This window comes from Aegilops tauschii, chromosome 6, assembly GCF_002575655.3.
Source record: "Aegilops tauschii subsp. strangulata cultivar AL8/78 chromosome 6, Aet v6.0, whole genome shotgun sequence".
Lineage (NCBI taxonomy): Eukaryota > Viridiplantae > Streptophyta > Magnoliopsida > Poales > Poaceae > Aegilops > Aegilops tauschii.
In genome coordinates this window covers 15,582,224-15,654,312 of record NC_053040.3, presented here as the reverse complement: position 1 = coordinate 15,654,312, position 72,089 = coordinate 15,582,224, and the positions used below count along the sequence as shown (strand labels likewise).

At 46.3% G+C, this 72,089-nt stretch overlaps 2 protein-coding genes across 2 annotated transcripts; one reads left to right on the top strand and one right to left on the bottom strand.

Moving 5' to 3' along the window:
- The first annotated feature begins 31,703 nt into the window (after nt 1-31,703).
- On the top strand, nt 31,704-33,277 carry LOC109765027 (transcription termination factor MTEF18, mitochondrial-like). The gene has a single exon (XM_020323819.3). It carries the CDS (start codon nt 31,764-31,766, stop codon nt 32,922-32,924), a length of 1,161 nt encoding a protein of 386 aa, XP_020179408.1. The 5' UTR covers nt 31,704-31,763; the 3' UTR covers nt 32,925-33,277.
- Nucleotides 33,278-36,453: 3,176 nt separating this feature from the next.
- Nucleotides 36,454-40,127, bottom strand: LOC109765000 (disease resistance protein RGA5). Its single transcript, XM_020323795.4, is given in 2 exon segments — nt 36,454-38,604; nt 39,135-40,127. Coding segments are annotated over 2 exon segments (2,742 nt in total). The 5' UTR covers nt 39,923-40,127; the 3' UTR covers nt 36,454-36,650.
- Nucleotides 40,128-72,089: the final 31,962 nt, after the last annotated feature.

Sequence of the window (72,089 nt, the reverse complement as noted above, 5' to 3'; positions counted from 1 at the left end):
AGTTCATCGATTCTGTGAAAAGTTCATTGAATTAAAAAAACATAGAATCTGAAAAAAATTCATCTAATTTGAAAAAAGTTCATCAATTTTGAAACAAAGTTCATCGAATCTGAGAAAAGTTCATCGAATTTGAAAAAAACATCCAATTTGAAAAAAAGTTTATCAATTCTAAAAAAAAGTTCATCAAATCTAAAGAAAAGTTCAGTGATTTGAAAAAGTTCATCGAAATTGAAAAGCGTTCATCGAATTTGAAAAAGAGTTCATCGAATCAGAAGAAAAGTTCATCGCAATTGAAAAGCGTTCATCGAATTTGAAAAAAAGTTCATAGAAAAAAGTTCATCGAATCAGAAGAAAAGTTCATCAATTTGAAAAAGTTCATCGAAATTGAAAAGACTTCATAGAATTTGAAAAAAAGTTCATCGAAATTGCAAAAAAGTTCATAGAATATCAAAATAGTCCATAGAATATGAAAATAGTTCATTGAATCTGAAAAAAATAATCAAATTAAAAAGAATAGTTCATCGGTTCATCATTAAAAAGAATCTGAAAAAAACGTTCGTTGATTATGAAGAAAAAGTTCATGGATTTACAATCGCGCATTTCAGAAAAAAGAAATAAATAGAAAAGGAAAAAAAGGACAGAAAAAAAGAAAAGGAGATGCGAACTAGGAAAGAACAAAAAGGAGGGAACCAGATTCTATGCATAAGTTCAGGATGGTTCTAGTGGTTAGGTCGTTTCGCTGAGAACTAACAGGTCTAGAGTTTGATTCTCTGAGAGGCACTGTTTTTGCACTTTAAAACAGACAAAAGGAAACGCTCAATGGGCCGAGCCCAGCTAAGGAGCAGGCGCCGGTTTGCAGAAATAGAAGGAAACCGGCCCCTGCAGCGCTAAATAGGATTTGCCCTTGGGAGCATACGCCAACGCGGCTATTTAAGCCGGTCGGCGCGCCCTTCCGTTGGCGAGGAGGGACTAAATAATCGCCGGCTATGCATGCAGTCGACGCAACGCTGATGAGGCTCGATTTTTGCACTTTAAAACAGACAAAAGGAAACGCTCAATGGGCCGAGCCCAGCTAAGGAGCAGGCGCCGGTTTGCAGAAATAGAAGGAAACCGGCCCCTGCAGCGCTAAATAGGATTTGCCCTTGGGAGCATACGCCAACGCGGCTATTTAAGCCGGTCGGCGCGCCCTTCCGTTGGTGAGGAGGGACTAAATAATCGCCGGCTATGCATGCAGTCGACGCAACGCTGACGAGGCTCGATTTATCCACCATCGCCGCCCGGCTCCTCTCCTACCACTGCCTGACCTCGCCGCCTCGTTGGACCCAGCTGCTGGGCCGTTGTTGGGCCCTATGGACCTCCCGAGTCGCCCTCGTCGGCTTGATTTGGGTGGAAAATATCCCAAGTCCGGTTCAGCAGCTGCCGGTCGGGCATCTTTTTTCCACAACGCCGGTCGGGCATAAACTGTGAACTCTTTCACATAGCAGTACAAAAAACATGGCAATCCATTCAACAAATATGATGTGTCATATCACATATGTTCACATAAGTATTTTCATCACACATACACAAATCACTTGTCAAGTTTTCTGGCACACACGTATAAAACAGACAAAAGGAAACGCTCAATGGGCCGAGCCCAGCTAAGGAGCATGCAGGCGCCGGTTTGCAGAAATAGAAGGAAACCGGCCCCTGCAGCGCTAAATAGGATTTGCCCTTGGGAGCATACGCCAACGCGGCTATTTAAGCCGGTCGGCGCGCCCTTCCGTTGGCGAGGAGGGACTAAATAATCGCCGGCTATGCATGCAGTCGACGCAACGCTGACGAGGCTCGATTTATCCACCATCGCCGCCCGGCTCCTCTCCTACCACTGCCTGACCTCGCCGCCTCGTTGGACCCAGCTGCTGGGCCGTTGTTGGGCCCTATGGACCTCCCGAGTCGCCCTCGTCGGCTTGATTTGGGTGGAAAATATCCCAAGTTCGGTTCAGCAGCTGCCGGTCGGGCATCTTTTTTCCACAACGCCGGTCGGGCATAAACTGTGAACTCTTTCACATAGCAGTACAAAAAACATGGCAATCCATTCAACAAATATGATGTGTCATATCACATATGTTCACATAAGTATTTTCATCACACATACACAAATCACTTGTCAAGTTTTCTGGCACACACGTATAAATAAAAAACAACATAGGTTATTCAGACATGACTCGTGCGACCACTTTTATTCTTCCAACAAACCAAGCTACTTCTCTACGCCCGATTCCTGAACAAAACATAAAGAAATGGGTGAGAAAATATATCAACGAACATGGCTCATCTGACTCCTCCTACAAAATTCATATGAAAATATATATGTCAATTACTATCATTTAATTCATACTATTGATCGATGTACAACATCTATCAATGAACCTGGCTCAAGTTATCTGCGAATGATTCCTGCAAACTATTTTGCACATTGTCAACATCCACATCTTCCAGCAAATTTGTATACATACATAAATAGTTAGCCATGCCATACTTTGCAAATTCAAATATGAAATCAAAATATACGCCACTTACGTTTTCACTATTTGCGCCATGTTCATTATTGTCAAAATCCTCCGGAGGTAAGATATCATATGACGAGATGAAATCGTTGTCGCTGCTGTCATCATCTTCATTAAAAATATCGTTATCGCTCCGAGTCACCTTATCAGTACCATCCTCATCCCTCGTGAATGCGATTTGTTCGTCCATGGCAATACGTCTAACTCACAAAATTGCATAACATTGAAAATTTATCATCTGTTGCAACACTAGCTCTCTACATCTGCGACGGCATGTTTACATGAACCCTAACCCTAGATCACTATATGAACTCATCACTTCCATCGTCTAGCATGCTAGGTTTAGATTCCAAGATTAGATGGCAAACCTTGGGCCGCGGTGTAGACGTCGCTGGCGTAGGAAGACAGGCCTTCAGGCAGGGGTCTAGCCGGCGGCGACGTGCAAGACGAGGGTGAGATGCAAGATGGCGGCGACGTGCAAGACAAGGGCCGCGGTGTAGACGTCGCCGGCGTAGGTCGACACGGGCCGGATCCACGGCGGGGGACGACAGCGCGGTCAGTCGCAGCAGAGGCGCCGTCGGACGACGACGTTCAGATGCGGCGTCGGATGGGGTTGAGGCGGCGGCGATCGGCCGCGGCAGCGATCGCATCGTTGGAAAATGGAACGTGACGAGCGTGATCGCCGGGCGGGCGAGAAGATCGTGTAGACGCCTTTTTTCCCATACACGCGCGGCGGCCTTTTTTTGCATACGTGGAGGTATACGTACGTCGGTGATAACCCACAAGTATAGGGGATCGCAACAGTTTTCGAGGGTAGAGTATTCAACCCAAATTTATAGATTCGACACAAGGGGAGCCAAAGAATATTTGAAGGTATTAGCAGCTGAGTTGTCAATTCAACCACACCTGGAGATTAATTATCTGTAGCAAAGTGATCAGTAGCAAAGTGATATGACAGTTTTGGTAATAGTAGCACCAGTAACGGTAACGGTAACAGTGATAGCAGTTTTGTAGCAAGTGTAACAGTGATAATAGCAGTAGTAATTTAGCAGAACAATATAAGATAAATTCGTAGGCATTGGATCGGTGACTTGTTGGATGATATTCACCATGAGACAGTTATAACCTAGGGCGATACGACACTAGCTCCAGTTTGTTAATAATGTAGGCATGTATTCCGTAAATAGTCATACATGCTTATGGAAACTAAGGGATCCATATTGGAAACTAAGGGATCCATATAGGAAACTATGGAAATAATTTGCATGACATCTTTTGTCCTACCCTCCCGTGGCAGCGGGTCCATATCGTAAACTAAGGGATATTAAGGCCTCCTTTTAATAGAGAACCAGAACAAAGCATTAACACATAGTGAATACATGAACTCCTCAAACTACGGTCATCATCGGGAGTGGTCCCGGCTATTGTCACTCCGGGGTTGCCGGATCATAACACGTAGTAGATGACTATAACTTGCAAGATCGAATCTAGAACATGGATATAATGATGATAACATAAATGGTTCAGATCTGAAATCATGGCACCCGGGCCCAAAGTGACAAGCATTAAGCATGTCAAAGTCATAGCAACATCAATCTTAGAACATAGTGGATACTAGGGATCAAGCCCTAACAAAACTAACTCGATTACATGATGAATCTCATCCAACTCCTCACCGACCAGCGAGCCTATGAAGGAATTACTCACTCCAGTGGGGAGCATTATGGAATTGGCGATGGAGAAGGGTTGGTGATGACGAAGAATGAAGATCCCCCTCTTCGAAGCCCCAAACGGACTCTAGATCTGGCCTCCCGATGAAGAACAGGAGGTGACGGCGGCTCCGTCTCGTGGATTGCGATAATTCTTTCTTCCCCATTTTTTCTTGGGAAAATAGGATTTATAGCGTCGGTTTTAGGGTCAGCGGGGCCACCAGGTGGGGGCAACCCACCTGGGCGCGCCAGGAGAGGGGGCGCGCCCTGGTGGGTTGGTGCCCCTCTCCGGCAGGTCTTGGCTCCAGAAATTCTTATTTATTATATAAAAATTCCTCGCAAAGTTTCGTTCCATTCCGAGAACTTTTATTTTTGCACAAAAACAACACCATGGTAGTTCTGCTGAAAACAGCGTCAGTCTGGGGTTAGTTTCATTCAAATCATACAAATTAGAGTCCAAAACAAGAGGAAAAGCGTTAGGAAAAGTAGATACATTGGAGACGTATCAGTCGGTCTATACAGTACGATAGGAGGTGGGTATACGTTTCTTCCGTATGACCATTATGCCCATCTATGTTTTGTGGGGGTGGGGGGGGGAGGGGTCTACCGAAGCACATCTCTCCAGAGAAATGAAAGAAAGATTACAACTCTAAAGAACAACATTTTCGTCGCGGTGGGTGCAGCTGAGCCCGGGCTCAGAAATGGATTACCGAAAAATAATGTCCATGATGTTGAGAATCTTCTCTTTCATAGTTTCCATCGTGTTGCATTCTGAAAAAGTATTTCAGCTAGAATGCGTCCCCTTGAAGCATTAACCTCAGCTTGATTAAAGTCAAATATCCAATCATCTCCGTCCCAGTTTTAAATGCATTTCACCACAAAAAGACCACAAGAGACTCTGCAAGAAACCACAAGTCAAGCATTGCTGAATCAGAGAAGTACATACAAATTCAACATTTGAACATGAAGGAACTATGCCCTAGAGGCAATAATAAAGTTGTTATTTATATTTCCTTATATCATGATAAATGTTTATTATTCATGCTAGAATTGTATCAACCGGAAACTTAGTACATGTGTGAATACACAGACAAACAGAGTGTCACTAGTATGCCTCTACTTGACTAGCTCGTTGAATCAAAGATGGTTAAGTTTCCTAGCCATGGACATGAGTTGTCATTTGATTAACGGGATCACATCATTAGAGAATGATGTGATTGATTTGATCCATTTCGTTAGCTTAGCACTTGATCGTTTAGTATGTTGCTATTGCTTTCTTCATGACTTATACATGTTCCTATGACTATGAGATTATGCAACTCCCGAATACCGGAGGAACACTTTGTGTGCTACCAAACGTCACAACGTAACTGGGTGATTATAAAGGTGCTCTATAGGTGTCTCCGATGGTGTTTGTTGAGTTGGCATAGATCGAGATTAGGATTTGTCACTCCGATTGTCAGAGAGGTATCTCTGGGCCCTCTCGGTAATGCACATCACTATAAGCCTTGCAAGCAATGTGACTAATGAGTTAGTTGCGGGATGATGCATTACGGAACAAGTAAAGAGACTTGCCGGTAACGAGATTGAACTAGGTATTGAGATACTGACGATCGAATCTTGGGCAAGTAACATACCGATGACAAAGGGAACAACATATGTTGTTATGCGGTTTGACCGATAAAGATCTTCGTAGAATATGTGGGAGCCAATATGAACATCCAGGTTCCGCTATTGGTTATTGACCGGAGACGTGTCTCGGCCATGTCTACATAGTTCTCGAACCCGTAGGGTCCGCACGCTTAAGTGGGAGTTCTTTAGTAATATGATTAATTGAACTTTAATTTATCATGAACTTAGTACCTGATAGTATTTTGCATGTCTATGTTGTTGTGGATAGATGGCCCGTGTTGTTGTTCCATTGAATTTTAATGCGTTCCTAGAGAAAGCTAAGTTGAAAGATGATGGTAGCAACTACACGGACTGGGTCCGTAACTTGAGGATATCCTCATTGCTGCACAGAAGAATTATGTCCTCGAAGCACCGCTAGGTACCAAACCCACTGCAGGAGCAACGCCAGATGTTATGAACATCTGGCAGAGCAAAGCTGATGACTACTCGATAGTTCAGTGTGCCATGCTTTACGGCTTAGAACCGGGACTTCAATGACGTTTTGAACGTCATGGAGAATATGAGATGTTCCAAGAGTTGAAGTTAATATTGTTGGAAATATGCCCTAGAGGCAATAATAAAATGGATATTATTATATTTCCTTGTTCATGATAATTGTCTATTGTTCATGCTATAATTGTGTTACCTGGAAATCGTAATACATGTGTGAATACATAGACCACAACATGTCCCTAGTGAGACTCTAGTTGACTAGCTCGTTGATCAACAGATAGTCATGGTTTCCTGACTATGGACATTGGATGTGATTGATAACGGGATCACATCATTAGGAGAATGATGTGATGGACAAGACCCAATCCTAAGCATAGCACAAGATCGTGTAGTTCGTTTGCTAGAGCTTTTCCAAATGTCAAGTATCATTTCCTTAGACCATGAGATTGTGCAACTCCCGGATACCATAGGAGTGCTTTGGGTGTGCCAAACGTCACAACGTAACTGGGTGGCTATAAAGGTGCACTACGGGTATCTCCGAAAGTGCCTGTTGGGTTGGCATGAATCGAGACTGGGATTTGTCACTCCGTATGACGGAGAGGTATCTCTGGGCCCACTCGGTAATGCATCATCATAATGAGCTCAATGTGACCAAGTGTTTGGTCACGGGATCATGCATTACGGTACGAGTAAAGTGACTTGCCGGTAACGAGATTGAACAAGGTATTGGGATACCGACGATCGAATCTCGGGCAAGTAACGTACCGATTGACAAAGGGAATTGTATACGGGATTGTTTGAATCCTCGACATCGTGGTTCATCCGATGAGATCATCGTGGAACATGTGGGATCCAACATGGGTATCCAGATCCCGCTGTTGGTTATTGACCGGAGAGTCGTCTCGGTCATGTCTGCATGTCTCCCGAACCCGTAGGGTCTACACACTTAAGGTTCGGTGATGCTAGAGTTGTAGAGATATTAGTATGCGGTTAACCGAAAGTTGTTTGGAGTCCCGGATGAGATCCCGGATGTCACGAGGAGTTCCGGAATGGTCCGGAGGTAAAGATTTATATATGGGAAGTCCTATTTTCGCCACCAGAAAATGTTCGGGATTTTTCGGTATTGTACCGGGAAGGTTTTAGAAGGTTCCGAAGTGGGGCCCACCTGCATGGGGGGACCCACATGAACGTGGGTAGTGGGGGAAAGGCCCCACACCCCTGGTCAAGGCGCACCAAGATCCCACCTTAGAAGGAATAAGATCATATCCCGAAGGGATAAGATCAAGATCCCTAAAAAAGAGGGATAACAATCGGTGGGGAAGGGAAATGATGGGATTTCTTTCCCCCACCTTTGCCAACGCCCCAATGGACTTGGAGGGCAAGAAACCACCCATCCACCCCTATATATAGTGGGGAGGCGCATGGGAGCAGCACCCCAAGCCCCTGGCGCCTCCCTCTCCTTCCCGTGACACCTCTCCCTCTCGCTGAGCTTGGTGAAGCCCTGCCGAGATCCCCGCTGCTTCCACCACCACGCCGTCGTGCTGCTGGATCTCCATCAACCCCTCCCTCCCCTTGCTGGATCAAGAATGAGGAGACTTCTTCCCCAACCGTACGTGTGTTGAACGCGGAGGTGCCGTCCGTTCGGCGCTCGGTCATCGGTGATTTGGATCACGACGAGTACGACTCCATCAACCCCGTTCACTTAAACGCTTCCGCTCGTGATCTACAAGGGTATGTAGATGCACTCTTTTCCCTCTCGTTGCTAGAAGACTCCATAGATTGTTCTTGGTGATGCGTAGAAATTTTTTAATTTCTGCAACGATCTCCAACAGTGGTATCAGAGCTAGGTCTATGCGTAGTTTCTATGCACGAGTAGAACACAAACTTGTTGTGGGCGTAGATGTTGTCAATTTTCTTGGCACTACTAGTCTTATCTTGTTTCGGCGGCATCGTGGGATGAAGCGGCCCGGACCGACCTTACACGTACGTTTACGTGAGACAGGTTCCACCGACTGACATGCACTAGTTGCATAAGGTGGCTAGCGGGTGTCTGTCTCTCCCAGTTTAGTTGGATCGGATTCGATGAAAAGGGTCCTTATGAATGGTAAATAGAAATTGGCATATCATGTTGTGGTTTTACGTAGGTAAGAAACGTTCTTGCTAGAAACCTATAGAAGCCACGTAAAAACATGCAACAACAATTAGAGGACGTCTAACTTGTTTTTGCAGCATATGCCTTGTGATGTGATATGGCCAAAAGGATGTGATGAATGAAATATATGTGATGTATGAGATTGATCATGTTCTTGTAATAGGAATCACGACTTGCATGTCGATGAGTATGACAACCGGCAGGAGCCATAGGAGTTGTCTTTATTTTTGTATGACCTGCGTGTCATTGAATAACGCCATGTAAATTACTTTACTTTATTGCTAAACACGTTAGCCATAGAAGTAGAAGTAATCGTTCGCGTGACAACTTCATGAAGACACGATGATGGAGATCATGGTGTCATGCCGGTGACGAAGATGATCATGGCGCCCGGAAGATGGAGATCAAAGGAGCAATATGATACTGGCCATATCATGTCACTATTTGATTGCATGTGATGTTTATCATATTTGCTTCTTATTTGCTTAGTACGACGGTAGTAAGTAAGATGCTCCCTTATAATAATTTCAAGAAAGTGTTCCCCCCAACTGTGCGCCGTTGCGAAAGTCCGTTGTTTCGAAGCACCACGTGATGATCAGGTGTGATAGATTCTAACGTTCACATACAACGGGTGTAAGACAGATTTACACATGCAAAACACTTAGGTTGACTTGACGAGCCTAGCATGTACAGACATGGCCTCGGAACACAAGAGACCGAAAGGTCGAACATGAGTCGTATAGAAGATACGATCAACATGAAGATGTTCACCGATGTTGACTAGTCCGTCTCACGTGATGATCGGACACGGCCTAGTTGACTCGGATCATGTTTCACTTAGATGACTAGAGGGATGTCTATCTGAGTGGGAGTTCATTGAATAATTTGATTAGATGAACTTAATTATCATGAACTTAGTCTAAAATCTTTACAATATGTCTTGTAGATCAAATGGCCCACGCTAATGTTGCCCTCAACTTCAACGCGTTCCTAGAGAAAACCAAACTGAAAGATGATGGCAGCAACTATACGGACTGGGTCCGGAACCTGAGGATCATCCTCATTGTTGCCAAGAAAGATTATGTCCTAGAAGCACCGCTAGGTGACGCACCCATCCCAGAGAACCAAGACGTTATGAACGCTTGGCAGCAGCGTGCTGATGATTACTCCCTCGTTCAGTGCGGCATGCTTTACAGCTTAGAACCGGGGTCCAAAAGCGTTTTGAGCAACACAGAGCATATGAGATGTTCGAAGAGCTGAAAATGGTTTTCCAAGCTCATGCCCGGGTCGAGAGATATGAAGTCTCCGACAAGTTCTTCAGTTGTAAGATGGAGGAAAATAGTTCTGTCAGTGAGCACATACTCAAAATGTCTGGGTTACATAACCGCTTGACTCAGCTGGGAGTTAATCTCCCGGATGACGCGGTCATTGACAAAATCCTTCAGCCGCTTCCACCGAGCTACAAGAGCTTTGTGATGAATTTCAATATGCAGGGGATGGAAAAGACCATTCCTGAGGTATATTCAATGCTGAAATCAGCGGAGGTGGAGATAAAAAAGGAACATCAAGTGTTGATGGTGAATAAAACCACTAAGTTCAAGAAAGGCAAGGGTAAGAAGAACTTCAAGAAGGACGGCAAGGGAGTTGCCGCGCCCGGTAAGCCAGTTGCCGAGAAGAAGCCAAAGAATGGACCCAAGCCTGAGACTGAGTGCTTTTATTGCAAGGGAAGTGGTCACTGGAAGCGGAACTGCCCCAAGTACTTGGCGGACAAGAAGGCCGGCAACACCAAAGGTATATGTGATATACATGTTATTGATGTGTACCTTACTAGCACTCGTAGTAGCTCCTGGGTATTTGATACCGGTGCGGTTGCTCATATTTGTAACTCAAAGCAGGAGCTGCGGAATAAACGGAGACTGGCAAAGGACGAGGTGACGATGCGCGTCGGGAATGGTTCCAAGGTCGATGTGATCGCCGTCGGCACGCTACCTCTACATTTACCTACCGGATTAGTTTTAAACCTCAATAATTGTTATTTAGTGCCAGCTTTGAGCATGAACAATGTATCAGGATCTCGTTTAATTCAAGATGGCTACTCATTTAAATCCGAGAATAATGGTTGTTCTATTTATATGAGAGATATGTTTTATGGTCATGCCCCGCTGGTTAATGGTTTATTCTTAATGAATCTCGAACGTAGTGTCACACATATTCATAGTGTGAATACCAAAAGATGTAAGGTTGATAATGATAGTCCCACATACTTGTGGCACTGCCGTCTTGGTCACATTGGTGTCAAACGCATGAAGAAGCTCCATGCAGATGGACTTTTGGAGTCTCTTGATTACGAATCATTTGACACGTGCGAACCATGCCTCATGGGTAAGATGACCAAGACTCCGTTCTCCGGAACAATGGAGCGAGCAACCAACTTATTGGAAATCATGCATACTGATGTGTGCGGTCCAATGAGTGTTGAGGCTCGCGGTGGCTATCGTTATGTTCTCACTCTCACTGATGACATGAGTAGATATGGGTATGTCTACCTAATGAAACACAAGTCTGAGACCTTTGAAAAGTTCAAGGAATTTCAGAGTGAGGTTGAGAATCAACGTGACAGAAAAATAAAGTTCTTATGATCAGATCGTGGAGGGGAATATTTGAGTCACGAATTTGGCACACACTTAAGGAAATGTGGAATAGTTTCACAACTCACGCCGCCTGGAACACCTCAGCGAAATGGTGTGTCCGAACATCGTAATCGCACTCTATTGGATATGGTGCGATCTATGATGTCTCTTACCGATCTACCGCTCTCATTTTGGGGCTATGCTTTAGAGACTGCCGCATTCACTTTAAATAGGGCTCCGTCGAAATCCGTTGAGACGACACCGTATGAATTATGGTTTGGGAAGAAACCTAAGCTGTCGTTTCTAAAAGTTTGGGGATGCGATGCTTATGTCAAGAAACTTCAACCTGAAAAGCTCGAACCCAAGTCGGAAAAATGCGTCTTCATAGGATACCCTAAGGAAACCATTGGGTATACCTTCTACCTCAGATCCAAAGGCGAGATCTTTGTTGCCAAGAACGGGTCCTTTCTGGAGAAAGAGTTTCTCTCGAAAGAAGTAAGTGCGAGGAAAGTGGAACTTGATGAAGTACTACCTCTTGAACCGGAAACTAGCGCAGCTCAGGAAGATGTTCCTGTGGTGCCTGCACCGACTAGAGAGGAAGTTAATGATGATGATGATCAAGGTACTTCAGATCAAGCTCCTACTGAACTTCGTAGGTCCACAAGGACACATTCCGCGCCAGAGTGGTACGGCAACCCTGTCTTGGAAATCATGTTGTTAGACAACGGTGAACCTTCGAACTATGAAGAAGCAATGGCGGGCCCAGATTCCGACAAATGGCTTGAAGCCATGCAATCCGAGATAGGATCCATGTATGAAAACAAAGTGTGGACTTTGACAGACTTTCCCGATGATCGGCGAGCGATAGAAAACAAATGGATCTTTAAGAAGAAGACAGACGCGGATGGTAATGCTACCATCTATAAAGCTCGACTTGTCGCTAAGGGTTATCGACAAGTTCAAGGGGTTGACTACGATGAGACTTTCTCACCCGTAGCGAAGCTGAAGTCCGTCCGAATCATGTTAGCAATTGCCGCATACTATGATTATGAGATATGGCAAATGGACGTCAAAACGGCATTCCTTAACGACTTTCTTAAGGAAGAATTGTATATGATGCAGCCGGAAGGTTTTGTCGATCCTAAGAATGCTAACAAGGTATGCAAGCTCCAGCGCTCCATCTATGGGCTGGTGCAAGCATCTCGGAGTTGGAACATTCGATTTGATGAGATGATCAAAGCGTTTGGGTTTACACAGACTTATGGAGAAGCCTGTGTTTACAAGAAAGTGAGTGGGAGCTCTGTAGCATTTCTCATATTATATGTGGATGACATACTGTTGATGGGAAATGATATAGAATTCTTGGGAAGCATAAAGTCCTACTTGAACAAGTGTTTTTCAATGAAGGACCTTGGAGAAGCTACTTATATATTAGGCATCAAGATCTATAGAGATAGATCAAGACGCCTCATTGGTCTTTCACAAAGTAGGTACCTTGACAAGATATTGAAGAAGTTCAATATGGATCAGTCCAAGAAGGGGTTCTTGCCTGTATTGCAAGGTGTGCAATTGAGCACGGCTCAATGCCCGACCACGGCAGAAGATAGAGAAAAGATGAGTGTCGTCCCCTATGCCTCGGCCATAGGGTCTATTATGTATGCCATGCTGTGTACCAGACCTGATGTAAACCTTGCCGTAAGTTTGGTAGGAAGGTACCAAAGTAATCCCGGCATGGAACACTGGACAGCGGTCAAGAATATCCTGAAGTACCTGAAGAGGACTAAGGATATGTTTCTCGTTTATGGAGGTGACGAAGAGCTCGTCGTAAAGGGTTACGTCGATGCTAGTTTCGACACAGATCTGGATGACTCTAAGTCACAAACCGGATACGTGTATATTTTGAATGGTGGGGCAGTAAGCTGGTGCAGTTGCAAGCAAAGCGTTGTGGCGGGATCTACATGTGAAGTGGAATACATGGCGGCCTCAGAGGCAGCACAAGAAGCAATCTGGGTGAAGGAGTTCATTACCGACCTAGGAGTTATTCCCAATGCGTCGGGCCCGATGACTCTCTTCTGTGACAACACTGGAGCTATTGCCCTTGCCAAGGAGCCCAGGTTTCACAGGAAGACCAGGCATATCAAGCGTCGCTTCAACTCCATTCGTGAAAATGTTCAAAATGGAGACATAGATATTTGTAAAGTACATACGGACCTGAATGTAGCAGATCTGTTGACTAAACCTCTCCCTAGAGCAAAACATGATCAACACCAGAACTCTATGGGTGTTCGATTCATCACAATGTAACTAGATTATTGACTCTAGTGCAAGTGGGAGACTATTGGAAATATGCCCTAGAGGCAATAATAAAATGGATATTATTATATTTCCTTGTTCATGATAATTGTCTATTGTTCATGCTATAATTGTGTTATCCGGAAATCGTAATACATGTGTGAATACATAGACCACAACATGTCCCTAGTGAGCCTCTAGTTGACTAGCTCATTGATCAACAGATAGTCATGGTTTCCTGACTATGGACATTGGATGTGATTGATAACGGGATCACATCATTAGGAGAATGATGTGATGGACAAGACCCAATCCTAAGCATAGCACAAGATCGTGTAGTTCATTTGCTAGATCTTTTCCAAATGTCAAGTATCATTTCCTTAGACCATGAGATTGTGCAACTCCCGGATACCATAGGAGTGCTTTGGGTGTGCCAAATGTCACAACGTAACTGGGTGGCTATAAAGGTGCACTACGGGTATCTCCGAAAGTGTCTGTTGGGTTGGCACAAATCGAGACTGGGATTTGTCACTCCGTATGACGGAGAGGTATCTCTGGGCCCACTCGGTAATGCATCATCATAATGAGCTCAATGTGACCAAGTGTTTGGTCATGGGATCATGCATTACGGTACGAGTAAAGTGACTTGCCGGTAACAAGATTGAACAATGTATTGGGATACCGACTATCGAATCTCGGGCAAGTAACGTACCGATTGACAAAGCGAATTGTATACGGGATTGATTGAATCCTCGACATCGTGGTTCATCCGATGGGATCATCGTGGAACATGTGGCAGCCAACATGGGTATCCAGATCCCGCTATTGGTTATTGATCGGAGAGTCGTCTCGGTCATGTCTGCATGTCTCCCGAACCCGTAGGGTCTACACACTTAAGGTTCGGTGACGCTAGAGTTGTAGAGATATTAGTATGCAGTTAACCGAAAGTTGTTCGGAGTCCCGGATGATATCCCGGACGTCACGAGGAGTTCCGGAATTGTCCGGAGGTAAAGATTTATATATGGGAAGTCCTATTTTGGCCACCGGAAAATGTTCGGGATTTTTCGGTATTGTATCGGGAAGGTTCTAGAAGGTTCCGAAGTGGGGCCCACCTGCATGGGGGGACCCACATGAACGTGGGTAGTGGGGGAAAGGCCCCACACCCCTGGTCAAGGCGCACCAAGATCCCACCTTAGAAGGAATAAGATCATATCCCGAAGGTATAAGATCAAGATCCCTGAAAAAGGGGGATAACAATCGGTGGGGAAGGGAAATGATGGGATTTCTTCCCCCCACCTTTGCCAATGCCCCAATGGACTTGGAGGGCAAGAAACCACTCCCCTCCACCCCTATATATAGTGGGGAGGCGCATGGGAGCAGCACCCCAAGCCCCTGGCGCCTCCCTCTCCCTCCCGTGACACCTCTCCCTCTCGCTGAGCTTGGCGAAGCCCTGCCGAGATCCCCGCTGCATCCACCACCACGCCGTCGTGCTGCTGGATCTCCATCAACCTCTCCCTCCCCTTGCTGGATCAAGAAGGAGGAGACGTCTTCCCCAACCGTACGTGTGTTTAACGCGGAGGTGCCGTCCGTTCGGCGCTCGGTCATCGGTGATTTGGATCACGACGAGTACGACTCCATCAACCCCGTTCACTTGAACGCTTTCGCTCGCGATCTACAAGGGTATGTAGATGCACTCTTTTCCCTCTCGTTGCTAGAAGACTCCATAGATTATTCTTGGTGATGCGTAGAAATTTTTTAATTTCTGCAACGATCTCCAACAAATATTTCAAGCAAATGCCCGGATTGAGAGATATGAAGTCTCCAATAAGTTCTACAGCTGCAAAATGGAGGAGAATAGTTCTGTCAGTGAGCATATACTCAAAATGTCTGGGTATAACAATCACTTGATTCAACTGAGGGTTAATCTTCCTAATGATAGTGTCATTGACAGAATTCTTCAATCACTTCCACCAATCTACAAGAGCTTCGTGATGAACTATAATATGCAAGGGATTGATAAGACAATTCCCGAGCTCCTCACAATGCTAAAGGCTGCGGAGGTAGAAATCAAGAAAGAGCATCAAGTGTTGATGGTCAACAAGACCACCAGTTTCAAGAAAAAGGATAAAGGGAATAAGGGGAACTTCGAGAAGAACGGCAAGCAAGTTGCTGCTCAAGTGAAGAAGCCCAAGTCTGGACCTAAGCCTGAGACTGAGTGCTTCTACTGCAAAGGGACTGGTCACTGGAAGCGGAACTGCCCCAAGTATTTGGCGGATAAGAAGGATGGCAAGGTGAACAAAGGTATATGTGATATACATGTTATTGATGTGTACCTTACTAATGCTCGTAGTAGTGCCTGGGTATTTGATACTGGTTATGTTGCTAATATTTACAACTCGAAACAAGGACTATGGATTAAGCGAAGATTGGCTAAGGACGAGGTGACGATGCGCGTGGGAAATGGTTCCAAAGTCGATGTGATCGCAGTCGGCACGCTACCTCTACATCTACCTTCGGGATTAGTTTTAGACCTGAATAATTGTTATTTGGTGCCAGCGTTGAGCATGAACATTATATCTGGATCTTGTTTGATGCGAGACAGTTATTCATTTAAATCTAGGAATAATGGTTGTTCTATTTATATGAGTAATATCTTTTATGGTCATGCACCCTTGAAGAGTGATCTATTTTTGTTGAATCTCGATAGTAGTGACACACATATTCATAATATTGAAGCCAAAAGATGCAGAGTTGATAATGATAGTGCAACTTATTTGTGGCACTGCCGTTTGGGTCATATTGGTGTAAAACGCATGAAGAAACTCCATTCTGATGGACTTTTGGAATCACTTGGTACTTGCGAACCATGCCTCATGAGCAAGATGACTAAAACACTGTTCTCCGGAACAATGGAGCGAGCAACAGATTTGTTGGAAATCATACATACTGATGTATGTGGTCCGATGAATATTGAGGCTCGCGGTGGGTATCGTTATTTTCTCACCTTCACAGATGATTTGAGCAGATATGGGTATATCTACTTAATGAAACATAAGTCTGAAACATTTGAAAAGTTCAAAGAATTTTAGAGTAAAGTGGAAAATCATCGTAACAAGAAAATAAAGTTTCTACGATCTGATCGTGGAGGAGAATATTTGAGTTACGAGTTTGGTCTTCATTTGAAACAATGCAGAATAGTTTCGCAACTCACGCCACCCGGAACACCACAGCGTAATGGTGTGTTCGAACGTCGTAATCGTACTTTACTAGATATGGTGCGATCTATGATGTCTCTTACTGATTTACCGCTATCGTTTTGGGGTTATGCTTTAGAGACGGCTGCATTCACGTTAAATAGGGCACCATCTAAATCCGTTGAGACGACACCTTATGAAGTGTGGTTTGACAAGAAACCCAAGTTGTCGTTTCTTAAAGTTTGGGGCTGCGATGCTTATGTGAAAAAACTTCAACCTGATAAGCTCGAACCCAAATCGGAGAAATGTGTCTTCATAGGATACCCAAAGGAGACTGTTGGGTACACCTTCTATCACAGATCCGAAGGAAAGACATTCGTTGCTAAGAATGGATCCTTTCTAGAGAAGGAGTTTCTCTCGAAAGAAGTGAATGGGAGGAAAGTAGAACTTGATGAGGTAACTATACCTACTCCCTTATTGGAAAGTAGTTCATCATAGAAATCAGTTCCTCTGACTCCTACACCAATTAGTGAGGAAGCAAATGATGATGATCATATAACTTCAGATCAAGTTCCTACTGAACCTCGTAGGTCAACCAGAGTAAGATTCGCACCAGAGTGGTACGGTAATCCAGTTCTGGAGGTCATGTTACTTGACCATGACGAACCTACGAACTATGAGGAAGCGATGATGAGCCCAGATTCCGCGAAATGGCTTGAGGCCATGAAATCTGAGATGGGATCCATGTATGAGAACAAAGTGTGGACTTTGGTTGACTTGCCCGATGATCGGCAAGCCATCGAGAATAAATGGATCTTCAAGAAGAAGACTGATGCTGACGGTAATGTTACTGTCTACAAAGCTCGACTTGTTGCGAAAGGTTTTCAACAAGTTCAAGGAGTTGACTACGATGAGACCTTCTCACCCGTAGCGATGCTTAAGTCCGTCCGAATCATGTTAGCAATTGCTGCATTTTGTGATTATGAAATTTGGCAAATGGATGTAAAGACTGCATTCCTGAATGGATTTCTGGAAGAAGAGCTGTATATGATGCAACCTGAAGGTTTTGTCAATCCAAAGGATGCTAACAAACTGTGCAAGCTCCAGCGATCCATTTATGGACTGGTGCAAGCATCTCGGAGTTGGAATAAACGTTTTGATAGTGTGATCAAAGCATATGGTTTTATACAGACTTTTGGAGAAGCCTGTATTTACAAGAAAGTGAGTGGGAGCTCTGTAGCATTTCTAATATTATATGTGGATGACATATTGTTGATTGGAAATGATATAGAATTTCTAAATAGCATAAAAGGATACTTGAATAAAAGATTTTCAATGAAAGACCTCGGTGAAGCTGCTTATATATTAGGCATCAAGATCTATAGAGATAGATCAAGACACTTAATTGGACTTTCACAAAGCACATACCTTGATAAAGTTTTGAAGAAGTTCAAACTGGATCAAGCAAAGAAAGGGTTCTTGCCTGTGTTACAAGGTGTGAAATTGAGTCAGACTCAATGCCCGACCACTGCAGAAGATAGAGAGAAAATGAAAGTCATTCCCTATGCTTCAGCCATAGGTTCTATCATGTACGCAATGTTGTGTACCAGACCAGATGTGTGCCTTGCTATTAGCAGGGAGGTACCAAAGTAATCCAGGAGTGAATCACTGGACAGCGGTCAAGAACATCCTGAAATACTTGAAAAGGACTAAGGATATGTTTCTCGTTTATGGAGGTGACAAAGAGCTCGTCGTAAATGGTTACGTCGATGCAAGCTTTGACACAAATCCGGATGACTCTAAGTCACAAACCGATACGTGTTTATATTGAACGGTGGAGCTGTAAGTTGGTGCAGTTCTAAGCAAAGCGTCGTGGCGGGATCTACGTGTGAAGCGGAGTACATAGCTGCTTCGGAAGCAGCAAATGAAGGAGTTCATATCCGATCTAGGTGTCATACCTAGTGCATCGGGTCCAATGAAAATCTTTTGTGACAATACTGGTGCAATTGCCTTGGCAAAGGAATCCAAATTTCACAAGAGAAACAAGCACATCAAGAGATGCTTTAATTGCCTCTCTCATGAGAAAAACATGATCAATGCTACCTCTTGAGCACTGCGTTGGTTTTCCCTTGAAGAGGAAAGGGTGATGCAGTAAAGCAGCGTAAGTATTTCCCTCAGTTTTTGGGAACCAAGGTATCAATCCAGTAGGAGGCCACGCATGAGTCCCTCGCACCTACACAAACAAATAAAATCCTCGCAACCAACGCAATAAAGGGGTTGTCAATCCCTTCACGGTCACTTACGAAAGTGAGATCTGATAGATATGATAAGATAATATTTTTGGTATTTTTATGATAAAGATGCAAAGTAAAGAAAGCAAAATAAACGTCGCCAGAAATAACTTGTTGACGGGAGATTAATATGATGGAAAATAGACCCGAGGGCCATAGGTTTCACTAGTGGCTTCTCTCGAGAGCATAAGTATTACGGTGGGTAAACAAATTACTGTTGAGCAATTGACAGAATTGAGCATAGTTATGAGAATATCTAGGTATGATCATGTATATAGGCATCGCATCCGCGACAAGTAGACCGACTCCTGCCTGCATCTACTACTATTACTCCACACATCGACCGCTATCCATCATGCATCTAGAGTATTAAGTTCAAAAGAACAGAGTAACGCTTTAAGTAAGATGACATGATGTAGAGGGATAAACTCATGCAATATGATATAAACCCCATCTTGTTATCCTCGATGGCAACAATACAATACGTGCCTTGCTGCCCCTACTATCACTAGGAAAGGACACCGCAAGATTGAACCCAAAGCTAAGCACTTCTCCCATTGCAATAAAGATCAATGTAGTAGGCCAAACCAAACTGATAATTCAAAGAGACTTGCAAAGATAACCAATCATACATAAAAGAATTCAGAGAAGATTCAAATATTGTTCATAGATAAACTTGATCATAAACCCACAATTCATCGGTCTCAACAAACACCCCGCAAAAGAAGATTACATCGAATAGATCTCCACGAGAATCGTGAAGAACTTTGTATTGAGATCCAAAGAGAGAGAAGAAGCCATCTAGCTAATAACTATGGACCCAAAGGTCTGAGGTAAACTACTCACACATCACCGGAGAGGCTATGGTGTTGATGTAGAAGCCCTCCGTCATCGATGCCCCCTCCGCCGGAGCTCCGGAAAAGGCCCCAAGATGGGAACTCACGGGTACAGAAGGTTGCGGCGGTGGAATTAGGTTTTTGGCTCCATATCTGGTAGTTTGGGGGTACGTAGGTATATATAGGAGGAAGAAGTATGTCGGTGGAGCAACGTGGGCCCCACGACGGTGGAGGGCGCGCCCAGGAGGGTAGGCGCGCCCCCCTACCTTGTGCCCTCCTGGTTGCTTTCTTGACGTAGGGTCCAAGTCCTCTGGATCACGTTCGTTCCAAAAATCACGTTCCCGAAGGTTTCATTCCGTTTGGACTCCGTTTGATATTCTTTTTCTGCGAAACTCTGAAATAGGCAAAAAAACAGCAATTCTGGGCTGGGCCTCCGGTTAATAGGTTAGTCCCAAAAATAATATTAAAGTGTATAATAAAGCTCATTAATGTCCAAAACAGAATATAATATAGCATGAAACAATAAAAAAATTATAGATACGTTGGAGACGTATCAAGCATCCCCAAGCTAAATTCCTGCTCGTCCTCGAGTAGGTAAATGATAAAAACAGAATTTTTTATGTGGAATGCTACTTGGCATAATTTCAATGTAATTCTCTTAATTGTGGTATGAATATTCAGATCCGAAAGATTCAAGACAAAAGTTTAATATTGACATAAAAATAATAATACTTCAAGCATACTAACTAAGCAATTATGTCTTCTCAAAATAACATGGCCAAGGAAAGTTATCCCTACAAAATCATATAGTCTGGCTATGCTCTATCTTCACCACACAAAGTATTTAAATCATGCACAACCCCGATGACAAGCCAAGCAATTGTTTCATATTTTTGATGTTCTCAAACTTTTTCAATCTTCACGCAATACATGAGCGTGAGCCATGGACATAGCACCATATGTGGAATAGAATGGTGGTTGTGGAGAAGACAACAAGGGAGAAGATGGTCTCACATCAACTAGGCGTATCAACGGGCTATGGAGATGCCCATTAATAGATATCAATGTGAGTGAGTAGGGATTGCCATGCAACGGATGCACTAGAGCTATAAGTATATGAAAGCTCAACAAAAGAAACTAAGTGGGTGTGCATCCAACTCGCTTGCTCACGAATACCTAGGGCATTTTGAGGAAGCCCATCATTGGAATATACAAGCCAAGTTCTATAATGAAAATTTCCCACTAGTATATGAAAGTGATATCATATGAGACTCTCTATCATGAAGATCATGGTGCTACTTTGAAGCACAAGTGTGGTAAAAGGATAGTAACATTGTCCCTTCTTTCTTTTTCTCTCATCATTTTTTTGGGCCTTTCTCTTTTTTATGGCCTCTCTTTTTTTAGTCCGGAGTCTCATCCCGACTTGTGGGGGAATCATAGTCTCCATCATCCTTTCCTCACTTGGGACAATGCTCTAAAAATGATGATCATCACACTTTTATTTACTTACAACTCAATAATTACAACTCAATACTTAGAACAAAATATGACTCTATGTGAATGCTTCCAGCGGTATACCGGGGTATGCAATGAATCAAGAGTGACATGTATGAAAGAATTATGAACGGTGGCTTTGCCACAAATACAATGTCAACTACATGATCATGCAAAGCAATATGACAATGATGGAGTGTGTCATAATAAACTGAACGGTGGTAAGTTGCATGGCAATATATCTCGGAATGGCTATGGAAATGCCATGATAGGTAGGTATGGTGGCTGTTTTGAGGAAGGTATTATCTCGGAATACGCACATTTTTCAGGGAGAAGACGAATTTCTTTTTGCATATCTTTGATGACTTAATAAATGAGAAGTACAGGCAGGCATTAATTGCTCGAGAAGGGAAAATGTAGAGGAAGAATTTGAGCCAGAAGATCGAACAGGTCGTGCCCGAAAAAGGAAAGATAATAGAGACGAGGCTTCGTCGAGCAGGGACACTACCTTAGATCAAGTGATGAAATGCATCAAAGATATGCAAAAAGAAATTCGTCTTCTCCCTGAAAAATGTGCTGAGGTAATGAGTGATGTGTACTTCAATTTACATGGGATTATTCATAATATTTGCATGTAGTTAATGCTTTCGATGTGTTATTGCAGATAGTAGTGGAGAAGCTGGAGAAGAAAGGTCTTGTCTTCAAGCCAAACATGGGGTTTCGTGATGATGTTGAGTTTGTGGAGCATAGTGAAGACTGGGTGGGGAAGTATGGTCCATCAAAATATTGGACAGATGTAAAATCAACTCCTGCAAAAGAAGATATGGAGAACAGGATGGAGGCATCCTTCACCACAGGGAACGGGAAGAAGTTTGCACGTGAGAAAGGTGTGCATCACAACGCACCTGGTATAGGAGATGAAGGTGACCCCTTCGTTATTGAGGAGAATGGTAATTCACCTGACCCATCTCTAGCAACGGTAGACACGAATGACTTTCCAGCTCTTACTGCAACCCCCAAGAATATAAATACAGTGTCAGACGGGTCTAGTGCCGATAAATTTAAGGAGATTAGTATGGATAGTCTGACCACCCATATAAAAATGCGAAAGAAAGTGGCACTAAGGAGAATGATGGGAAACACAAGAGGAAACAGTCAAAATACTATCATTCACCCTACCAGCAGAACGGTGGACGTAAACGTCCAGAGAAAAGTAAGTACTAGGTAATTTATTCTTGCAAGATATTTTTGTCCTTGCATGCATACTTTATTAACTCATTGTTTGTTACTATTTTAGATCTGTTTGGTATAAGAGCCGCTATAATTAGTACTGTTTACATTAATGAGGAGCACATAGAGGTCGCGAAGGTTTATATCCAGACACTAGCAGACTTGAAGAAGCTTTGTAGGAAAACTGTCGTGCACATGACGGGAATTGCTGGGGAAACATGTACACCTGATATGCTTCAAGCCATCATTTCAAAAAAGTGGTTGCATGGCACTGTAAGTATTAGCACTAATTTATTAAGTTGTACATGTCATTTTTATAAATTTTCTAATAGGTGTATTGCTGTTATGTTATTTTCAGGTCATCAATAGTTATTGCAACCATATGCAGACCCATAATCCTCGTGCTGACCGTCACATATTATCATCTTGGGTGTCCCACTGGCTTATTCTTCGTGCTGATGGAAAGGTTAAGAACTCTAAGGAGCATTTATGGATCATTTCACAAACCAAACTAAAATTGTGTCTATAGTTATTGAAGAGTATTTCATCAAAGATAAAGTACTGCAGTTTAGTATGATCCTTCGTACTACATAACTATGTGTGTGTACAACAACATGGATAAACTTTGTTGTAGGCATACTTTCCTTTTCATGTGGAAGAAAATCATTGGATGATAGTTCTCATGCACGACAAGAAAAAAGAGTTTCAAGTTTTAAATTCTACTGGTAAAAGTAGCAAGAGAATCTTGCAAAGATTACTAAGCTGGTAAGCTTACAACTTTACATAAAACAAGATACAGTAGTAATTAGATATGTACTTCATATAAATTTCACATTTTTATTTAAGAGGGCGGAAATAGCTAAAGATACGACGGAGGTGAACTCCCTTATACAATCAGAACATCCTGACGTATCTTCCTGGCCAATAAGGGAGTATGATATGCCGTTACAAGAGGACGGGTATGTTCTGTTGGGGAATGCAGTAATTTCAAAAAAAATCCTACGCACATGCAAGATCTATCATGGTGATGCATAGCAACGAGAGGGGAGAGTGTTGTCTACGTACCCTCATAGACCGAAAGAGCAACCGTTATGACAACGCGGTTGATGTAGTCGTACGTCTTCACGATCCGACCGATCCTAGTACCAAAAGTACGGCACCTCCGCGATCTGCACACGTTCAGCTCGGTGACGTCCCACGAACTCTTGATCCAGCTGAGTGTCGAGGGAGAGCTTCGTCAGCACGACGGCGTGATGACGGTGATGATGAAGCTACCGGCGTAGGGCTTCGCCTAAGCACTACGACGATATGACCGATGTGGATTATGATGGAGGGGGGCACCGCACACGGCTAAAACTGTTGTCTATTGTGTGTTCTAGGGTGCCCCTGCCCCCGTATATAAAGGAGCAAGGGGGAGGCCGGCTGGCCCTAGGGCGCGCCAAGGAGGGGAGGAATCGTCCTCCTAGTAGGAGTAGGATTCCTCCTTTCCTAGTCCTATTAGGAGGGGGAAGGAAGGAGTGGGAGAGAGGAAGGAAAAGGGGGGGGGCGCCACCCCCCTCCTAGTCCAATTAAGACTCAAGGGGTAGGGGGCGCGCGGCCTGCCCTGGCAGCCCCTCTCTCTCTCCACTAAGGCCCATCTACGCCCACTAGTTCCCCCCCGCGGGGGGGGGGGGGGGGGAGGGGGGGAGGTTCCGGTAACCCTCCGGCACTCCGGTTTTCTCTGAAATCACCCGGAACACTTCCGGTGTCCAAATATAGCCGTCCAATCTATCAATCTTTATGTCTCAACCATTTCGAGACTCCTCGTCATGTCCGTGATCATATCCGGGACTCTGAACTACCTTCTGTACATCAAAACACATAAACTCATAATACCGATCGTCATCGAACGTTAAGCGTGCGGACCCTACGGGTTCGAGAACTATGTAGACATGACCGAGACACGTCTCCGGTCAATAACCAATAGCAGAACCTGGATGTTTATATTGGCTCCCACATATTCTATGAAGTTCTTTATCGGTGAAACCGCATAACAACATACGTTGTTCCCTTTGTCATGGGTATGTTACTTGCCCGAGATTCGATCGTCGGTATCTCAATACCTAGTTCAATATCGTTACCGGCAAGTCTGTTTACTCGTTCCGTAATGCATCATCCCGCAACCATTAGTCACATTGCTTGCAAGGCTTATAGTGATGTGCATTACCGAGAGGGCCCAGAGATACCTCTCCGACAATTGGAGTGACAAATCCTAATCTCGATCTATGCCAACTCAACAAACACCATCGAAGACACCTGTAGAGCACCTTTATAATCACCCGGTTACATTGTGACGTTTGGTAGCACACAAAGTGTTCCTCCGGTATTCGGGAGTTGCATAATCTCATAGTCATAGGAACATGTATAAGTCATGAAGAAAGCAATAGCAACATACTAAACGATCAAGTGCTAAGCTAACGGAATGGGTCAAGTCAATCACATCATTCTCTAATGACGTGATCCCGTTAATCAAATGACAACTCATGTCTATGGCTAGGAAACTTAACCATCTTTGATTCAACGAGCTAGTCAAGTAGAGGCATACTAGTGACACTCTGTTTGTCTATGTATTCACACATGTACTAAGTTTCCGGTTGATACAATTCTAGCATGAATAATAAACATTTATCATGATATAAGGAAATATAAATAACAAATTTATTATTGGCTCTAGGGCATATTTCCTTCAGTCTCCCACTTGCACTAGAGTCAATAATCTAGATTACACAGTAATGATTCTAAGACCCATGGAGTCTTGGTGCTGATTGATACGTCTCCAACGTATCTATAATTTTTGATTGTTCCATGCTATATTATATTCTGTTTTGGACATTAATGGGCTTTATTATACACTTTTATATTATTTTTGGGACTAACCTATTAACCGGAGGCCCAGCCCAGAATTGCTGTTTTTTTTGCCTATTTTAGAGTTTCGGAGAAAAATAATATCAAACAGAGTCCAAACGGAATGAAACCTTCGGGAACGTGATTTTTGGAACGAACGTGATCCAGAGGACTTGGACCCTACGTCAAGAAAGCAACCAGGAGGGCACGAGGTAGGGGGCGCGCCTACCCCCCTGGGCGCGCCCTCCACCCTCGTGGGGCCCATGTTGCTCCACCGACGTACTCTTCCTCCTATATATACCTACGTACCCCCAAACTACCAGATACGGAGCCAAAAACCTAATTCCACCGCCGCAACCTTCTGTACCCATGAGTTCCCATCTTGGGGCCTTTTCCGAAGCTCCGCCGGAGGGGGCATCGATCACGGAGGGCTTCTACATCAACACCATAGCCTCTCCGATGATGTGTGAGTAGTTTACCTCAGACCTTCGGGTCCATAGTTATTAGCTAGATGGCTTCTTCTCTCTCTTTGGATCTCAATACAAAGTTCTTCACGATTCTCGTGGAGATCTATTCGATGTAATCTTATTTTGCGGTGTGTTTGTTGAGACCAATGAATTGTGGGTTTATGATCAAGTTTATCTATGAACAATATTTGAATCTTCTCTGAATTCTTTTATGTATGATTGGTTATCTTTGCAAGTCTCTTCGAATTATCAGTTTGGTTTGGCCTGCTAGATTGATCTTTCTTGCAATGGGAGAAGTGCTTAGCTTTGGGTTCAATCTTGCGGTGTCCTTTCCCAGTGACAGTAGGGGCAGCAAGGCACGTATTGTATTGTTGCCATCAAGGATAACAAGATGGGGTTTATATCATATTGCATGAGTTTATCCCTCTACATCATGTCATCTTACTTAAAGCGTTACTCTGTTCTTTTGAACTTAATACTCTAGATGCATGATGGATAGCGGTCGATGTGTGGAGTAATAGTAGTAGATGCAGGCAGGAGTCGGTCTACTTGTCGCGGACGTGATGCCTATATACATGATCATACCTAGATATTCTCATAACTATGCTCAGTTCTGTCAATTGCTCAACAATAATTTGTTTACCCACCGTAATACTTATGCTCTCGAGAGAAGCCACTAGTGAAACCTATGGCCCCCGGGTCTATTTTCCATCATATTAATCTCCCGTCAACAAGTTATTTCTGGCGACGTTTATTTTGCTTTCTTTACTTTGCATCTTTATCATAAAAATACCAAAAATATTATCTTATCATATCTATCAGATCTCACTTTCGTAAGTGACCGTGAAGGGATTGACAACCCCTTTATTGCGTTGGTTGCGAGGATTTTATTTGTTTGTGTAGGTGCGAGGGACTCGTGCGTGGCCTCCTACTCGATTGATACCTTGGTTCTCAAAAACTGAGGGAAATACTTACGCTGCTTTACTGCATCACCCTTTCCTCTTCAAGGGAAAACCAACACAGTGCTCAAGAGGTAGCAAGAAGGATTTCTGGCGCCGTTGCCGGGGAGTCTACGCAAAAGTCAACATACCAAGTACCCATCACAAACTCTTATCTCCCGCATTACATTATTTGCCATTTGCCTCTCGTTTTCCTCTCCCCCACTTCACCCTTGCCGTTTTATTTGCCTTCTTCCTGTATGCCTTTTTGTTTGTGTTTCCACGTGCCTTCTATTTGCTTGCATCTTTGCTTGCTAAAAATCTATTGATATGGATCCACTTAAAGTGTTCTACTTGGATCATCTTCGATCCTTATTCGCTCGTGCTGAAATCCCAACTAGCCTAGTTGATGGGAAATCTTTAGATGAGCATGCTCATTTTGTGCGTCACCGTTTGTCTGAAAAAGGGAAACTCTTATGGAATCAAATAAACAAATTGTTGTGCTATGCTTGGAATCTTTGTGAAATTTGTGATATTACTTGTTGCTCTAAGAACCCTAAAAAACACCTCCCCTACCTATGTGAGTTTAATGAAAATGAAATCTTATCTTCTTATGCAAAGGGTGTTTATAGCTACTATGATATTGAACAAATTGAAGAATTTTTTGCTTTTAAGGGTTCTTTTGAAGTTGCTTCTTTGCTTGAAAAGTATGATACTACTCTTTACGAATCTGAAAATCTTGACATACTTGAATATTTCTATGAAAACTATGCTCATAATGTCTATGTCAAAGAATTTGTTGAAAGAATGACCGTTGCTTCTAAAGAAAATAATGATATGCACGAATCTATAGATAATTATGATTCTGATGATTTGATTGAAATATCCCTTGATGAACATGATGCTTGCTATCCTTGTGGCCATGATGCCAATATTTATGAAGATGAATTTGCTATAGTTCCTTACGTTAAACATGAGATCGTTGCTAATGGACCCATACTTGGTAGTTCCTTCGATGAAAAGCATGATTGCAATAATTTTACTATAAATTCTCTTAATGTCAATTGTGCTAATAATATGCAAAACCCTAAGCTTGGGGATGCTAATTTTGCTATGTCTACTACTTGTTGCCATGTTCATGATTGGGGTGATTCTTCTTTTGATCTTGAAAATTTATTTAAGCCCCATGATGAATATGAGATTGATAATAGTGTTTGCAATATTATTGAAAGTGGGTTTGGAAGAGTGTCAACTTTAGATCCCACATATTTACCTCTTATTTCTCTTACAAACCCGCCTCCGTAGGGGCTTCAAGCGAGCGCGTTTCGATGTCAACGAAGGTACGCCCAATTAGGGATTGAATTCTCTTATAATTCAATCCTTTCATTAAGATACGAGGGCTTCTTATTCCACAAGAACGAAAGCACCTTTTCATTCTTTCATATACTAGGGGTTTTTACTTGGAAAAGACAATGTTCCATACTAAAGGATTCGGGTCCATAACCACGAGTTCCAGTGCACTAGATCTTGTAGCACTTAGCAACGAAGCCCTATCCATTAGTATTCCACATAAGAAATCCATTCTAGAAAAAAATACAATTAGATTAGCTCTTCATAGACAAACTTGGGGTTTGCAGCCAAGGTAAGAGAATTACTGGAAAACTACAAACAAAAATAGTGAAAATAAGCTCGTTAGGAGCCCATCCAAAATCGTTGTAGACCCAACGAATTACTAGTTCCCAACCACGGGTGGAGTGAAATCCAACAAAAAAATCAGTAACTAAAAGAATAAAAAAAGCTTTTATTGAGTCATTTAAATTATAGAAGAATTCCTGAACCCAAGAATTCAAAATGACAAGTTCCTCTTTACCCAGAAAAAAGCCCCCACCTTCGGCAGGAGTTTCCCGAATACATGGGAGAAGAAGGTGGAGGTGAAAGAGAGAATTCACTCTCTTTTAGACGCGCTACTCTAGAGGAACGGGATAAGTTTGAGATGGCCGAATTAGAGAAGAAGTTCGTGACCTACGGGAGGCAGCAGTGGGGAATTTTTCGCAATGGGCGAAAGCCTGACGGAGCAATGCCGCGTGGAGGTGGAAGGCCTACGGGTCATCAACTTCTTTTCTCGGAGAAGAAACAATGATGGTATCTGAGGAATAAGCATCGACCCAAATAAGAATAGGATAGATATGTCAAAAGCAGGTCTGATTACACCTATTCCTAATCCTAAATAGAATGTAAGGACGTAGGGATTTTGAGAATATTCAATCTTATGAAATTTTTGATAAAAGTGGGTTTGGAGAGATCATGACTTTAGTTAATGTTAATCCCACTACTTCGGAAGAGTGTCAACTTTGCATGCATGTGGATCATGTAGAGAAAATTTTATGTGATAGCTATATTGTTGAATTTGCTTTTGATCCTACATGTAATTATTATGAGAGAGGAAAATATGGTTGTAGGAATTTTTATGTTACTAAATTACCTCTCGTCATGTTGAGATTGCTATCATCTCTTTCTTCTTCCTTGCATATGCTAATTTTTGCTTGCGATGATAATTTGTTTGCTTATAAAATGCCTATGCATAGGAAGTATGTTAGGCTTAGATGTGTTTGTCACGTGTTTTATGATGCTCTCTTTGCGCTTTAACTCTTGTCCTTCATGTGAGCATCATTAAAATTATCAATGCCTAGCTAGGGGCGTTAAACGATAGCGCTTGTTGGGAGGCAACCCAATTTTATTTTTAGTTTTTTGCTTTATTGCTTCTGTTTAGGAATAAATATTTGATCTAGCCTATGGTTAGATGTGTTTTTATGTTTTAATTAGTGTTTGTGCCAAGTTTAACCTATAGGATCTTCTTGGATGATAGTTATTTGATCTTGCTGAAAATTCCAGAAACTTTCTGTTCACGAAAACAATTGTTCAAAATCACCAGAACGTGATAAAATATTGATTCCAATTGCTGCTGATCAATAAACAAATTTTCTAGGTCGTCCCATTTTGGATGAATTTTTGGAGTTCCAGAAGTTTGTGTTAGTTACAGATTACTACAGACTGTTCTGTTTTTTACAGATTCTGTTTTTTGTGTGTTGTTTGCTTATTTTGATGAATCTATGGCTAGTGAAATAGTTTATAAACCATAGAGAAGTTGGAATACAGTAGGTTTAACACCAATATAAATAAAGAATGAATTCATTACAGTACCTTGAAGTGGTGTTTTGTTTTCTTTTGCTAACGAAGCTCACGAGATTTTCTGTTAATTTTTGTGTTGTGAAGTTTTCAAGTTTTTGGTGAAAGATTTGATGGATTATGGAACAAGGAGTGGCAAGAGCCTAAGCTTGGGGATGCCCATGGCACTCCAAGATAATCTAAGGACACCTAAAAGCCAAAGCTTGGGGATGCCCCGGAAGGCATCCCCTCTTTCGTCTACTTCCATCGATAACTTTACTTGAAACTATATTTTTATTCACCACATGATATGTGTTTTGCTTGGAGCGTCTTGTATTATTTGAGTCTTTATTTGTTAGTTCGCCACAATCATCTTTGTTGTACACACTTTTTGAGAGAGACACACATGATTCGGAAATTGTTAGAATACTCTATGTGCTTCACTTATATCTTTTGAGTTATATAGTTTTTGCTCTAGTGCTTCACTTATATCTTTTAGAGCATGGTGGTGGATTTGTTTTGTAGAAACTATTGTTCTCTCATGCTTCACTTAGATTATTTTGAGAGTCCTACAAAACAGCATGGTAATTTGCTTTAATTATAATAGGCCTTCAAGATTAGTATTTATTTCTTATGAGTGAGTTGAATACTATGAGAAGTTTGATACTTGATAATTGTTTTGAGATATGGAGATGGTAATATTATAGTCATGCTAGTTGAGTAGTTTTGAATTTGAGAAATACTTGTGTTAAAGTTTGTGATTCCCGTAGCATGCATGTATGGTGAACCGTTATGTGATGAAGTCGGAGCATGATTTATTTATTGATTGTCTTCCTTATGAGTGGCGGTCGGGGACGAGCGATGGTCTTTCCTACCAATCTATCCCCCTAGGAGCATGCGCGTAATACTTTGCTTTGATAACTTGTAGATTTTTGCAATAAGTATATGAGTTCTTTATGACTAATGTTGAGTCCATGGATTATACGCACTTTCTTTCTTCTACCATTGCTAGCTTCTCTAATATCGCACACTTTTCGCCGGTATACTAAGTGCATGCAGTACAAACCATCAATATGTGACACGTTAAATCAATTTAAATTACTCTACATTTAAATAGTATCATAAGTGCATGCAGTACAAACCATAAATACTTATCATCCCATTCCTGCGGCCGTATGCGTGTCGTACGCGTCACGCTTCTTAGCCTCAACTTCTGTCCAGTTAAGCATCAGTGGATATTCATGAGCCAGTGAATCGAATGTCTCTTCATCTAATGGCTGCACTTTCTCCCAAAACAAGTACTGCATAAACATGAAATATATTAGCAATTTAATTTTAAAAACTATAGTTGGAAATAAAAAAATATAACATAAATTTACTTGTATGAGGGCAAGGTTTCCCACCCGCCATGTAAATTTTGTAACATCTGATACAGTCTTTGTGATGCCATCGACGCGCGTTCCAGTTAAATGATTTGACGCTCTCCACATCCTCCACTAACTTGTAAAAAGCCCAGGCCCAGCCTGACGTGTGCTTCGGGCTCAAAACTCAGGCCCAGGCCGGCCCGTGAGCAAGACCGGGCCGGGTAACCCATGGTCAGGTATGATGAGAACTACAAACATCATAGTTTTTTTTCTTTCTGAGTGAACATACACAGTGAACACATAGGTAGGCCCATCAAAACCTCCGGTCCAATAGAGCCCACGCACCAGGCTTTCTCCTTCCTCACAGTGACGAGTTGCAGTCCATTCCATCCAAACAGAAAAAATCTCTGTCGCCGCCGGCGTCGCCGCCACCGCCGCCTGCGCCATGCTCCGGCTCCGAGAGTCCATCCTTTGCCATATTCTCTCTTCCCCCTCCAAAGCTGGATTCGCCCCACTCCGCTGTCTCCTCTCCGCCACCGCGTCGCCCCCCATTTCCCCAAATCCCAGTGGCTTCGCCGTGGAGGAGTACCTCGTCGACACCTGCGGCCTCACCCGTCCCCAAGCCCTCAAGGCCTCCAAGAAGCTCTCCCACCTCAACTCTCCCGCCAATCCCGACAATGTCCTCGCCTTCCTCTCCGGCCTCGGCCTCTCCGGCGCCGACGTCGCGGCCGTCGTCGCCAAAGACCCGTTCTTCCTCTGCGCCGGCGTGGAGAGAACCTTGGTCCCCGTCCTTGACGGCCTCACCGGCCTCGGCCTGTCTAGTCCTGAGATTGGCCGCCTCGTCTTGCTCGCCCACCACAACTTCCGCTGCAGATCCATCGTCTCCAAGATGCAGTACTATCTGCCCCTCTTCGGCTCCTGCCACAACTTCCTCCGGGTGCTCCAGCGCTCGTCCTACCTTCTCTCGTCGGACCTCGACAAGGTGGTCAGGCCCAATGTTGTGTTCCTGAGGGAGTGCGGGCTAGGTGATTGTGATATTGCCAAGCTGTGTGTCCGTGTGTCGAGGATGCTCACCACCAACCCGGAGAGGGTCCGGGGGATGGTGGCATGTGCTGAAAGATTAGGCATGCCCCGTGGGTCTGGGATGCTTAGGCAAGCGCTGCAGGCTGTTGCGTTTCTCAATGAGGAGAAGATCGCCGACAAAGTGGACTACTTGAAGAACACGTTCAGGTGGTCTGCTGCTGAGGTAGTCATTGCTTTGTCTAAGGCTCCGATGCTTCTGAAGATTTCTAAGGACATGCTACAACGCAAATCCGAGTTCCTGTTATCTGAGGTGGGGTTGGAACCAGTGTACATTGCTCATCGATCAGTAATTCTCTGTCTTAGCCTGGAGGGGCGGGTCAGGCCCCGGTACTATGTTCTAAAGTTCCTCAAGGAAAATGGATTGGTAGATCGCGACCTGAGCTTCCATACTGCAGTCAATAGGCCCGAGAAGTATTTCATGGAGAAGCTCATATCCCCTCACAAGGAAGCTGCACCACACCTCGCTGAAGACTATGCAACCGCTTGCAAAGGAGAGATGCCAACTAATTTGAGATTTACATGAACAAAGAAGGGCTATGGAAATTGGTTACTGCGTATGGCATAACAAAGTCCAACCTCTTGTTTTGGTGTTCTTTGCCTAACATGATGTTTTGGTTGTTTTCTATAGTACGTCTTGTTACATGCCAGTTAATCATTGCTAAATGCTAACTCCCTATCCCTATGAAGCTGATAATTTAATTCCCAAAACCTGCTATGTTGATGTTGTCACTCCTTACTCCTTAGAGAAGATCTCTGTAAAAGAGAAGTTCATGGATATATTTGTGTTTCCGACTTCCATTGAATATCATGGAAATTGGATGTGTGGGTGGACTAATTTTATGATGAAACCAACATTCAGGAAACCAGAAAGCAAAAGAGTAATGTTGTGTCTATTTCCACTGAAACATATCAGTATGATCTGCTTTCATGCGAAAATTTATCTATCATGCATGTTCAATTTCCATTTCATTGTTTTTTAGGTTCCATTGTATGCCAATTAGTACTAACTTTGTTTAATATTCAGGTTAGACTCAGAAATAAATTTCTCATCTGCCTTTTGATATCTTTACACTTTTTCAAAGGAATTTTTTGTCTATTCAGTGACTGCATTTGTGAAGCCATTGTTCAAAATACCACATTTATATGTTTTGCCATCAAAACTAGCCAATGTGAAGTCGCAATGCCAAAAAAATTAGCGAAATTTGTTGCTTTGAGCTGAGGTAAAGGTCGTCACACAGCAATGAGAACTTCCACCCATTACCCATTCTGACATAAAAAGTGGCAAATTGTTGTGTTTAGTGATGTAATTATGTGTTCTAGCTGTGTTTAATGAGTAACAGGGGTAACAATCCCTGCTACTGTTACCATGCCATTATATACAAACGTTTTCCCTGTTTGGAAACATGAAAGATCACAGCCATTTAGATCTGAAAAAGAAGAAAAAATTGCAGAAATTAGTTGTATTGTGTAAAAGCTGGGAATGGCAACTGCAGCTGATTATTGACAAGACGAGAAATAGTATATATTCAGTGACAACAGTATATTATTTATGAATTATTAGAAGTTACATTGTTATTCCTATGCGATGCAGCGCCTATCCGGGAACTGGGCGTCGACCTGTTGCCAAGTGGCATGCGCCCACTTTGCGCCAGCCCGGCACCCGCGTCCGACCCTTGGGCTCCGCAGGGGTGTGTACGTTGTTTCTTCTAAATAAATAATGTGTTGGTCTAGTTCAGGAAGTGCCTATCCGCATGGTGACTCCAACTCGCTTTCTTGGCCATCGGATACAGTGTGGGTCTGCAGAGCATCAGCATATCTGGGCTGTTGTTATTTTTTTCCTGCTTAGTGACTTGAACTGAGGTACATTAACTTTCTTTTCTTGAACTTCATGATCAAAATAGAGAAGAACTTGACAGACGCAATAGGGGGGAAATGAAACACATAGGCAAAATGTGCATGCTTGTGTTGATCTCTGCTTTACATTTGTATGGAGATGAATGGATTGGATGTTAGGTTCAGATATGATGGATATATCTAAGCCCATTGCCACTAGGAAAAAATGACCCTGCTGTTCAGATTGATCAACTTTTCTAAAGAGTTTTACTTGAGCAAAATTAATGATTAAGATAGCTTGATATCTTTGACTCGGATTAGACTTATGTTTACTCAAGTAAAAGAAAAACGAACCTAATTTAGTCCAATAATGTAATTTTTCTGCTGCACTGAAGCCTAATATGGTGACGCTGAATTACCATAAGTAAGCATGAGTATGTTTTCCTTACTTTGAAGCGATGGACGCTGCAAGTGGTTTGAGGTTTCTAATGTTCAGTTCTGTCTATTAAACATTCATTTTTGACTGAAGAAGTGGGTGTGTTGATTGATGTGGCAGGTCAAATATGTATATATATGATTAAGGCGAGTGGTGTGTTTCTCAGGTTTACATTGCAATGACCACTGTTCCAATGAACACGAACTGAACTTATAATTATACACTAGGCCCGCATGATCCAGTTTTATATAAATTCAGTTTGGTGTTTTGGCTACAGTAGGCCCTCTTTCTACCTGGTGGATTTATTGTTGTGTTAGTTAGACATCCATCTATTTTAGTCTGATATCAATTTGCTTCTTCTGGACATTGGTTGATTTCGTTAGTGAAATTCTGCACTTGATTCCCTTTTTCGCATTGCTTCATGTCATTAATTAATTTCATGCCTTGCAGTTGGCTGTCCATAGCTGCAGAATTGCAGAGAGTTCCATCCAAGAGTTTGCAAACTACTAGAAACAATATCATGTGGAAAATTTATATTTTTATGGTTATGTTTTGCCTCTGTTCTATGTTCTGTTTTCTGCTTGTCATCTTGTTTACAGATTCTTTGTAAGTGCTTCCTTGTATTGGCGTTCTTGTGCTTTGGTTGTCTGATTGCTGCTCTTTATGATCTGGTGTTATTGCCCCTGGTATTTTCTGTTGTTTCCATACGGGTTAATTGGGAGTACATATGCAAAGAAAAATACTGTTTTCATTGCTGCCACGGTGAAGTTACTGATGGACAATTTCATTGGATCAGTGACCTGATTGCTTTTGTTTAGATTCTAGCCTCCTTGCGTAGTAGAGCGTAACAGCTATTTAGACAATGCTATTGATTTTTCTTCTCCTTCTTTGAGATGGATACTGCCTGAATCCTTTTAGGACAATGGATGATGTTGCTATGTTTAGTGCCTACCTTAAAATCATACACATACTGTTGCGAGTTTTTCTTGTGATATCAGTTGTTGTCTGTATCTTTTTAGTGTCTATTTTCAAATCGAAATCGAGATTGTTACCTGGTCATAAGCAGCCTGCAGATACTAACCCCCATCTTTTTCTCTGCTTGAGAAGCAAAGATGAAATTATTTTGAAATTCGGATTAGTTGAATTGGGAGCTATGTACCAGTTAGATTTAATCAACAATGTGTTCCAGTTGTGTAATCATCTCCGGTGCCTTTTTAAAATTTCCGAATCCATGTCTTTCACCGTTGTGGTGAGCATCGGGCCTCACCGGCAACTTAAGTTTTGCGTATTATCTATGGTGTTCTGTTCTGATATATAGGCGAGGAGTAGTAGGCAACGTGGCGATGGAGCTTTTGGCTGGAAGTTTGGTTGCTGCTCTGGTAGCAATCCTGAAATCGACAGAAATTTTATACTTCGTGGTCCATGCATTGCTGTTCTGATTTCTATCATATGCTTTCCCATTATGGCAGAAGCTACAGTACTACGTAGATTTCAAAACTTGAAACCAGAAATTCTGCGATGTATGCGCTGAAATGTTTTAAAGCTGTATTTTTAATGTTCTATGATAAATGCGACGTTCTGCTGCCGAGGCAATAAAAGCAACGCCTTCAGTATAGTAGTAGCATTTTCACCAGCTGCGCAGCCTGGAAACATTTTACAGCATCAAAACAATGACGCCGACGCACTTCCAATCAGTCAGTACGTGCGTCAAAATTAAACACGTCCAAAAGTATACATGCACGCATACATCGACCCAGACGAGGCATGCATAGGGAAGGTTTACTAGGACGAAACATTTCCAAACTCTGTTGTCTGCGTTAATTGCGCTGACAGAAATATTCGTTGAAAAAATAAAACTGAAGATGCATCAGTTCGACTTACAGTGCTCGAGAAAACAAAATAATTAAGTTACAGACAAGAGGCGGATCGATCGAATGGATGGGTGCAGTCTTGTGGCACCCTAAGGCAGACTCGATTAAGTTACAGACAGAGGAATGTAATGACAGAGGGTTGCCTTGGGTGCAGTCTTGCGGCAGCCTTGAAGGCAGACTCGATTTCAGCCCGTACACCTTGCGGCACCCTTGAAATCAGAGTCGGCTTCTGCGGGTACCTCGTGAACACTTCGATTTTCTGGAGGCAGGGCAGGCACTCCAAGCCTCTCCAATCTTTCCTGAATCCTAGGGTGAGTTTTTGTAGCTTGGACATAGCTCCTGCCTCGAAGCTCAGGTACGGATTGACATCTTCCTTAGACTGAAACAAAAAGTGCTCCAGAACTGGGAACAACCCCATGCCAACCACAACTTTGTCTTGCGAGACATCTGACACATAGAGCCTGACATAGACGAGGGAGGGGAGCTCACCAAGAACACGAACCTCATCACTCGACAGGTGCAACACGTTCAGATCGAGCATCTGGAGGCAACATAGTTCACCGATCCATGTGGGAACTCTTCTGAAATCCCAATGTGGCAGATAGAGTACCTCGAGACGATGAGGAGGATCATGTAATGAGTCCAGCTGGCTCATAGTGTCGCTCCATCCACGCACCCACTTGAGCTTAAGGATCTTGAGTTCTTGGAGCATTCCGATGGAGGAGACCAAAGCATCCTCTTGTTCCAACGTCAAGCAATTGTTTTTGTTCGTGTCTAAGTACAATTCCTTCAGATTGGTCAGCTCACCAAGGCCTTTGATATCCTCCAGCAAACTCTTCGACATGTCCCGACAATGCAGGGTGCGGAGTGATTTCATCTTCATGATACCTTCAGGCAACGCTATATCTCTTGGAAGCATCAAATGAAACAAGTTGGCCAAACAACTTATGTCTGAAGGAAAGCTTTGCGTCCGCTCGCAATATACCACAAGAGTTTGCAAATGCACAAGCCCTTGAATTTTTGTCGGGAACACTATGACTGCTGATGAGGCCGAGACATTTAAATATCTTAGTAAAAACAAATGGCCGATTGCAGTGAGGTCAACTGTGGTTTCCAAAAGCAAAGGGAATTCAAAGGCAAGCACCCGTAGATACTTAAACTGTGAAAGGGGAGGAGTGTATTGGGATTCTCCAAACCATGCATATGATCGAACTTGTGTCATGCTAGTAGCAAGGGTCTCCGATGTTGGACCACCTACACCTGATTGGAGGGATAATCGACGAACCTTGTACTTCCAACTGTGCAATCTTGCCATGTCTTCATAGTTATATGCTACACTGATAAAGTTATCTTCCATACTCTTGCTTAGGATCAAATCAAGCATCACATCGTGCACTCTGCAAGAAAATACCTCCCCATAAGATGTTCTTCCGGGCTGAATCATACTTCTATTGAGAAGCTCATTGAAATAACTTTTTGCAACATCATCCAGATCCGCTCTATGCGAACTACAAACAAAACCTTCGGCCATCCATTGCCGAACTAGCTCATCCCTCGGAATCTCACGGTCTTCCGGGTACATGCCAAGATACAAAAAACATGGCCGAAGATAAATAGGAAGATGCATGTAGCTAAGGTTCAGTATACCCCTCATCTCTTCCAAGGTGGGTTTTGTGGCAGAATTGGCACCAAGAGAATTCTTTATGCTCTCCCATTCACTCAACGGTCTTGCTTCGTGGCTAGCTAATAGGCTAGCTATTGTGATAATTGCAAGTGGCAATCCGCCACACTTCTTGATAATTTGAGTTGAAATTTCTTTATACTGTGGTTGGCAGACATTTTCGGGCCCAAATACTTTATTAAAAAGTAATCTTCTTGAGTCTTGCTCTTCGAGTCGCTTCATTCTGTAAATGCAGGCACGGTTACTGTAACACACGCCAATAGCTATGTCTTCCATTCGTGTGGTTACTATTACTCTGCTTCCATCACCATTTTCCGGAAAGGCACAACTAATACTATTCCATGCTGATTGATCCCACAAGTCATCGACTACAATGAAGTACCTGTTAAAAAAATTCACGAGGTATTCATACATTATATCAGCTTATGGTTAAAAGGTACTCCCTCCGTTCCTTGATATAAGGTGTATAGTTTTTTGAGAAAAAACCCCGAAATATAAGATGTATTGCATTGCACACTCATTTGGATAACGTTTTTAGGGATTTGATTACATTTACTTATACCTGGCAATCTCCTCTATTTTCTCATGTCAATTATTCAGGTGTAATCTCGCTCAAAACTTATGAATTTTTCCCTCCACGTGCGTTCTTTAATTTCGGTGCCAAAAACTATACACCCTATATTTAGGAACGGAAGGAATACATAGGAAAGAATCAAAACTAAAATGAAGGAAACTAAGGATAGTGAGAAATGATGACATGTGTGTTTCAACATTTAAGGGGGGAAAAGAAATGCCGTAGGAAACTAGGGATTTAAATAGAAGGAAATCTCAGATTCAACCCTAAATTTTGTTGTCACACAATTATTAAGAACTCGCCCATGCAAGCATTAGTGAGTATAGAAGAAAAAATACCTCTTATGTTTGAGGTGCTCTCTAAGGCGATCAATAATACCTTGCAACTCGCAAGCACTAGAGGTATCCCCCATCCCAAGCTCTTTTTATAGGCCACTGAGAAGGATTTTCACATCTGGCCTTTGGGAGACTGAGAAAAATGCTTTGCAATTAAACTGTCCTCCAACCTTATCATACACTTGTTTGGCAAGCGTGGTTTTACCCAAACCTCCAAACCCTACGATGGAAACCACTTTGAGTTTCTTCTGGGAATCCATCAGCAAACTGACAAGCTCTTCTCTCGGTCCATCAATACCAACAAGGCATGTTGCCTCCTTATAGAGCGCCGAAATTCGAGGATCCACAACCACGATTTTGTTACTCGAACTGATGCAATCATCAATCTTGCACCTCTGACGCCGAGCATTTGCTTCCACCGCGAGAACCTTGAGGTCCTCTATGCGGCTGGCGATCTGATGACGCCTCCCCAACCTTCTAAGTCGTTGAGCCATCTTCCTGGCGAAGCCTTTCTTTGCACCGGCACCTTCAATGTCATGAATGAAGTCATCGATGCAGTTCTCCATATCATAGGACATCTCCCTGATGTGGTCCCTCCAGTCCTTAGCCGAGGGATCGAGCTTGTCCATGAGCTCCATCTTGTCAAGGAGAGCTTTCATGGCGCTGAGCTCGTCCTTGAGGAAGGAGGCCTGCTTCCTGACCCCCGTGAGCTTCTTGTACTCCTCGCCGAGCAGCTGGCTGAGCTTGCCGAGGAGCGGGTTCATCACCCCCATCGTCGCACTTGTTGCCATCCTTGATGGAGCTTAAGCCCCCTTCTTCCGACTCGCCAGCGACTCGAGGCGGCGGTGCCTTTGTTGCAGAGAAGCTGAGTAGAAGGAGAATGGAAGTATGGAACTGTGAGTATGTGACGAGGCGGTGGACTGAGGACGGGGTGGATGGTCGATCAGATGAGGGAGGGACTCAGAATAGAACTGGTCACGATAATGCAAACGGTTGTGTGGAGGGGCTCAGTCATCTCATCTGTATGGTCGAGCGAAGAATCTTCCGCGTTGGAATATCTCGTTGACGCGAGCTGGTGAGCCATGGAAAATCTATCTTGCTGGCAGGCAAGGCGACAAGCAGCACGTTGCATCAAGTGAGAAAAACTGGAGCCGCGGAAAGTGATACGTTGCCTACCTCTTGCTAGACCTGTGGATGTAAGTGTTGTGACGTAGTAATAATCAGTTGATTTATTATAGAGCACATCCATCAGTTCGCAAGTTGGGAAATGATACATCGATGGGCACTCGAGATTTTTCTTAGAGCATCTCTGCTAGACCCCGTATAAGTGGTCAAACCTTTATAATTTATGCGTTTTACAGTTTTGATAAAAAAAGTGTCTAGAACAAAAACCGTAAAAATGGTCCCAACCCGTAAATTTTTTAAGGGCCACCGAAAATGCATATCCGAAACCCTTATGATTGGAGGTTGGAAGGCCGAGCCGAGGGGCCCCTGTATACCGGTCAAACCTCGTTAGACCAAACACGCCGCCGCGGAGTTTGCCAGAATCCGCCCTAAACTCGCCGGAATTCATCACCGCACACCGAAAAAGGCCGCTAGACGCCACCATTGATTGCCGCCGGTTCAAATTGGATGAGCTCGACATCGCCATGGCCTCCCATGACCTCAGCCTGGCCGCCGGAATCCTCCCGGCGCGGCAGGCAAAGGGCTACGGCTCGGTCGGCGAGGCTGGCAATAGAGCAACGCGCGGACGGCGGAGGCGACGGGGCATGGCCGGTGTGGTGATGGGGCGCGGCCGACGGGGTTGGGCGTGGCCGGTTGGGGAAGGGCGGCGGCGGCCGGACTGGAGGAAGGAGGTCTTTATCCCAGTTTTACAGTTTGTTTTACAGTATCTGTTCGGTGTAGCTAAAATGAACCCTTAAATTGCATTTTTTTGACCCGTATCTCAGTTTTACAGTTTGCGATTTTAAAGGGTCTGCTAGAGTTAGATAGATAAAAGCCCGGTCTCAGCCACACCTTTTGGTTGGAGGGGGGTCACGCGCGGCTCCGTATAGTGATGTGAGCTCGGCATGCAGTGACATGGCTCAGATCCGCGCAAATCTGGACAAGGCCACTAGGGCGAGTTGGACTTGGGACGCGCCTACACCATGATGTCGCTTCTCCGTTAGCGTGGCACCACCGATCAACCTTGTCCCTCTTCTTCTCAAGTTCACGAATCTATTTGTTGTGAGCATACTGACACAAATGGTCACACACCTATGAATACAGTGTCTCAACGCAGAACTACAACACTACCTCTGCCACCACCGCCAGCTTGAAACATAGCTCCTCAAGAAGGCAAGGGTGCAAGCAAAACTAAAACGTGCTATTTTCTGAAGATAAATGGACAACACTCAAGAGCTATTAGATTTTTTGCGTTTTCAGACACTTCAGAGTTTGAACATGGTCATGTACCGAGAGTGGTTTTTCTAGCGGTCCAGGTTTCTACCGGGTAATCCGACATCACGTGATGTTGGTCGGAGATTCGTGCAGTATCTGCCTGGTCAACAAAGCGAACTATGTGTATTTGGTTGGTGAGTACACGACCTCAATCGATGTGTACTGATGTACATGTTGGAAACAGTATCAATACAGTGGCGGTCCCACATTATAGCCATCCCTCATCCATATGCCAACTTGCTTACCTGTCCTGCGAGCCCTGTGACCTCGGCGGCTACACAAAATTCAGATCCAAATTTAGCTGCCTACTTCTATCCATGCCTACTTCACTCTTGATGAGACCCGAACAAATGATATTCCACAAGTCACGGCAGAAGAGAATGATATCCTCACGACACCTTTCTCTGAAGAGGAGGTGCGAGCTGCGGTGTTTCAAGTGGAACATAACAAAGCTCCAGGCCCTGATGGCTTCCCCGCAGAGTTCTATCAGAACTTCTGGGTTGTCATCAAGAATGACCTGATGCAATTATTCGAGTCTCTTCACGCCGGCCAGCTTGACCTATCCAGACTAAATTTTGGCGAGATTGTTTTGTTGCCAAAGACTAAGGAGGCTAACCGGATCCAGCAGTATAGACCAATCTGCCTCCTTAATGTCAGCTTCAATATCTTCACCAAAGTGGCGACTAATAGGCTAAACGCGGTTGCTGACCATGTTGTACGGCCATCTGTCACACCCTGCATTTTGTAACATGTCATTTGCATTAATAAAGCATGAAAATTTGGACCAACAAAAACCTTTTGCATCATTTGGCTTTTTACTTGGAGTTGGTTTTTCTCTCTGTGATTTCAAGCGCTCTTTAAGGTCAACATAGCTTCACCTTCTATACTTCATCCCCTTGCTCCAAACTTCTGCCCAATGATCATAACATGTGTATAGAACAGTATAGTATTTTCTTACAAAAATAATTTGGCCAAATAGTATTTTCAAAAATTAGTTTTCCAAAAACCCCTGAATTGAGATTTGCACCGCAAGTACTTGACTTGGGGTATGTAAAATCTTTAAAAATGTATATTTGAAACCTATTAGGTATAGGACTCCCATAAACCACAAAAATATAATTTTAAAAGTTTTTTTCTATTTTATTTAAAGGCTTTTTCTTAGGACCAGAAATGGTCTTTAATAGGTTAAAATTATTTAACTGTCTCAAAAATATTTGAGAAAATTTAGGAAAAATAATAGGACATATATTGTCCATATATAAGAGTTTCAACACATGGTCATGTTCAAAATATTGGACAAATCCCACAAAAACCCTTTCTGGACATTTCAAGCTTTTGAAAATTTACAAAGGAAATATTCTCTAAACATTCCAGGAAAATTCTAGCAAGTCACATATGCATAATATGAAGACCTTGCGGATTTTCAGCTCAATCCAAATTGTTTTGGATCACCAAAGTACCCCAAAACCATCTCTGTTCAGATTCAAGTTTGAACAACTTTACATTGCCAACTTCTTCCAAATGACTCCAAACTTTGTGGGCATGCTCACAACCCCAAATGATGAAACTACACCAAGTATTGCACCAAGGAGAAGAGTTTAGCTTAGCTAGATCTAAGCAAGTTCATTTCTGTGAATTTCTAGGGTTTACAAAAGTTGCATTGGCAACTTTACCCAAATGAACTCAAATTTGGTGGAACACCCTATTTATATGTGCCATTTCACCTTGTGGAGTCTCATGCCAAATGGAATCCATTTTCTTGCCCTAACCAGCAATAAACACTTTCTGCCCTTTTTCTAAAACAACTACTTTGACCTCTTCCACTAATCCAAATGGACTCAACTTTTTACCAGAGCTACTCCTGACCCCCTTCTACCTCCAGTAACTCTCCCTTGGCCTCAGCTCAATGATTGAGAGGTGAAACCTCCTCATTTACCCCTCTGGACAGCCACAACACCCTTCTCTCTCACCCCTCCTCTCTCACCAGAACCCCTCCAGAGCATCCAAGGCTCCCTCTCCTTTCTCTACTCTCTCCCACACCTGCTAGACACCAATGGACGTGCTCACCGTGCATATAAAATGGCATGCCGGCCATTTGCACGCTTTGGAGCTCGCTACAGTGCGCTCCCGCACTGTAGCCGCCCCCTGCCAACCACCTCCGGCCACCTCGGGCCTCCCCAGCCCGCCCGACGAGGTACCTCGACGTCTGCGACACGCTAAACCCCTGCCCCCTCCTCCTTCTCCCTCCTGTTGCCCCTGCTCGCATGCGCGCCGGCCGCCCGAGAGCTCCAATGAGCGGCCTCACACGCGCGGCACCTCTGGCCCTCCCCTGCTCTCTCTCTTCACTCCGCTCGCTCTGGACCAACCCCAGGAATGCCACAGACACGCCCACACGAGCCACCATGGCCTGCAGCGACGGCAACAAGCTCGCCGGCGCACGGGTCCTCGGTGGACCGTCGCTCGCCTATTTATAGGCCTCCCCGCGCCCTCCTCTCCTCACCACTCGCCCACTGCAACCTCTAATCACCCCCCTACACCACCCGCTCCTCTCCAGAAGCGCTTGAGCTCGAGCTCCGCCGCTTCGGCTCGCCGGCGTTCGCGAGGTACAGGCCTCCTCCACCGCTCCTCTTCCTCGATCTGGAACTGCAGCGAGCCACTGACTCTTTCCCCTCTCTTCCCCGCTCTTTTTGTAGCCGGAAACGACCGGAGCCACCGACGCCCAAAGCCCCTCCGCCGCGTGACCTCGTCGCCGGCGAACCAGGCCACCCCGGCGACCAACTCCACCTCCACCTGAACGGCGACACGACGAGGAGTCCAACGGTGCCATCATCTCACCCCGTCGTGCCCGGAAACGTCGCCGGTGAGCTCGCCGGCCCTCTGGTGCGCGAGGTCAGGGATGACAGACGGGGCCTCGCCTGTCAGCCTCTCCTCTCCCTCGCCTCTCTCTCTCTCACTGGCGCCTAGGCCCCACACGTCAGGTTTAAACCTGGCGCGTGCGCCGCTCAGCTTGCCCCGGCCGAATCGCCTCTAGGCCTATGCACTGTGGCTGTTCTGGCCCAGTTGCACAGTGGCCTTTTCCCTTTTTCTTTTCTGATGATTTTCCAAAAATTCCACAGTATTAAATAATAATCCAAATGAAATAATTCCAACTCCACAAATCTTGTAATATTATCGCCTATTTAATGGTGTATCTTTCATACATATTCATCAACCTTTTCTGTACTGTTCAAATTTAAATTCAAATCTGAACAATAAAATCTCTGTTTGAAAATCCACTACTCTGTCCCTCTAACTTCAAATCCAAAACTAAGAACTTTCCGCTTCTTAGTTTTCCTCCTAGTATTTTACAAAAATAAGTTGACATTTTTCTGAGCACTTTGGTTTTTCTGTTTTACTATTGCCTTATTTTTCTCGCTATTATTTTGCAACGATAGATTGCGTTGCTGACGAAGGAGTTGGACCAGAAGACTTTGAAGACCCAGAAGACTTTGCTGAGCCAGGCAAGCAGCCCTTTGACCATGTCTATGAAACCCCTTTTTATGCATGTCTATGAAACCCCCTTTTATGCATGTCATATAGTACTGACTATATGACATGCATACAGCAAGTAGGACTTCGAAGAAGAATTCTTTGGAGACGAACATGCGAACTAGGACGCTTTCCAAGTCAGAATGCCTGTAGGGTTAAGGCATATGGCATGGGTTCTACTTATCTACGAAGATTTTCGCTGCTTAAGTTTATTTGGTATTCAACCCTTGAGGCTTTATCTATGTAAGACTTGACCATAATGGTCATAATTTGTGTAAGACGGTATGTATCGATGTAAGACTCTTGTTATTCAGCTTCTGTGTGTTCAGTGAGCATTGATCTCTGGGATCACTGTACACGTGCATTCGGTGATCACGACTTATGAGTCGGGGTCCCCACACCATCCCAAATGGCTTTCATGCAAGGAAGAAATATACTCGATGGGGTAGTTATCCTTCATGAAACCATTCATGAGATGCTCCGAAAGAAGAGTGGGGCAGTATTAAAAATTGACTTTGAAAAGGCATACGATAAAGTCAAATGGTCATTTCTCCAACAGACCCTCAGAATGAAAGGCTTCTTTGATAAATGGCGTGAGTGGATCCAAAATTTCGTTACTGGAGGTAGTGTGGCTATCAAAGTCAATGATGATGTAGGCCATTACTTCCAGACGAAAAAGGGATTACGTCAGGGTGACCCTGTGTCTCCGATGTTATTTAACATTGTCGCTGACATGTTGGCTACTTTGACAGAACGTGCCAAACAGGACAGCCAAATTGCAGGAGTAGTGTCACATCTTGTGGAAGGGGGACTTTCTATCTTGCAATATGCGGACGATACGATTCTTTTTATGGAACACGACCTAGATAAGGCTCGAAATATGAAACTCTTGCTTTCAACTTTTGAACAAATGTCTGGTCTCAAAATTAACTTCCATAAAAGTGAATTGTTTTGTTTTGGAGAAGCCAAGGACGCGGCTGCCCAATACGCTGAATTATTCAGTTGTGTGCAAGGCCAATTCCCGATTAAATATTTGGGAATTCCAGTTCATTATCGGCGTCTAACTAATGTGGAGTGGAAACATGTTGAAGAGCGATTGGAGAAACGGTTGAGCAGTTGGACATGCAAGTTGCTCTCCGTTGGAGGACGACTAGTTTTGATCAATTCTGTTCTCACAAACATGGTTCTCTACATGCTCTCATTTTTCCAACTTCCCAAGGGGGTTCTATAAAGACTGGATTATTTCAGATCCAGATTATTTTGGCAAGGGGACAGTGAAAGGAAAAAGTATAGGCTAACCAAATGGAGCGTGGTTTGTCGACCAAAAGACCAGGGAGGTTTAGGTATTCAGGACCTCCAGGTCAAAACTGATGCCCTACTTAGTAAATGGCTATTCAAGCTACTTACTGAGGATGGTGTTTGGCAAACTCTACTGCGTAACAAGTATCTAGGCCAAAAAGTGATATCCCAGGCATATTGGAAGCCTGGTGACTCGCATTTTTGGGCTGGCCTGATGGCGGTAAAGAAACATCTTTTTCGCTTCGGATCCTTTGCGATAAAGGATGGCTCTGAGATACGTTGCTGGGAGGACAAGTGGCTAGGAAACGCCACTCTTCGGGAACAATATACAGCCTTGTACCGCATAGTACGCGATAAGAATGATACTCTTGCACACGTTCTCAGCTCTTCCCCACCGAATGTATCATTTTGGAGGGATTTGATTGGCCCCCGCCTTGTGTCATGGCAACATCTACTATCCCGTTTGGATTTGATTAGCTTGACACAAGGGCGGGATGTGTTTCGCTGGAATCTAACTACATCGGGGTCTTTCACTGTTGACTCTATGTATCGTGCACTATCGCACATAGAGATTCCAGTGGACAATAATAAACTAATATGGAAATCGAAGATGCCACTAAAAGATAAGATTTTCATGTGGTATCTTCGAAGAGGAGTTGTGCTAACTAAAGACAATCTTGATAGACGCAACTGGCAAGGAAGCAAGAAGTGTCGTTTTTGTACTCACGGCGAGACAATCAAACACCTCTTCTTTCAATGCAAGTTTGCGCGTTCTACATGGTCCGTCATCCAAATAGCGTCCAATTTGTATCCGCCGACAAGTGTTGCCAATATATATGGTCACTGGCTTGACGGAATACCAAATACGATTAGTACGCTAATTCGGGTGGGAGCGTCTGCCTTACTATGGTCGCTTTGGCCATGTAGAAATGATTGTGTTTTTAATGGCAAAATCTCCTCTCCTATGCAGGTTATCTACCGTTGTATGCATTGGCTTCGTATGTGGTCTACGCTGCACCGAACGGAGTACCAGTCACTGTTCAAGATGGCGTGTATGCGGTTGGAGCGGGTGGCCAGGGAGGTTTTTACCCAACATGGGTGGCAGTATAACCTCCGGATCGGTCCACCTCCTTCGTCGACATAGGCATAGTTTTGGTCTCATATGGCTTTACCGTTGCCGAATTGTCGGGTTTATTTTACACACTTTGTCAGACGATTCTTTTTGTGGCTGTGTGCATCTTAGCTATGCAAAGGCCGGGTGTCGCTCATCATGATTTGTATCTGCTTGATGCTACATTTTGAGACAATAAAAGCGCCCTTTATCAAAAAAAACTTCTATCCATGCCTTGCGATTTTGCCCTGGTACTATGAGTTTTAGACTTCAAGTTTGTTTGGCTTCCTAATTTTCTAGGTAATCTATCTTCCAAACTAAAATATTGGTTTAGATACCGATGATCTGTCTCCAATTTTCCATCCCCAGATCTATTCCTCTTTGCTAGGGCACATTTTGCAGCTAGTGTACTGCTCCAATATGAAAGCGATTTCATTTCAAATGTTGTATTCTGTTAATGGTCTCATCACGTTTCACTTGTGTACGGTACATGTTACAATCAAGTTTTTCATTATACTAACATTCGTGTTTGTCCGCTTTATTATTTATATAACATATGCCCCTAACATGTTAGATGTGTCATAATTACGTGCCAGTTTATCCTTCTGTACGGTGCATTGGAACACTTCTGAAATGCAAGGGGTTAAAACTTGGTGAGCTCCAGTTTGTCATGTAATAGACAAAAGGTTTTTTCTCTGCAATCGTTCACTTTTAAACATAATAACTGATATCAAAAGTTGTAGTATCGGTTCATGAGGTGTGCATTCATGTTCTATTCTGTGGTGACTATTACTTGTTGTTGTATTATTGATTTACTTTCTGCTAATTCTATCGTTTGAACTACATATTTCAAATTGGATTCCAACAAAATCAAGATATCTTAGTTGTGCATTAGCCCTATACAGATGGGAAAACCAATATGGTGTTCATCCATAAACAAAATAAGTTGTCATTACGATTCCAAATACTTGATCACAATCCATATAAATTCATACACACAGGCGTGCAAAATACAAAGATAGTCTGGTACATTAAGTAGCAACTGGTTTGTCCTAAAAGTTCGTTCATATTTTACTTCCGCACACAAAAGCAATTATTCAATTGTTTGCAAAAGTACCCAACTGATAATATGGATCACTCTATCTACATTTCGTAATCTTCTGCAATGATACTGTACTTCAATGCAGCCTTGCGTTGTTGCCTTTCGTTGGCAATATATTCCATAGATTTTTTCCCCTCATGTCTGGAAGCTCTACCTGCATGACAAAATTAACACCTTCTGTTAATACATGAATATAAAAATTTCCTGTATTGTGAATAACATGGCTAACTATTGGAAATTTGAATTTTCGAGCAATGCTTACATTGTTTATTGGTGTTGATAGGCCTCCGTGTCCATTGTAGTACACATCACCGTGCATGGCATACAAAGCTGAATTTTCCATGTAAACAACCTTGTTAAATAAACAGACATAACAAACAATACAGAAAATGTAAGTATTATGTGCACCCTTATTCAGCATACCTGGTGCATCTAGTGCATTCTCCATGATCTAATAGGCCAGGTTTGTTTCGGCCATTTCCATCTCGGGTAAAATGTTTCAATGCACTTTGTCATCGTCAAGTGTAGGTCAATTTATTGTCCCAAAGTGCAAAGCCTTCATGTCGGTGCCAAAACCGGCGGATCTCGGGTAGGGGGCCCCGAACTGTGCGTCTAGGATTGATGGTAACGGGAGACGGGGGACACAATGTTTACCCAGGTTCGGGCCCTCTCTATGGAGGTAAGACCCTACTTCCTGCTTGATTGATCTTGATGAATATGAGTGTTACAAGAGTTGATCTACCACGAGATCGTAATGGCTAAACCCTAGAAGTCTAGCCCGTATGAATATGGTAATGAGTATTCGGTCCTATAGAATCTAGGTTTACACAAAATCGGTTACAGAGAAGGGAATCTACATATTTGATCGCCAAGCTTGCCTTCCACGCCAAGGAGAGTCCCATTCGGACACGGGTGGAGTCTTTGGTCTTCGTATCTTCATAGCCCATCAGTCCGACCCATAGCTAATAGGCCGGACGCTCGAGGACCCCTTAGTCCAGGACTCCCTCAGTAGCCCCCGAACCAGGCTTCAATGACGAGGTGTCCGGCGCGCAGATTGTCTTCGGCATTGCAAGGCGGGTTCCTCCTCCGATGACTTCAACGAGATGTATTCGGCGTTCCATTTAATGTGGCACTCCTCGTTTTATGTGCATCCAAGACTTTGGCTTCCACGTGTCAGGCGAATACGAGAGGTCAGGGCAGTTTTGCACATAACACCCCAGCCATGAGAAAGAGTATCTATTTAAAGAGATTGGATCTCAGATCCATTCGGCACCACGCGGAAAAATCCTCAGAGATTGCTAGGAGAGACCATTCCAACATGGCCAGCGCTCCCAGCTCCTCCTCCCGTCCCTGCGGCCCAAGAAAAGGCGAGTGGGAGAGGTGCTCCGTATCCCATGGTCAGCTGGAGAAGCTGCAAACACAGGGATTTCTTCCTCCCGCAGATTTGGTCCCTGTTCGAGCAGGATTGACCATCTTCAATGGCGGGGCTGAGGCTGAAGACTTCCCCAACCCATCCGGGGGGGGGGGGGGGACGAGTGTGCTTCGTCCCCTACCTGCTCAGAGGTGTTGGATTTCCAGTTCATCCATTCCTTCGCGGGCTTCTGGAGTATTATGGCCTTCGACTGCATAACTTTACGCCGGCCTCCATCCTGCATATCGCGGGTTATGTCGCTTTATGCGAGCTATTTCTGGGTTGTGAGGCCCATTTTGAACTGTGGAGAAAGTTATTCTGCCTCGTCCCGTGCAACCACGAGGAATCAATATTTGAAGTGGGCGGAGCCGAAATATGGCGCATCGCCGAGACCGGATACCTATCCGGGACACCAAGGAAGGCATCCGAAGAGTGGCCATCCGAATGGTTCTATATTGAGGACGTTGCACTTCCAGACCCAGTTCGGAGGGGCCTTCCCGAGTTTACAAGCGTTTCGTTAAAGAAACGCCACAGCTGGCGCCCTCGGAGTCTAGAGGAAGACGATAGTGCGGAAGTTCGCCAGCTCATGGGCAAGATAAAGACGCTTGCCCAGTCCGGATTATCAATAGCCGAGGTAATGGCGACCTCAATAGTGCGGTGAGTTCAACCACTCCAATATCGAGGGCTTCCCATGTGCAACTATAATGGGGAAGACGACGCCTCCCGCTGCGGCAGGAAGGGTCCGGACACCCCCGCCGCTCTGGCCAAAATATTGGCCGAACTGTACAAGGGGGAGGAGGAATTCCTTCATACCAAGCGCATAGATGGATATTCCATGTACAGTCCACCTAGCTGGGTAAGTTTCAAACCCCTCTGCTCTACTTACTCCCCTCCTCAAGCCATCTTTAACGAATTTACAATCCGCCTGTTTATTATAGCACTGGCAAAAGGTCTCCGAGGGGCTTTACAGCCCCGCCCCGCAGCCCGAGGGCCATAATCGGGAGCTTGACCCTGGATTCGAGGAGGATCCAGACATATTCGTGGTGCTCGAGGGCGGGGTGTTTTACCAGGCGAGTTATGACGGCACAGAAGTGGCCATCATCGCCAATTACCTCGGCCTCCTGCCTGCTTCACACATAAGTAATCAAGAGATATCCCGTGCGAAGAGTTTTGTCATTCCACCTCACCCACCGCACCATCGTGTACTCTAAAGGGGAGGCGTAGGGTGCGCCATGCTGCACCAAAGGTGACTCCAAAGAGAGCGGTCCCCACACTGGGCGAGCCTTCGAAGAGGAAGGCAGACAAAAATGCGGCCGGGCCTTCATCCAAGAGGTATGGACTTGCAAATATGCTTCAGCAGTTGCATCCAATTGTGCTTTATATGTTTGTCCTGTATTAGGAAAAAAGTGAGCCGGACTATATCCGGGGGTTCGGCCGGTCATACTCCCCACAGTCGGGAGCCAAATCCTACCGTAAAGACGGGGGCTGGTGCGGGGGTGACGCCGGATTGTCCTCCGGCCGAGGATTCGAACAATATGTCCGTCACCAACTCGGAAGTGGAGAGCGCCATGAATCATCGGCGCCGGAGGGCCCTTCTTCGTGACCCCGGCTTTTCAACGGAATCATTCAATGCCTTCAACTCGGCTGATGCATACATCCGGACCGCCCGAGATGGGCTTGCCAGAGCCACAGGCCAATATTTGAAAGATGTGCAGGTAAGTTTACTTTGTCCAAATGCAATAGTTGTATACCAGTAGCCCCCGAGACTTGAAGCAGTTGGCACAAGTGATTTAAGGATCGCTGTGTACCCAGGTGTTGACGGAGAAGAACAACCTGTTGTCTCAAGAGCTGGAAAAGTGCCGGACACAGCTAAATGCTGTTACCACCGAACTGGAAAAATCCAAGAAGGCGTCACCTGGTAATGTTCCCCTCCAACGAGAAAATATAAGTATATGCCAGTAATGCTGACAATGTTGCATGTATCATGGCATGATCGTCAGATGAACTGACGGAAGCACTGGAAGTCACGCAAGCGAATGAAAGAGAGGCCAAAAGGCTATGTCCTGCGGGTGAACGTGTCCTGAAACAGGCTGTTGATGAGAAAAACCAACCCCAGGATTCCAAGACCCAGCTGGGCGAAGAACTGAAGGATGTGCGGGCCCAGCTAGCCGACTCCGTGAAGGAGAATAAGAGGCTGCGAGGCGGCATATTTAGTATGTGTTCATACTTACCACCGTGTAATTCGGCGAGGAAAGGAACTAACAGAGTTATGTCTATAGGTATGCTGACCGGCCGTCCCGAGGAGGAGGTATCCGGATCGTTGAGCGATCTACTGGAGGGGCTGTCCCAGATGCACGAGCAAGCGCGGCAGGCAATGCGGAGTGTTGCCAAGGCTTTATGGCCGTCCGCCTCCCCTCCAGGAAGTTTGAAGGATCTTGTAGAGCTATACAAGGGAGCGCGGCGGCATATCCGATTATGGAAGATATCGGCCTGCTGAGAGGGTGCGCGAGAAGCCTGGGCCATGGTGAAAACACGGTATACCAAGCTTGATCCAAATCATATGGCTCGGGTCGGGCCTCTAGGGTCAGATGGGAAGGAAATTCCCGTTAGTTTGGTACATAACCAAGTAGAAGTAGCCGCCAAGTATTCCCAACAGGATTGCAAATTAGATAGCCTGCTGGACGGCATAGAACAGTAAGTTTTTGAGTCTTAAATGACTATGTACTTTCCTTTTCATATGTAACTCTAGCTGAATTGTAAAACGCTTGTCATGGTAGACCTTTTCACTTCGACCTCTGGGCCCAAGGGCGCGGAGTGTTTCCGAATACCCGCGCGGCCGAGTAGACCGGGGTATGCTGGGAAAACAGGCGTAGGGGTCATTGTTGCTTGAACAGACAAGTATCCGGCTAGTTATGTTATATTACACTGAAAGTGTAAGAACATCTTCCAGAGAGAATAGTTCCGTTAGGGGTTCCTTTCCCTGGGTGTGCATGCGTAAGAATGCATGTTCGAACTGTGATTGGGACAATCGCAGTATAAGTAACATCTGAGGGTTCCTAATGGAATGAATGTAAAAAAACATCTTTAATCCACCGACCGAATATTCCCTTAAGAGCTAGCTTTCGGCTTCACCCAGTCTGAGGTACACATCCGGATGACCCGACAGTAACAATCGCAAAGGTGCTCCCTTTATGCCCTAGCTGAACTAACGAGAACGTAGGGCATAAGCACTGGAGCCAGGCAACCTAGCTTGGTCAAAACTTAAGTCATATCGATGCATATAATGGTGTAGAAAAGGTTCATATGGGAAAAATGCGCATATGTGATGAGCTTGATGCTCGAAAAATAACATTAATAAGCTTCTGTTAAAGAAGCCCCCAGGTATGATGGATGTACATATTTGAGTATGTATGCATCACAAGTGCGCGGTTGAGCCGCACGAAAGCTTTAAGGCTAAAAAAAGAAGAAAAAGGCAAAAAAGAGAGGAAAATAATGGAAACAAGAGGGATAAGGAGACGGACAAAGAGTTCGGCACTAGGCGTAGAATCTTCGGAGTCTGGCCGCATTCCATGGGTTCGGCTCTAAGCGGTTGTCTGAGGCATCGTGCAGGCGGTACGCTCCTCCGGTGAGAACTTCATCAATGATTAAGGGACCCTCCCACTTGGGCTTGAGTTTGTCCTTTTTCTTCTCCGGCAAGCACAGAACTAGTTCGCCAATATTATAATTCTTGGCCCATACTTCTCTGCTTTGATATCTTCGGGCCTGCTGTTGATAAAATGCGGAACGGGCTTTTGCAACGTCGCGCTCCTCCTCCAGGGCATCTAAGCTGTCCTGCCGATCTAGCTCGGCCTCTCTCTCTTCATACATGCGTACTCGAGGTGAGTCATGAATAATGTCGCAGGGTAGCACATCCTCTGCACCGTACACCATGAAAAAAGGTGTGTATCCGGTAGTGCGATTGGGCGTGGTCCGTAGCCCCCAGAGCACGGAGTCGACCTCCTCCACCCAATGCTTGTCTGACTCTTTCAAAGACCGCACTAGTCTGGGTTTAATGCCGCTCATAATAAGACCATTGGCTCGTTCGACTTGACCATTTGTTTGTGGGTGATAGACGGAGGTGTAATCGAGCTTAATGCCCAGATTGGCGCACCAATTTTTCACTTCGTTGGCTGTAAAGTTGGAGGCGTTATCAGTGATGATGCTGTGAGGAACACCGTAACGGTGTACAACGCCGAATATAAAGTCTATCACTAGTCCGGCTTCGGCCGTTTTGACCGGTTTGGCCTCTATCCATTTAGTGAATTTAGTTACCATGACGAGCAAATATTTCTTCTTATGGCTTCCACCTTTAAGGGGTCCAACCATATCCAATCCCCAGACCGCAAAAGGCCAGGTGATGGGGATTGTTTGGAGGGCAGTGGGGGGCGTATGGCTTTGGTTGGCAAAGAGTTGGCATCCGACGCAATGTTGGCCGAGGTCCTGTGCGTCTGCTCGGGCCGTGGGCCAATAGAAGCCTGTACGAAAAGCCTTGCTTACAAGGGCCCGAGCCGCGGCGTGGTGCCCACCGAGGCCGGCGTGAATTTCTGCCAAGAGCTGCCTTCCTTCCTCCTCGGAGATACATCTTTGAAGTACTCCGGTAGCACTTTTCTTGTAGAGTTCTCCTTCATGAACCTTGTAGGCTTTAGAGTGCCGAACAATGCGGCGAGCCTCATTCTGGTCCTCAGGGAGCTCCCACCTATTAAGGTAGGCCAAGAAGGGCTCTATCCAGAACGGTTCTGCACCCCATAATGGGCTTATATTCCTTTACTATTGGACTAGGCGTGCCACGAGGGTGCGCCCTTTTCGCCTGAACGGGAGGTCGAGTGGGGACCGATGAGTCCCAGCGAGCCGCTTGAGTTTTCCAGGCGCTTTCCATTGCGTTGTACTTTTGTATGATAGTTGCCAAGTCAGCGAAGTGTGATATGCGACGTCGATTGATGGCGTTCAGGATTCCTTTGTCCGTGCAGTTGTTGCAGAACGCTGAGATCACGTCTTCATCGCGGCAATCTTTAATCTTGTTTTTGACAAGGAGGAATCTAGGCCAGAAGTGATGGACCATTTCCTGAGACTGCTGTTGTATGCTCATGAGAGCGCTTATGTTTGGGTGGGTGGGTGGCTTTAAATCCGAACCCAGGCCCAACTTTGGATCCGGAGTCAGAAGATCTTCCGGACTTAACAGTTCGGGCTCCGAGATATCAACTGATTTTTGGGGCTTGCCATCCGACTCTATGTCGGAAGAACAAGGCGCATCTTTCTACCGGTGGGTATCCGGCTCTTCGAGATCGGAGATCCGAAAATAGTTCGTCCTTAACATAGAGGAAGAGTGTTCTTGCTCCTCGACTACCGCTATCTGGTGGGTGATCGGTGGAGTTTTAATCTCTATTTGGTCGGGTTTAAGCCCAATCCGATCATAGTCTGTGGCGACTCCCAAGGCGGCGATGCGATCTAGGAGTTCGTTTAGAGACGATAGCTCTGTCGGATCCATCCTTTCGGAGTATTCGGGATCAACGTGGAGGCGATTTTCGATGACCCGAGAGGTCATCGTCGGCTTAAGGGCCGAACAGGCGGTCATGACGAAGCCGCCCAGTCGGAGGGTTTGGCCTGGGGCCAGGGCTCCTCCGGAGGTCATATTTTCCTTGACGACAAGGCGAGCCATCAACCCTTTTGACGATGGCACAGTGGAACTCTCAATGAAAGCACCAATGTCGGTGTCAAAACCGGCGGATCTCGGGTAGGGGGTCCCGAACTGTGCGTCTAGGATTGATGGTAACAGGAGACGGGGGACACAATATTTACCCAGGTTCGGGCCCTCTCTATGGAGGTAATACCCTACTTCCTGCTTGATTGATCTTGATGAATATGAGTGTTACAAGAGTTGATCTACCACGAGATCGTAATGGCTAAACCCTAGAAGTCTAGCCAGTATGAATATGGTAATGAGTACTCGGTCCGATAGACCTAACCCTCCGGTTTATATAGACGCCGGAGGGATCTAGGTTTACACAAAGTCGGGTACAGAGAAGGGAATCTACATATTTGATCGCCAAGCTTGCCTTTCGGACAGGGGTGGAGTCTTCGGTCTTCGTATCTTCACAGACCATCAGTCTGGCCCATAGCTAACAGGCCGGCCGCTCGAGGACCCCTTAGTCCAGGACTCCCTCAATGGCACCACCGATCAATCGTGTCCCTCTTCTTCTCAAGTTCACGAATCTATTTGTTATGAGCATACTGACACAAATGGTCACACACCTATGAATATAGTGTCTTAGCGCAGACCTACTGTCAGGTGGTAGGTGCGACATATGCCAACGGGTGGCTTATCATTGTGGGAGCCAGTAAGATGTCGCCGGTGCCTGGAAACAGGATGAGGCAAAGACATGCATGCCGGTGAATCTTACCCAGGTTCGGGGCTCTCCGTGGAGATAACACCCCTAGTCCTGCTCTGCGGGGTCTCCGCATGATCACTAGATCAAAATGAGTAGCTACAAACGCTCCTTGAGCTGTCGGGTTAGAGGGGGAATAAGGGCAAGGCTAGCTCTCCTTTTCTCTCTATGTGGTGTGTGTAATTCTATGAGACCAACCCTTTGCATGGGTGCCCCGGGGGGTTTATATACGCCTACCCCCCAGGGGTCCAATAGTAATCCGGCTGGGCGCGGGTCCCAGCCGTCAGTGTCTGTGTTCGCCGGCTTCTCCGCCGGCCATTGGGGCCCGCCGACTGGTGGGTCCCGCCGGCTGCCGGCCTCTTGGTCGACAGGCCGGCCCCACCGCCTGGCGGTCTTGTCGGCGGCTAGTTACTGTTGCCTCGCCCCTGATGACGAGGGCTTTGTCGAGGTGAGCGCGGCTACAGCGCCGCCGCCTTGCGGGCTCTCACTGTAGTCTCACCTCGTCTTGTGTCCTTAATGAGGCTCGTGTTTCGAGGGAGGGAGGTAGCCGGCTATTGGGAGCCGGCCATGCCCCCGGCCGACTAGGGGAGGCCAGGCCGCCTTTGAGCGTCTCTCTGGCGAAAGGGGCCTGCCACCCGCGGGCCGTACTGGCGTCTGTCGTGGGTGACGTCGTGGTCAACATGGCTACAGTGCCGCGCCGGACGGGAGATGGCTGATCCGTACGGCGCCCTATGGCCATGCCGGCTCTGGGATTCGGGGGTAGTGGGCCGCACTGCACCCACGTCCTGTCTTATCACCGTTATGTGGATGCAGTCTTGGTGGGTGCGGTCTTGGCCGGCTTCTGGGAGTCGGCATTCTTCAAGGCCGGCTTCTGGGAGTCGGACATCTCGTAGCTTTCTTGGGGAAGGTTTCCGACTGGGTCGCCTTCGGGAAGTCGGCCCTGGGGATAGTCGGCCGGGGGAAGGCGGCCCTATGCTTCGTATGCTTGAAGGCTTGAATGGCTTGATAATTTTTGAAGAGCTAGGGGGAGTCGGTTAGGCTACCCGTGGCCATTTACTCCGACAGTAGTCCCCGAAGCTGGTTGGGTTTCGAGGTTGAGTGGAGGTCGAGAAGCTCGGGCAGCTTCTTATCTTGACAAGCCGGCAGCTGGGAGCCAGCTTCTTTTGGGCGCGCCATCTTGGCGAAATTTTTTTGAAGTCGGAGGGCGGGAGTCTGCTGGCGCACGCGCCGGGCTGCGGGCCGGCCATTCGCCGCCTGCGAACCACATGGCATCCCTTGGCTGAAAAAGCCTGCCAGCCCACGCGCGGGACAAGACGTCGCCGCAGGTCGGGGCCCCACCACTCCTACTCCCGGGCCCGGGCGCGGATTCTCTGCGGCCCAAAGTCATCCGCACGTCTTCCTGCGGCGGTTTCGGCACGCCTTTAGGGTGCAGTAATCGCGGGACGTGGGGGGAGTGGGTGCAGTTAATCCCACGTCCCACCCCACGTCTCGCCTCCTCGGCTTCGCCGCGCGAGGCTATAAGTAGGGGGAGGAGGGGAAGCGGCAGGCGCTCGCACGCTCCCCTCCTCTCTGCCATCTTCTTCCTCCTGCTCTCCCTCACAGCAGCGCCTCGCCGCCGCGCCGTCCCACCATCCTTGTCTCCGCCGCCGCGCTCATTCTTGCCGGCTTCACGCCGTCATGCAGTACGGCGGGGACTGGGACGGCTCCAACGTCCATGAGGACCACGTCGAGTTCCTCCGCAAGACGCGGCGGCTGCCCGCCGCGGATAAGGTGCGGGTCCGCCTCGCTCCCGCGAAGGAGATCACGCCGGAGCCAGAGGAGGGCGAGCGGGTGGTCTTCCGCTCGCATTTCTTGCGTGGCATCGGCTTGCCCGCGAGCGCCTTCTTCCGCTCTTTTCTTGAATTCTACCAACTCCAGCCGCACCACCTCACCCCGAACACGGTGGTGCTGCTGTCCGCCTTCGTCACCTTGTGCGAAGGCTACCTCGGCGTCCTCCCCACCCTCGAGCTCTGGGGGGAGTTCTTCCAGTCCAAGCTGGGCACGCGTATGCAGGGCGTGCCGGCTCAGAGTGCCGCCTTCATCGCGATGCGGAGGGTGACAGCCGACAACCCCTTCCCTGTCATCACGCTGATCCAGTCGGTGAAGCTCTGGCAGAAGTCATACTTCTATGTGAAGAATGTCGCCCCGCAAGGTGACTACGTCAATTTGCCGGCTTACAAAGCCGGCCCGCCGGCGGGTAGGCAGCCCCAGTGGTCCTATCGGGCCGTGACGCTGACCTCGGCTGCAGCCGCGGCTGTCGCCCGACTGCGGGTGATGATCCAGTCGGAGGGCCTATCTAGGCCCGACCTGCTGGCCGCCTTCGTCACGCGCCGGGTGCTTCCGCTCCAGAGCCGCCCTCATCTGATCTGTCAGATGAGCGGCCAGCTCGATCCGAGTCGGATGTGCACCAAAGACATGCCGCAAGACGAAGTGGCCCACATGGTGAACTACCTTGTGAACTGCAAGCTCTCCGCAGAGTGGCAGTTTGGCAAGGAGCCATATTGCCGAGCTCACCCACCGCCCACGGTATGTTCTCCTTTTCCCTTTCTTCTCTCAGTTTTGTCGTCGAGTTCCTTTTGGCCGACTCTGACTAGTCGGCTTGTCTCGACAGAGCCCTCTTCTTCGGCCTGCAGGCGGGTCGGACGCGGAGCGCCGATTCGTCCCCGACCGGACGGAGCACGATCTGGAGGACCCCAACTTGGGGGCGGCCGCCATGGAAGACAACACCGAGGCGGGCGGCGGCCAAGCCAGCGGCGAGGCAGGTGGCTCCGGGCTTGGAGTCAGCTTTGACGACTGGCCGGATGACGACGAGGCGGAAGTCGTCCCACGCCGCCAGCCGGCGTCTGGCCACGGTGCAGGTTCCTCCGCCGCGCCGCCTGCTCGGGGCGGCGGGCAGAAGCGTCGTGCCGCGCCGGGCTTGTTCGGCAGTCGGCCGAAGAAGCCCAGGGGCGGGGCAGCGGCGACCAGGCGGGAAGAGGCGGCCGCGAAGGCGTCCCGCTTCCGCAAGGCAGTGAAGCAGCCACAGACGGTGTCGGCGTAAGTATATATACTCCATCATGTATTCTTTTTTCTTTTCTCTGGTAGTTCCTGAATCCTTGTCCTCTCTCAAAAAACCAGGGCTCCATTGTCGCTTGAGCGGGTTGCTGCCGCCTCCGTCGTTGGGTCGCCAGGAGGATCCGGGAGCACCACTCGCCGCGTGGACCCCCGTGCCGATCTTCAGGCGGCGACGGAGCGGAACGCGTGGGAGGCGCGGGAGGAGCGGGAGGGGGAGGCATTAAGGGCGGCCACCACCAAGGCGGCGCAGGAGGAGGAGGCGGCGAAGGCGCGCGCCGACGCAGCGGCCAAGGCCCAAGCGGAGGCTGCGGCTGCGGCGATGGCGAAGGGGGCCTTGCTGGTCACCCCACTGCGCGTCGCGGCGCCTGGGGCCCCAGAGCCCTCGCCAGAAGAAGCCGGCGGTGACCAGCCGGGGCTGGAGAGGGAGGACGATGTCGTCGTCCCGGAGAGGGAGGCGGCACCGGCCCCGCCGACTGGGGCGACTCTAGGCGGCCGGCCTAACCTGCCGCCTGTGAAATCGGCCTGGGGCGAGCCAACTGTGAGGACTGATCTGGTGGTCCGGACGCCGTCGCGCCAGCGCGCGGGGAAGGCCGCATCAGAGCCGCAGAAGGCTGCATCAGAGCCGCAGCATGGCGCGGGCTCCAGCTCGTCAGCCCAGGACATGGAGGCGGCCAGCGCTAGCTCGGGGTGGACGCCGGGCGGAGGGACGACCGTAATGAACGTGGCCGCGGAGGACGTCCGGACCCGACTTCAAGCCCTGGCTGCGGCGCTGAGGAAGTACAACGACGAGTTCCTTGCGACGCGGGCGGCCATCCGGGTTAGTCTTCCTATCTTTACTTTTTTGATCTTGGTTTCTTCCGTGGGGGCGCGTCAGCACACCCACTGGGTGTAGTCCCCGAGTTCCGAGTCGGCTGCTAAGCAGGCGACATGGAACTTCCTAGCGGACCTTGTTTTGCTATTCTTGTTCTCATTCGCTTTTCTGCCTGACTTGCAGGACTACCACAACCTCCGCGCGGCTGCCTTCAACTCCCAGGCTCGGGAGCTGACCCAGAAGACTGCTGACCTATCTGAGAGCCGGGGTAAGTGCTTCGTCTTTTATCTCACGTGGGGGCGCGTCAGCGCACCCACTGGGTGTAGTCCCCGAGATTCGGGCCGACTGCTGAGCACTCGGGTCGGATCTTCCTTGACGACTTCTTCTTATTGCTTCTTTTTTCTCTGCCATCCTTGCAGCGGCCAACGCCAGTCTAAGGGAGCAGCTGGGAGGGTCTCAGGCCGCCCTCCGTGCTAAGGAGGCCGAGTTTGCCGCCTTGGCGCAGGAGCGTGACCGCCTGGCCAAGAGGTTGGCCGACCAGGAGGAGAGCCACAAGGCGGCCCTGAAGGCGGTGCAGGACAGCGAGGCCGCCCTCCAGGCCGAGTATGAGACAGAGGCGGCTAGCTGGGCCGAAGCGAAGCAGACGCTGATCAATGGCTATGGCCAGATCGAAGATTTGGTTGACGGTAAGCCGCCTTCTTCTTCGTCCTTGCTTGCCGCTTGCTGTTTTGGCTCGTTTTCTGACTTGGTGTTTTTCTCTTCTTCTCTTTCTTTCTTGTGCAGAGTACTTCCCTGGCTACTCTACCGCCGCCAACCAGATCATCGAGGCCCGCCGCGAGGCACAGAGGCAGGCTGGCGCCGAGATCGCGCCAAACGCTCGCCTGCTGCATGAGGGGGACGTACTTCACGGCTACGCGCCTGTTGCCGTTGGCTATGCTGACAGCAGTGGAGTAGTCGATGAGCCAATCTTCCGGCTTCACAGAGCCGTTGTACTTGAGCGTGTCTCTGGGGAGCGAGAACCCTTTGGGGAAGGGCTCGTCGCAGATGCGGGGGCCAAAGCATGGCGGACCGACATCGTCTTCTTCTTCTAGCACCAGGGATCGAGCCAGGCGGTCGATCCGGTGGCGGGCGTCGTTCTCGCCGACTCCTTCGCGGTGGCCTAGTCGGCCACCAAGAGTCGGATGCGTGACAGGCTGCGGGGTGGGATATCTCTCCCCTCGAGGCGGGGGAGGAGGCGGATTTCCTTGGCGCTCCACTGCTCGAAGGCAGCCTTCCGCGTCGCGCTCGATGGTGATCCGACTCCGGTTGCGGCTAGCAGCCGGCTCCTTGTCTTTTCTCGCACGGGCGCCGCTCGCAGTCGGCGACCGGGATGTCGCGGCGTGCTCTCGGCGCGGGGGAGGACTCTTAGCGCGGGCGCCAGCTTGGTGCCGTTCTGCGGCCGCGTCGATCAGCTGCTGGATTCGCCTTGTCATGTAGGGGAGCTCATTGGCTCCCAGCCCATTTAGCTCTTCAGCGGCCGCCTGAGCGGCTCGTAGATTCTCGAGCGGGGCGGCGTAGACGGGGCGGTCCGCCCCCAGCATGCTGGCGATGGCCGCGCCGCGCTTCTGGACGAGGCCGGCTCGGCTCGGCCTGCCATGAGGCGGCGTGCCAAAGGCAGCGCGGTCGACTTCACGCTGGTGAGCCTCGGTGAGTTGTCTCATGGAGGCTATCTTCTGGCCTTCCGCGATGAGGGCGAGGCGGCATGCCTCCAAGGTCTCGGCATCGGCGTCAGCCGGGATGGGGATGGATAAGTCATGCATCGCCGCTTGCAGGGCATCATGGGCGTTCTCGCCCGAGTTGGCGACGTGGCTGATGACCAGCACTTCGGTGACAGCGTTGCTGCCGCTGTCAGCTCGAGGGAGAGGGTCGTCGAAGACTACCATGTCGGAGGGGTAGGCGTCGAGCGATGCCATGTCGGAGTCGACAAGCATCGGGTCGGTGGAGCCGACCGACTCCAAGTCTACAGCAGGCTCGCTGGAGACGTGAAGTTGGTCGAGGAGGCTGACGAGGCGGCTCTCGGGGTAGTCCGTGCCCGCGTCGGACGCGGGCTCGTCGGAGATGTGAGTCTCGCCTAGCAGATCGGCGAGGCAGCTCGCTGCGCAGGCGTCGTCGACGCCTTGCAGCGCGTCGGGGCAGACGCCGTCGGACGCAGCAGGCTGGCTGCGCTCGCGGGGGAGGAAAAGGGTTCCCGTCCAGAACAGGTCTCCGGACGACGGTGCACCTGGCCCCACGGTGGGCACCAAATGTCGGGTGGTAGGTGCGACATATGCCAACGGGTGGCTTATCATTGTGGGAGCCAGTAAGACGTCGCCGGTGCCTGGAAACAGGATGAGGCGAAGACATGCACGCCGGTGAATCTTACCCAGGTTCGGGGCTCTCCATGGAGATAACACCCCTAGTCCTGCTCTGCGGGGTCTCCGCATGATCACTAGATCAAAATGAGTAGCTACAAACGCTCCTTGAGCTGTCGGGTTAGAGGGAGAAGAAGGGCAAGGCTAGCTCTCATTTTCTCTCTATGTGGTGTGTGTAATTCTATGAGACCAACCCTTTGCATGGGTGCCCCGGGGGGTTTATATAGGCCTACCCCCAGGGGTACAATAGTAATCCGGCTGGGCACGGGTCCCAGCCGTCAGTGTCTGTGTTCGCCGGCTTCTCCGCCGGCCATTGGGGCCCGCCGACTGGTGGGTCCCACCGGCTGCCGGCCTCTTGGTCGACAGGCCGGCCCCACCGCCTGGCGGTCTTGTCGGCGGCTAGTTACTGTTGCCTTGCCCCTGATGACGAGGGCTTTGTCGAGGTGAGCGCGGCTACAGCGCCGCCGCCTTGCGGGCTCTCACTGTAGTCTCACCTCGTCTTGCCTCCTTAATGAGGCTCGTGTTTCAAGGGAGGGAGGTAGCCGGCTATTGCCAGCCGGCCACGCCCCCGGCCGACTAGGGGAGGCTGGGCCGCCTTTGAGTGTCTCTCTGGCGAAAGGGGCCCGCCACCCGCGGGCCGTACTGGCGTCTGTCGTGGGTGACGTCGTGGTCAACATGGCTACAGTGCCGCGCCGGACGGGAGATGGCTGATCCGTACGGCGCCCTATGGCCATGCCGGCTCCGGGATTCGGGGGTAGTGGGCCGCACTGCACCCACGTCCCGTCTTATCACCGTTATGTGGACGCAGTCTTGGTGGGTGCGGTCTTGGCCGGCTTCTGGGAGTCGGCATTCTTCAAGGCCGGCTTCTGGGAGTCGGTCCTCTTGGGGCCGGCTTCCTGGAGTCGGACATCTCGTAGCTTTCTTGGGGAAGGTTTCCGACTGGGTCGCCTTCGGGAAGTCGGCCCTGGGGATAGTCGGCCAGGGGAAGGCGGCCCTATGCTTCGTATGCTTGAAGGCTTGAATGGCTTGATAATTTTTGAAGAGCTAGGGGGAGTCGGTTAGGCTACCCGTGGCCATTTACTCCGACACCTACAACACGACCTCCGCCACCACCACCAGCTCGAAACATAGCTTCTCTAGAAGGCAAGGGTGCAAGGAAAACTAAAACGTGCTATTTTCTCAAGATAAATGGACAACACTCAAACTCAATAGCTATTAGATTTCTTGCGTTTTCAGACACTTCAGAGTTTGAACATGGTCACGTATCGAGAGTGGTTTTTCTAGCGGTTCGGGTTTCTACTGGGTAATCTGACATCACATGATGCTGTTCGGAGATTCGTGCAGTATCTTCCCGGTCAACAAAGCGAACTGTGCGTATTTGGTTGGTGAGTACACAACCTCAATCGATGTGTACTGATGTACATGTTGGAAACAGTATCAATACAGTGGCTGTCCCACATTATAGCCACCCCTCATCCATATGCCAACTTGCTTACCTGTCCTGCGAGCCCTTTGACCTAAATCGAACTGTCCGGCTGCTACATAAGATTCAGATCCAGATTTAGCTGCCTACTTCTATCCATGCCTTGCGATTTTGCCCTGGTACTATGAGTTTTACACTTCAAGTTTGTTTCGCTTCCTTACACTACAAAAAAAAGACACATCCGTGACATTTTGGGCCGAACGAATTTTTTTTGTCATGCTTATGACACTTCTATGACGATAATTGTGACAAAACCCGGTATCATCATAGATGTGGTGGGCTCCTACTTCTATGACAAAAAATCATGACAGAAAATGGGCTTTTCGTCCTGGGCGGGACGGAGACGCAGCTGCATGACATTCTTTGGGCCGTCCAAGACGGAAAAAACCGTGGTAGAAGCGAGGGCACGGAAAATATCGGGGAGTTCCCGGTTACGGTGGGTGGTCGGGGGCCGAGCGATGCGCGTTTCTCTCATACACGTACGCACGTGTGTGCGAGGCATTGCACTGTAACCGAACCCGAGCGAGGCGTTCGTCTACTGAACCCGAGTGATTGCACTGCAGGCTGCGCTGAACCCAAGCGATCGATCTATGGCTATTAACTGAACCCGATCGAGCAATTCCTTCGTTCGCTACTGCTGCTAACTGAACCCGATCGAACACTGCTGCCTCCTTCCCTTGATGAACAGTGAGCGTTGTTGGGGGGTTTGGATGAACAGTTCCCGGTGGGGGGTTGGATGAACAGGACCCCGTGGTAGTAGAGGCCGTTGCCGCTGGATGAATAGGACCCCGATCGATCGAGCCGGTGGAGGGGTGGATGAACAGGACCCCGTGGAGGGCTGGATGAATAGGACGACCCCGTGGAGAGCTGGATGAACAGGACGACCCCGTGGAGGGCTGGATGAACAGTAGCCCGTGGAGGGGTGGTTGAACAGGACCCCGTGGAGAGGGCTGGTTGAACAGTAGCCGCTGGAGGAGCGCGCGGTGGAGGCTGGATGAACAGGAGCCTATGAATGAACAGTCGCAGGTGGAGGCTGGATGAACAGGAGCCTATGGATGAACAGTCGCAGGTGGAGGCTGGAGGAGGTCGACGGTGGATGAACAGTAGCTCGTGGAGGCTGGAGGAGGTCGACGGTGGAGATGAACAGTATCCCGTGGAGTCCCGTTTTGCGGTATGCCACACCCCTCCCGATGAACAGGACCCCCGTTTCGACCGTAGCGCTCCAACACAAGCCCGTTTCCTCCGTTTTGCGGTACGCCACACCCCTCCCGATCAACAGGACCCCGTTTCGACCGTAGGAGGTCCATTTCCTCCGTTTTGCGGTACGCCAGATGATACGTCTCCAACGTATCTATAATTTTTGATTGCTGCATGCTATATTATCTTCTGTTTTGGACATTATTGGGATTTATTATACACTTTTATATTATTTTTGGGATTAACCTATTAACCGGAGGCCCAGCCCAGAATTGCTGTTTTTTTGCCTATTTCAGAGTTTTGCAGAAAAGAATACCAAACGGAGTCCAAACGGAATGAAACCTTCGGGAACGTGATTTTCGGAATGAACGTGATCCAGAGGACTTGGACCCTACGTCAAGACAACAAACAGGCGCGCCCTCCACCCTCGTGGGCCCCCTGTTGCTCCACCGACATACTCCTTCCTCCTATATATACCTACATACCCCCAAACTACCAAATACGGAGCCAAAAACCTAATTCCACCGCCGCAACCTTCTGTACCCGTGAGATCCCATCTTGGGGCCTGTTCTGGAGCTCCGCCGGAGGGGGCATCGATCACGGAGGGCTTCTAGATCAACACCATAGCCTCTCCGATGATGTGTGAGTAGTTTACCTCAGACCTTCGGGTCCGTAGTTATTAGCTAGATTGCTTCTTCTCTCTTTTTGGAGCTCAATACAATGTTCTCTCCCTCTCTTGTGGAGATCTATTCAATGTAATCTTCTTTTGCGGTGTGTTTGTTGAGACCGATGAATTGTGGGTTTATGATCAAGTTTATCTATGAACAATATTTGAATCTTCTGAATTCTTTTATGTATGATTGGTTATCTTTGCAAGTCTCTTCGAATTATCAGTTTGGTTTGGCCTACTAGATTGATCTTTCTTGCAATGGGAGAAGTGCTTAGCTTTGGGTTCAATCTTGCGGTGTCCTTTCCCAGTGACAGTAGGGTTAGCAAGGCACGTATTGTATTGTTGCCATCGAGGATAACAAGATGGGGTTTATATCATATTGCATGAGTTTATCCCTCTACATCATGTCATCTTGCTTAAAGCATTACTCTGTTCTTATGAACTTAATACTCTAGATGCATGCTGGATAGCGGTCGATGGGTGGAGTAATAGTAGTAGATGCAGGCAGGAGTCGGTCTACTTGTCTCAGACGTGATGCCTATATACATGATCATACCTAGATATTCTCATAACTATGCTCAATTCTGTCAATTGCTCAACAGTAATTTGTTCACCGACCGTAAATACTTATGCTCTTGACAGAAGCCACTAGTGAAACCTATGGCCCCCGGGTCTATTTTCCATCATATTAATCTCCCGACAACAAGCTATTTCTAGCGCCATCTTTATTTTGCTTTCTTTACGTTGCATCTTTATCATAAAAATACCAAAAATATTATCTTATCATATCTATCAGATCTCACTCTCATAAGTGACCGTGTAGGGATTGACAACCCCTTATCGCGTTGGTTGCGAGGATTTATTTGTTTGTGTAGGTGCGAGGGACTCGTGCGTGGCCTCCTACTGGATTGATACCTTGGTTCTCAAAAACTGAGGGAAATACTTACGCTACTTTGCTGCATCACCCTTTCCTCTTCAGGGGAAAACCAACGCAGTGCTCAAGAGGTAGCAAGAAGGATTTCTGGCGCCGTTGCCGGGGAGTCTACGCAAAAGTCAACATACCAAGTACCCATCAGAAACCCTTATCTCCCGCATTACATTATTTCCCATTTGCCTCTCGTTTTCCTCTCCCCCACTTCACCCTTGCCGTTTTATTCGCCCTCTCTTTTCCGTTTGCCTCTTTTCCGTTTGCTTGTCGTTATGGCTAGTCCCCTATCTGTTCCTTTGTCACCTGAGTTTGAAGTTCTTCACTTTAAACAAAGACAAGGAGAAAATTTGAAAGATGCTTGGTATAGGATGATGGAATCTTATCGTAATTGCACCCTAGAGGTGAGTTTTAGAATTTTGATTCGCAGTTTTTACGTTGGACTAAATATGTCCCATAGACAACTCTTGGATTGTGTTGCCAAAGGAAATTTTATTGAAATTGATCCCAGTGTTGCGCATTAAATCATAGAGGGGGTAGTGGGAACACTACCCCAACAAAAGGGGCCACAACATGCCCAGGAAGAGACACAAGTTTTTGAAAAAAATTGCGAAGTAACTAAGATTTTACAAAAGTCTCTTGAACCTCTTAAGAACGTTAGCGGAAATATTCACCGCATGAATATGTTGATTACTCTTTGCAATAAGCGGTTGGATTCATTAGATCTAAAAATTTCCGAATATGAAGGGAAACGTAAAGAACCTCCCGGATTCGAGCTTGATTCCGCTAAAAAATTGAAAGCCAAAGATGGCAATACCTAGATCTATCCTTGCTTTTATGCCTAGCTAGGGGCGTTAAACGATAGCGCTTGTTGGGAGGCAACCCAATTTTATTTTTAGTTTTTTTGCTTTTTGCTTCTGTTTAGGAATAAATCTTTGTTCTAGCCTCTGGTTAGATGTGTTTTTATGTTTTAATTAGTGTTTGTGCCAAGTTTAACCTATAGGATCTTCTTGCATGATAGTTATTTGATCTTGCAGAAAATTCCAGAAACTTTCTGTTCACGAAAACAATTGTTAAAAATCACCAGAACGTGATAAAATATTGATTCCAATTGCTGCTCATCAATAAACAAATTGTATAGGTCTTCCTATTTTGGATGATTTTTTGGAGTTCCAGAAGTTTGCGTTAGTTACAGATTACTACAGACTGTTCTGTTTTTGACAGATTCTGTTTTTCGTGTGTTGTTTGCTTATTTTGATGAATCTATGGCTAGTAAAATAGTTTATGAACCATAGAGAAGTTGGAATACAGTAGGTTTAACACCAATATAATAAATAATTAGTTCATTACAGTACCTTGAAGTGGTGTTTTGGTTTCTTTCGCTAACGGAGCTCACGAGATTTTCTGCTAAGTTTTGTGTTGTGAAGTTTTCAAGTTTTGGGTGAAAGATTTGATGGATTATGGAAAAAGGAGTGGCAAGAGCCTAAGCTTGGGGATGCCCATGGCACCCCCAAGATAATCTAAGGACACCTAAAAGCCAAAGCTTGGGGATGCCCCGGAAGGCATCCCCTCTTTCGTCTACTTCCATCGGTAACTTTACTTGGAGCTATATTTTTATTCACCACATGATATGTGTTTTGCTTGGAGCGTCGTGTATTATTTGAGTCTTTATTTTTTAGTTTACAACAATCATCTTTGCTGTACACACCTTTTGAGAGAGACACACATGATTCGGAAATTATTAGAATACTCTATGTGCTTCACTTATATCTTTTGAGTTATATAGTTTTTGCTCTAGTACTTCACTTATATCTTTTAGAGCACAGTGGTGGATTTGTTTTATACAAACTATTGATCTCTCATGCTTCACTTAGATTATTTTGAGAGTCTTAAATAGCATGGTAATTTGCTTAAATAATCCTAATATGCTAGGTATTCAAGATTAGTAAAAACTTTCCTATGAGTGTGTTGAATACTAAGAGAAGTTTGATGCTTGATGATTGTTTTGAGACATGGAGGTAGTGATATTAAAGTTGTGCTAGTTGAGTAGTTGTGAATTTGAGAAATACTTGTGTTGAGGTTTGCAAGTCCCGTAGCATGCACGTATGGTAAATGTTATGTAACAAATTTGAAACATGAGGTGCTCTTTGATTGTCCTCCTTATGAGTGGTGGTCGGGGACGAGCGATGGTCTTTTCCTACCAATCTATCCCCCTAGGAGCATGCGCGTAGTGCTTGGTTTTTGATGACTTGTAGATTTTTGCAATAAGTATGTGAGTTCCTTATGACTAATGTTGAGTCCATGGATTATACGCACTCTCACCTTTCCATCATTGCTAGCCTCTTCGGTACCGTGCATTGCCCTTTCTCACATTGAGAGTTGGTGCAAACTTCGCCGGTGCATCCAAACCCCGTGATATGATACGCTCTTTCACACATAAACCTCCTTATATCTTCCTCAAAACAGCCACCATACCTACCTATTATGGCATTTCCATAGCCATTCCGAGATATATTGCCATGCAACTTTCCACCGTTCCGTTTATCATGACACGTTCATCATTGTCATATTGCTTTGCATGATCATGTAGTTGACATAGTATTTGTGGCAAAGCCACCGTTCATAATTCTTTCATACATGTCACTCTTGGTTCATTGCATATCCCGGTACACCGCCGGAGGCATTCATATAGAGTCATACTTTGTTCTAAGTATCGAGTTGTAATCATTGAGTTGTAAATAAATAGAAGTGTGATGATCATCATTTTCTAGAGTATTGTCCCAAGTGAGGAATAAAAAAAAGGCCATAAAAAGAGAAGGCCCAAAAAAATGAGAGAAAAAGAGAGAAGGGACAATGTTACTATCCTTTTACCACGCTTGTGCTTCAAAGTAGCACCATAATCTTCATGATAGAGAGTCTCTTGTTTTGTCACTTTCATATACTAGTGAGAATTTTTCATTATAGAACTTGGCTTGTATATTCCAACAATGGGCCTCCTCAAGTGCCCTAGGTCTTCGTGAGCAAGCAAGTTGGATGCACACCCACTTAGTTTCTTTTGTTGAGCTTTCATATATTTATAGCTCTAGCGCATCCGTTGCATGGCAATCCCTACTCCTTGCATTAACATCAATCGATGGGCATCTCCATAGCTCATTGATTAGCCTCGTTGATGTGAGACTTTATCCTTTTTTGTCTTCTCCACATAACCCCCATCATCAAATTCTATTCCACCCATAGTGCTATATCCATGGCTCACGCTCATGTATTGCGTGAAAGTTGAAAAAGTTTGAGATTACTAAAGTATGAAACAATTGCTTGGCTTGTCATCGGGGTTGTGCATGATGAGAGCATTCTTGTGTGACGAAAATGGAGCATGACTAAACTATATGATTTTGTAGGGATGAATTTTCTTTGGCCATGTTATTTTGAGAGGACATAATTGCTTAGTTAGTATGCTTGAAGTATTATTATTTTTATGTCAATATTGAACTTTATCTTGAATCTTTCGGATCTGAATATTCATACCACAATTAAGAAGAATTACATTGAAATTATGCCAAGTAGCATTCCACATCAAAAATTCTGTTTTTATCATTTACCTACTCGAGGACGAAAAGGAATTAAGCTTGGGGATGCTTGATACGTCTCCAACGTATCTATAGTTTTTGATTGCTCCATGCTATATTATCTTCTGTTTTGGACATTATTGGGCTTTATTATACACTTTTATATTATTTTTGGGATTAACCTATTAACCGGAGGCCCAACCCAGAATTGCTGTTTTTGCCTATTTTAGAGTTTTGCAGAAAAAGAATATCAAACGGAGTCCAAACGGAATGAAACCTTCGGGAACGTGATTTTTGGAACGAACGTGATCCAGAGGACTTGGACCCTACGCCAAGACATCAAACAGGCACGCCCTCCACCCTCGTGGGCCCCCTGTTGCTCCACCGACGTACTCCTTCCTCCTATATATACCTACGTACCCCCAAACTACCAGATACGGAGCCAAAAACATAATTCCACCGCCGCAACCTTCTGTACCCGTGAGATCCCATCTTGCGGCCTGTTCCGGAGCTCCGCCGGAGGGGGCATCGACCATGGAGGGCTTCTACATCAACACCATAGCCTCTCTGATGATGTGTGAGTAGTTTACCTCAGACCTTTGGGTCCATAGTTATTAGCTAGATGGCTTCTTCTCTCTTTTTGGATCTCAATACAATGTTCTCCCCCTCTCTTGTGGAGATCTATTCAATGTAATCTTCTTTTGCGGTGTGTTTGTTGAGCCCGATGAATTGTGGGTTTATGATCAAGTTTACCTATGAACAATATTTGAATCTTCTGAATCCTTTTATGTATGATTGGTTATCTTTGCAAGTCTCTTCGAATTATCAGTTTGGTTTGGCCTACTAGATTGATCTTTATTGCAATGGGAGAAGTGCTTAGCTTTGGGTTCAATCTTGCGGTGTCCTTTCCCAGTGACAGTAGGGGCAACAAGGCACGTATTGTATTATTGCATGAGATTATCCCTCTACATCATGTCATCTTGCTTAAAGCATTACTCTGTTCTTATGAACTTAATACTCTAGATGCATGCTGGATAGCGGTCGATGTGTGGAGTAATAGTAGTAGATGTGTCAGGACCGGGTTTTCGGGATATCAATTTCCCAGAAAATGGCCCTTGTGCTCACCAGCCCCAGGATTACTGTTAGCTGATGAGGCACCAACTTGATATAGAAATTCCAAGGAAAAAACAAAATATGTAGTACAAGACCATTGTGGCCTATGAGTACAACAATTGGTTTCTAGAGGCTGATGGCGGAAGCGGTTTGTGGTTCATCTGCGTTTATGGGACTCCATTTCCCACAGGAACAGCTGACCAGGATAACTCCTATCTTCGCGAGGCTGCTATCACCTTTTGCATGGGTTCCGGGGCTGTCGTCGCAACGCTCCTCTCCACGCAAGAAATCTGGCCAAGACAATAGCCAGGGACAAGCCAGTGAGTACTTTTGAATGTACTCACAAACATTATGAACACAGGTATAATATAACAAATGATGATCATGGTCTGAAATAT

Bases quoted from the DNA above. Each gene is read 5' to 3' on its own strand.
- LOC109765027 (XM_020323819.3), top strand. From the start codon at position 31,764: ATGCTCCGGCTCCGAGAGTCCATCCTTTGCCATATTCTCTCTTCCCCC.